Genomic DNA, 57,984 nt, shown 5'->3' with positions numbered 1-57,984 from the left:
AAAGGCGGCTATTCATTAATGTGAATGTTTTTTTTCACACAAGTCCTCACCCCTTGTTTCTTGAACAGGCAGATTATACTTTCAAATCAAAACACAACATTCAGGATACTTTCAGATTGCAATTAATTTTCTAATCATGAACATGAAATCCGCCTAGTCTCTGGTGGGTTCGTTTTTAATCACATCATATTTGTATTGATTGTTTTGCCCCTTTTCCCCTCTTCCTAGAACAGCTATCTCACACAGAAATATAGGCTACTAAATGAATATTTGAAGGTGCTACGAGAAACTTTTAAATACTTCTGAAACAGGGTTATTTTCCCTCTGGTGATCATAAATGACATGTAACGCTCACCCAGGAACTATGGCTTGGTAAAAAACAGTATTTAGTGCAACCAAGCTTTGAATTCCCGACCGGGTTATGTTAACTTTTCCTCCTTTTTCAAGCGATAATACCGCAAATGACATTTCAGATGCGATATATAGGCCTACAATACATAGATTAGTGTTTGTAGTACAGTACAATACAGAATGCAGTGTACTGTACATGGGACCAGTCATTTTTTTATTGGTTTTTCCTTTTTTCCCCAACAAGAACAAGAACAATACAACAACAACAACAACAAAACAATACAAATATAAAACTTTGGGACCAGTCATTTTTGTCAGAAGTCATACTGTAGCCTATGTCTAAATATTATCTTGTGTTTCATTCATTTCACAAAGCCACAAAAAACTTGGAAATTTATCTCAAAATTATCTTCGTAATAACACAGAGCAACATCCATTGATCAGTGATGTATTCCATTATCATGCGCTCAGACCTGTAATTAAGACTCTGGCGCCTCTTTGTGGCCATTGTTGATACTGCTATTAGGACTATTCCTGCAGCTTGAGTAATGCATTATATTTTATGTTTTTAAGAAATGAATGTGAAGATTTGCATTTGGATCCTGGTTTCCATTCAATATCTGAAATAGGCCTATTTTCAGGTTAATAATAATGATGGAATCGGTTAATGTTTTTTTTTTTTTACTACAAACGGTATAGGCTATTCATGGGTTTAGCGCTTGGATTACAGAATTTAAAAAAGTAAAAAAATATATAAATGTCTTAGATTTTCATGGTAACTATTCCCCTAATTCACATTTTAATAAAAAAGACTGTGGTGGGGGACCCTGGACTTTCTAGGGGGGTCCAGGAGAATATCTCAATATAGGCCCTCAGCCCTGATCTTCGTAGCCCCGAACAATGTTATTTACAGTTTTTCTCTATTGCTAAAACACAAAACGCAGTACTCTAAACCAAATGACCAGTTGCCTAAACACATTTAGTAAAACTACCCCCCCATTTGCCACAACCACAAACACAATTCACATGTAGACACTGTTCACAAAACCCATCCCCTTTTTCTCAAAACTCTAAACACATTTTGCCTTGCTAAAACACATTTTGCATATTAGTACAAGAGGTTAGTTCCAAAATATAAAGGAATTGTGCATTTTGTGATAAAAGCATGAAATTTGGTACACTTATAGCCAAAGGCATTCTCAAAAGATTTGGATGTGGAGCCATCATGAATTTTCAACATGGCGCCCATGGCAGCCATTTTTCAAAATGTCCGCCAGCAACAACTGTTTTCTTATGAATGATGGATTTAATATGATATTTCAGACTTATTTACCATTCATACTACTTGGTAAATGTCTTTTGGATAGTGGAACATTTTCATTGAAAATTCAAAATGGCCGCCAACTAGTTAGATATGGATGATCTCTATGTTTAATTATACATTTATCTTGATGCAGAATTTGAATTGGGAACTTTGGAATTTCTAAGAATCTTCTTTCTATCTCAAAATACTCATGTTGAGCAAGGGAAACCTAGGGTCTATCACAGGGAAGACTAGTCACACTCGCCTTCACAGACACAAAGGGCTGTGCACTGTAAGTGGGATTTTTTGCACTTACACTGCCCAACACAACCCTTCTTGCATTTGCATGAGACAAGTTCATAACTTGATTGGCCTGCATCTGGTAGGCATGTCCAGAAGGGTTCATAGTCCCCCTCAGGTGACTTTGACCAGCCCCATTCGCACGGTGAAGGTATTTCTGGTGTTGACACCAGGACTGTACCCCACACGTGCCCTCCTTGGTATACAGCTCTCTTAACATGCTCTTCTAGGGCAGCCTTGGTAGGGGGGATTGTTTGCACATTGTGCCTCTTTGCAAATAACTTCCTCCTTGCCGTATTGATTTCTGTACATGTGCTGGTTCGGTCATAGACTAAGATAACAAACCTCTCAATTGTGGCCATTACCTCCTGTGGTATGTCATCTGGGGCTGAAGACACTTTCAACAGGGCATGTGTAAGTTCTGGAAGCACAGACCATACAGCCCATGCAGTCTTTTTCCCATGGCCAACAAAGCTTGACACAGTGTCACAACCCGTCAATGCATGGAACACTGGTAGTGCACATGCTTTCTCGGGCCCGAGCCCTGCTGCAATTTCATGGGCTGCCAAATATTGAAAATTCTTACCAGTACCAAAAGCCAACCAAAGCTCATCCTCTGGTTGTAGAGTCTGAGACACTGCCACAGCCAGCACCACAACATCAGTATCAACTGTTTGAATCATAATTTTGTGGTGGCCGTTTCTTGCTGCATGGGCTACGTGCAATAACATGCGACTATCCGCTTCCTCATGCATGCAAGGAGCAATCGATGTCCTATCTGGGAGAGGTGGCTTGCTAAGGACTTCCATGTCACTTGTGATGACAAGCTGTTTATCCTCCTGCACAAACCATCTGAGCAGAGCCTCCGAGAGAAAGGCAAACAACTCAGTCTTGTTGCTGTCAACTCTAAGAAAGTTTTGCCAGTTCCTGGGAATGGCTGCATCACCTACCACACGTCTCTGAATTCCAGTGCCACGCTTTGCTCTCGTAGCAGCTTTCAGAGAGTCAGACAAGTAGCGGTCCCACACCAGATCAAGCCTGGACACAGTTTCAAACTTTCTGGTCAGATATGGAATGAAGATCACATGGGCATAGTCATTGAAGGTTTTTACTGAACTTGGTTTCAGCATCTGGATGATGGCTGCCCCATCTACAATGGTGCAGGTAACCTTTGGACTGTCAGAGTATGCACTGTGAACTTGTTCCAGGCATGGAAGCAGATCACTCTTCACTCCCAGTCGGAGACCTCCCCCATCAGAAAGCGCTGGTGGACATGGTTGGTTCTCGTGTCGAAAGAACTCCTCTAGGTTTCCATCTCGGGTCTGGCAAGCAATGAATAACCTTGAAAAGAGCTCCATGTCCTGTGATGGCTGCAATCTTGAAGATGTCAGCCATCTTGAATATTTAATGACACATTTAGATTATCCAAAAGACATTTACCAAGTACTATGTATGGTAAATAAGTCTGAAACATCATATTATATCCATCATTCATAAGCGAACAGTTGTTACTGACAGCCATTTTGAAAGATGGCTGCCATGGGCGCCATTTTGAAAATTCATGGTGGCTCCATATCCAAATCTTTTGAGAATGCCTTTGGCTATAAGTGTACCAAATTTCATGCTTTTATCACAAAATGCACGATTGTTCTGGTTACCAGCTGCACTATATATCTCTGCTCCAATATGCATTGTGAAGCTCATGTGATTCAAAATGCCACCCACAGTCAGCAAAACTTGAACACATACCTGGTGTCATTCTGTAAACACAACGACTCGTAATTGAAAACACAAGTTGCAAATGATGTGACCACACCTATATAAGTCAGTGCAGTTTGCTGAAGGTTCCAAACAAAAATGGATGATCAAGGCAGAAGAAGAGGAGTTTGTGTCTGAGGAGGGAGAGGAGCAGGTCAAGGAGGGAGAGGAGCAGGTCAAAGAGGAGCAGGCCAAGGAGGGAGAGGAGCGGGCAGAGGAGTTGGCCAAATAGGGCGAAAAGCAGTCCAAAGAGGAGCAGGCCAAGGAGGGAGAGGAGAAGGAGGGCGAGCAAGACAACGCATTTTCATTACAGATGAAATGAGAGCAACAGTCATTGACCACGTCATTGTCCACGGCATGACAATGACCGAAGTGCGGCATGCCAGGGCATTCTTTCCACGTTGTTTGGCTATGGACAATATTGCCTGTGATGTTGATGAGGTCCTGTGGCCCGACCCAGCCCGACGACGTGATGCCGCCCAATGATTTCAGTGTCAACATACTGTACAACATACTGTGTCAATTTACATGTGCAACATACTGAAATAAAAGAAATCACACCCTGAACATTGTGTTTTCAATTGTTACTGTACTGTAGTATCTATTGTGTGTAATGGATCCTCCATGGAGTTTACAGTACTCATTTTTGCATTGAGTTGTGATATAACTGCATTTTCTGCATTATGTAACTATTCCCATGAAACGCACAAATCTATAGTAAATGCCCAATACATATTTGAGAATAAATGCATCCTGGCAGTTGTGAAACTGTAAAAAGAACAGTCTCACACTCTGAAAATTGTGTTTAAATTGTTTTGGTAATGTGGTTAATGATGCTCAGTTGTGTTTACATTTTTGCAGGCCTTGAGCGGTATTGTGGTGTCAGAGTTTGCTTTTGAGCATATGAGCAACTGTTTTGGTGTGATGGGTTGGTTTTGAAAAGAGACTGAGGCTGTGTGTACGTAGCTTTAGAAAAGTGTTTTGTGTTTAGAGTTTTGTGAAAAGTGAGGGCAGTATCGTGAAATGTGTTTAAGCAATAGAGAAAAACTGTAAAAAACTTTCTCGCGAATGATAGGCCCCCTGATCTTCGTAGCCCCCCCTCCCTACGAAGATCAGGGGCCTATCATGAGCCAGTCAATTATTTTTTTTTTTTAAATAAAAATGTTTGGGGCCTTCAAAGATCAGGGGCCTATACTGAGCCAGTTAAAAAAATTGTCAATTGGACAAAAACTGACAAAGACTAGTCCCACGGCATAGTAAGATTGGAATCGCAGTTGGATTGGGTGGGTTGGGCATACAAGACCCAACAAAAAAAATCCCCCAAAAACATACAATTGATCAATTAGGCCTACACAGCCTAAGACATGCACCTTAAAACCCAAACAAAAATTACCAATGCGTTTGAAATGACATATTTCAAATACTCAAAACGTAAAATAAAACATACAGCCATGATCAGCCATTATCAAAGAAGTAAACAAGCAGGCATCATCTGTCATTAAAAACCTTAGGTAGGCTATACACTGTATACCGTTTACTATACACTTACACATAGGCCTAGTGGATTATTTGGCGACCCTTAAGTGGTCTCTCGCACACCTTGTATCCACTAAGTCTTACTCAGGCTCTCCTGTTTCTTCCCCCAAAACCATTATTGATGAATCAGCAGTCAAACAGGTTATACAGCGCAAAAGAAAGAACTCAATCAGCCCTTACCATAATTCGAATGGCAAACATTATAGTAGCCTATAAAGTATTGAGACTCCCAATACAGGTGAATAATGTATACCCCTTAAACCTATTTGGTGTATTCATGAAATCTATATTCCTATTTTCTTGTAGTAATGAAATTTAGTAAAAACAGTTTTCCCCATAGTCCCTGAATACAGCAGAAGAGCTGTATTCAACGCCCCTCTCCGATCTTGGGCCGATGTTACCCGAACGTTCCCGAGAAGTATCTCGTGGTCTCTTTTCATTGGCGAGACGCTCGTCCAATGAGCTGCGGCCATCTGTTCGAGGCTCGTCGCTGTTGAAATTCTCAGGTTACACTTCCTCCAGCTTTATTAGCTGATTTCACCTGAAATCTGCTCACTTTACCTCTCTGGAAGCAGACAGAAGCCGTCGACATGAAGCTCCCAGCGGCAATTATTGCAGTTTTTGCATCGATAGCGGTCACCATTGACGCCGCCGTCTACTTCAAAGAACAGTTCCTGGATGGAGGTGCAGTATAGCAAATTCCATGTCTTCTTGTCCTCCTGTCTGTGTATGCTTATGTTGTCAAGTGTCTGCCTTAACTAACTGTTGACGGCATCATATGTTAGTTGCTCTTCAGCGTGTGGCCTTCTAAAAATAATGTTTCCTTTTTAAAATAACCTTACTGTATCAATTGAACCCATTTTAACAGGCTAGGCCACGTCATGTCAATGAATCCAATGAGGGGTTAGCTAGGAAAATGGCTCAAGTAGCGTAATAGGGCAGTAAAGTAAATGTTATTGTCTAATATTATTGTTTTTTTAAACGGAGGCTGTCTGAATAGAACGAAGAACAAATTCATTAGACGTCCTCGTATGAGTCCAAATATTCTTTCACTTTTGATAGCGCGGTTAGCCGTGCTGAAGGTGATTCCAGGGGAAATCCAGTTCGGCTCTTTCTGTGTATGAACTGCTTACTGACCGTCTTAGAGAGAATTTATGAAAGCAGAACTTCGAATGAAATTGTGGAAAAAAAAAAAAAAAAAGAAAAAAAAGAAAAAGAAAAAAAGTCAATTGACCTCTGAATAAACAACAACAACTAACAAAATGTAGATAGGCTACTAAACACATTTCTGGATCAATGACAGTAGTAGTGATTGAGCCACCCCTCTCCACCAAAACCCTTTCATTGCGCTGAGGCTCTCATTTATCTTTTCTCAAAGTGTCCTCTTTTATCATGAAGTCGTGTCATTGCGGTGTTATTCTGCGAATGCATTGTACAAGCAACTTTGTGTATCCTGTCAGTCTGGAGCAGTTTAATAGCTGTACTGTAATACTGTGTCAACTATCAGGAAAAGCCAGGCACTCTGTAACCAGATGTGTTGGATTGCTTTGTTTCAGATGCATGGAAGAGCCGGTGGGTCGTCTCCAAACACAAGTCAGACTACGGCGAGTGGAAACTGAGCGCTGGAAAGTTCTATGGAGATGCCGAGGCTGATAAAGGTAATTCTTGTAGCCTATATTCTGTCATAGAGAGAACTTGTATAAAATGAGTTTGTCAGAAAGGATCGTATTTGCATATCTCAAGTACTTTCAGGGGTGATTTTATTATGCAAATGCAGTTTAAGAAAAAGGGGGGGTTGGCTATATGACTTGCTCTCAGTGCAACCACGTCAATGACAAGGAATTGGCCTTTTCATAGTATGTGTGCTACATCCAGGACTGGAATAACCTGCCAGGGTAGCCCGGGGCAAAATCCTGCCTAACGATACCCCCAACTCTTTATGCATTGGGCACTTGCCTGTGCTGGAACACTCCCTGGCCCCAGGTTAACCTGAGTGTGGTCATTTGATTTATCACAAAATGAACGTAAGAGTTTTTTAACATAAAACTGAAACAACACACACATTTCAAGAATTCACATCAACCCCTAATCATATGAATGACTGTACTTGGGTGATGTTGCACATACCAGCTGGTATACATTGATCCTAGGACTCCTGGGGACCCAGGAGGCCCTGGGGCTTGGGAGCACTTTTCCATTTTTTTTTTACCTGTTGGTTATCCAGGATTGGTCATATCCCGAAGCACTGGAATAAGTTACAGAACAAATATTTAATAATAATGAAGAGAAAAAAGTTTTCAAAGGAGGGGGAAAAAAATCACAAACAAATCATAAATAGGCATACCCATATTGCTAACGGCTGTTTTTTACCTCATCTGCGCCCACACCAGGTCTCCAGACTAGCCAGGATGCCCGCTTCTACGCCATGTCGGCTCGCTTTGAGCCCTTTAGCAACGAGGGAAAGCCCCTGGTCATTCAGTTTACCGTCAAGCACGAGCAGAAGATCGACTGCGGGGGCGGCTACGTCAAGGTCTTCCCCTCTGACCTGGACCAGAGCAACATGCACGGAGACTCGCAGTATTACATCATGTTTGGTGAGTCAATGTTGATGTGTGGAGAAGGCAACCAAGGCCAGAACACAGCTGTTCTGGTGGAGGGGGCACTTGGAATGATGCCTGATGGCTTCTCCCTCATTGAGGGAGATGTTTACAATTAGCTGTGTAGTAATGACTGTGATTCCTATTTATTGTTATTGCTGTAACTTGACATCACCTGCTTCTATGTCTCCAGGGCCTGACATCTGTGGATACAGCACAAAGAAGGTTCACGTGATCTTCAACTACAAGGGCACAAACCACCTCATTAAGAAAGACATCAAATGCCAGGTAATGATTGCAAAAAGCTTGTTGACTAAATAAGGTATTTTTTTTTGTCTTATGTGAACATACATTGAAAGATTCCCGCTCACTCTTAATTACCTCTCCCCCCCTCTCTCTATCCAGGATGACGAGCTGACCCACCTGTACACATTGATCCTGAATCCAGACCAGACGTATGAGGTGAAGATCGACAATGAGAAGGTAGAGTCTGGCTCTATGGAGGAGGACTGGGACATGCTGCCCGCCAAGAAGATCAAAGACCCAGAGGCCAAGAAGCCCAGTGACTGGGACGACAGAGCCAAGATCGACGACCCCGCTGACGCCAAGCCAGAGGTAGAAAAAAAAAAGTATTCGCTTCACTTAACTTGGCGTGTGTTCAGTGTTACTGTATTTACAGAATACAATATATGAAACCTTCTGAACTTTTTGAAACTTTCTTACCATCCCAACACTTTTTCTCAGACACCGTGTAATGAGCAGTAGTTCCCTCAGCATGAAACAACCTTCCTTTGATTGATTGATTGAATTTATTTCAGTCATATCAAATAAAAATGAAACGTATCAAAAATACAAAACAAAATGAAAAAGAATACGAAAAAGAAAAATATATATTTATATTCAATTGATATGCTATGCCTGAAAAAAGAGTTACGACTCTTGATGCCTTGAGTGCCTTGCAAAAAAAGAGTTTTATGCCAGTGGCAGCTTTAAAGGTCACCATTTTACTTTTTATGTCAATCAGCTGACTGAACGCAAGCTACTCTACACTCTGGACTAGCTCCAAGAAGTAGGCTCACCACATTGTTTTAACTAGTGACAACCCGGAACTCACTCCTCAAACGTGGTTCACTAATCAGGTTATCATGCAAAGAGAAGACAGGTTATGCACGAAGAACAAGCTCCTAGGTGTTACTGAAAAGCTATTCAGATAACTCGGTTAACCGGATTCCTGCACCATGCCCCTGAAAAATGCAGTTTATCACTAAAGTCTGCATATTAAAACATTGCTCACACAATATAACTGTATATCACGACCAATGTGATCCCTTTGTAAGACAGCCTGACCAGTGTTAGAAATATCCCATTCTAGATGTTAATAGAGTCGCATATGTTAGGAACAGCTATTGATGAAAAAGACCTTCTCTATGATTACAGCCATGCTAAAATTCATCTTTGGACTTCAGGGTGTAAAATGTATACCCATGTCACAAGTACATGTCATACACTTTTGCATTGAAATGGCAAAGTTCCATTCAAAGTTCATAGTTGGGTGACTCATCTAAAACTCTGCTGTCTTTCAGGACTGGGAGCAGCCTGAGACCATCGCCGACCCCGATGCCAAGAAGCCCGACGACTGGGATGAGGACATGGACGGAGAGTGGGAGCCCGCAATGATCACCAACCCAGAGTATAAGGTACGGCATGGGCTGGAGCTTTTATAGACAAAATGATTGATCACCATTTGAAATCTCAATAACTAGTACCATCAATAGTCGTAACCACTCTCCTGTTGTCTTTGCAGGGTGAGTGGAAACCCAAGCAGATCGACAACCCCGACTACAAGGGAGCCTGGGTCCACCCTGAGATCGACAACCCAGAGTTCACTCAGGACACCACCATGTACAAGTTTGATAAAGTTGGAGTGCTGGGCCTGGATCTGTGGCAGGTAACAATAGCTAATCACTCACTGAGACATGTAATAACTGAACAAAGTTTGTAGTTACAGCCTTGTTTAATGCGGTGTGGTAAAAAACGACACTGTCAAGTTAAGAGATGAGAACAATAACCCTTTATCTGGATTCCTTCAGTTAATGATGTTAATGTGTTTGGTGTCTTTGTTCAGGTTAAATCTGGTACCATCTTTGACAACTTCCTCATCACTGATGATGTCAAAGAAGCCGAGGACTTTGGGGCGGAAACCTGGGGAGCAACAAAGGTAGGACTGTGCTCTAATGTATGAAGAGCCTACTTTACACTACTTTGTGAAGTGTATAATATTTCATCGCAAATTAATTATTGATTTGTTTAATAAGATTTAGTTTTTTAGTTTATTAAATGCCTAATGTCAAACCATACTCCATAAGTGCCCTGAAGTATGAAATTAACAGTAAAACAAAAATGTCATCTCAGGAGCTGGCTTGCGAACTAAAGTAGTAACTGATTTGATGAACTATCAAAAACATTGCATTCCCGAGGATAACAGGCTTATCTCTGGGCATGTTGTAGTGGTAGAGCAGGTCATTATCAGTGGGGGGGATATCTGGCTCTTGTCAACATAGCTGTTTCCTCAAGCAAGATTTGAGCAGAGATTGTTAATTATGTTTGGAAGAAAAAAAATTGTGTCATATTAAAAACGTTACTGCTGTCTGTTGCTGCCAAAATGGTTTCAGTTTGGGCATCAGCTTGCCACAGTTTAACTCAGAAGAATCACTTTTTTAACTAAGCGTACTTGGCATGAGTATGACATTTGTTTAATGTTGTGACCAACTATACTACTGGCAGTGGATAAAGTGGTATTACTGAGTGGAAAAAAACAGTTATATTTGCATAAAATAACTTTTTTTAATGAAATCAAAAGTGTCATGACTTTTAAAAATACCTACAAATATGTTTTGAGTGTACCCATCCGATTGTAATCAGCATTTGTCAACACCATAAACACACTTGTGTCTTGTCGTCTTTGCCCACCAGGGACCAGAGAAGAAGATGAAGGAGGATCTGGACGATGTGGACAGGAAAGTGAGGGAGGAGGAGGAGAAGAGCAAGAAGGGCACTGAAGGAGAAGAGGGGGATGAGGAGGAGGAAGAGGAGGCAGAGGAAGAGGGAGAACAAGACGACGAAGAGGAGGAGGATGACGATGACGATGGTACAGAAGAGGATGACAGCGCGGCCACAGAGAAGGACGAGTTGTAGAGGAAAAGGACCTGGTTGGGTGGGCCGCCATGTTGCTTTTCTCTGCAGGTCCAAACAAATGAATGGAAAAATCAGCAAAAGCCCTGTGGACTCTGGCCTTTCATACAGCAGCCTTTTATTCAGGTGTAGGGGTGGGGGAGGGGTGGACGGTGAGGGCTGGTCAGATTTATTTTTTATTGATTCCCCTTATTGCTTTTTTTTAGCATTCAAATTCAAGGGTGCGGGGTGGGGGCGGGCAGAGTGTACATGTTTTTCTTTCCTTCTGTTGGTGTGCCTGCTTTGAGAATCTTCTGATTTAATGGTTAGTGTGTGCATCCTGCAGTCAACTCACAAATCCGATTCATTATCGTTACTGTCTTTTGTTGGGATGGCCAGTAAATTGATGGTCTGTCATGTCACGCACTTTACTCCTCCTGTGAGATTTAGTGCTGTTTTGTTTTATTTGGCCGCCTGCATAATTTATTCAATCATTATTCATTCCCTGTTAACACCATGCCTATTCCCAAGCTCTGATTTTTGGACATGTGTCCTTCCTCCAACTTTGTGCGTCTGTGTGTGCATGAAGTGTGTGTGTGTGTGTGTGTGTGTGTTTGAGAGTGAGACTCCATTAGACAAACTGTGATTTTTACAATCCTCATGTTCTCATTGTTCTGAATGAGTGACTGTCCCGTGGGCGCACACTGTTTGAGTTTCAGTGAATAAAATTGAAACTTCTCTCAACGAGCCGACACATGTTTTCAATGGTAGTGGGTAGTTGTTATGATAACGAGACAAACAAGGTTATCCAGATGAGAAAATAGTGCCTTTTGTTTGAATTAGCATCTTGGATGGTGTGCTCTCCTTCAGTGTCTCTTGCATGCTTGGCTTATGGTACTGCAATAATATAATAATCCAAAATATAAGACAAGTACAGTCATTAAAACGCCCAGTTAAGGTTTTAACCAAATTATCTGCTACAACAGAAGCATGTGCCAGAGCAAACCTGGGTTTGACCTGTCATAAATCTACAATATCATAAAGCAGCAGACGCATCAACAACCTAAATATTTCATTAATGATACAATTCTATACAATATCAGATGGTTTTCTTAAAGCCAAGTTAACTATGCAATAGGAAACTGAATTTGATTCCTGTTTATTTCTTGTGAGGTTATTGTTTTTTATTTAGTTTAATTGATTTTTTAAAAATGGTCTAAGAAGTTAAAATGTCCAATAATGGTGACTAGTGACTTTACTGTCCTCATGTTTGCAACATAAATGGATGTGAATTTAATTTTAAAAAGTGTGCTTATTGTAAATTGAACTGTACATGAATTATAAGCATTTTAAACTTATCCTTTAGGTAGGCTAATATTCAATTAAATCCAAAAACTTTTATTTCAACTCGTGAGACACTGAGGTTGCCCTCATTTACCGTGACGATCGAGCAGAAGAAACTCAATAACACACAAACAATAAAAAAGCATAACGTATGCGTAATACGGATAATACAAAGATAAAAAGGATTAAAGCGATAAAAAGATAAATTGGGGGTAAAATACTAAAATAAGTCAGCTAAATTAATGCATTGTTTGGGTCATTACATGGCTCAGATAAATCAAAATATGAGATGAAATATTTGGAGACAATGACAAACTATTTAGCCAATTCATCTGCCAAGTTGTGATGGTCGTGATATTTCCGACAGCACTTGAATGCGGCGCAATATTGTGCCATACCTCCAGCAGTAGATGGCATCGCCGCACAGTCTGCTCAGCGGCACCGAGACAGCTGAGTCACACATACATTTGAGACCCAGATAAATAAATAGTGGGCTAAAAAGAGCGTCTACAGTCAAGGTTTTTTACAGTGAACCCACTGTTTTTTCTTAACCCCAGCTGCCTCTGACACTGCGTCGAAAGATGCTGTCGATAACACTGAAGACCCTCCAACAGCAGACGTTCAAACTAGAAATAGACCCAGAATTGACGGTGAGTTGAAGTTAACGGGGCTGAAGTAAACATGGTCAGGCCGGGAGGGCTGCCTGCCTGGCATATGGGAATGCTAGCTTATGTTGAGAGGTGGTCGTGCTAAAGGCTGCTCCACTCTTCAAATAAAAACGGATAGTTATTTTCTTTATTTGGAAAAGTAATGTAACGTAAATATGACAAATAATTAGTCAGACAACTGAGTAATTCTGCAGTATCTTACAGTTCACGTGAGGTAGCGTGTATCAGATAGGAAGTGTGCTAGTATACCTTCAAAGTAATAGCGTGTTTTAATTACTAGCATTTCAAGCACTGAGAAATAAACATTGTAGTCTAAGTTATGTTTATAATTGCCAAATAACACAGTAAAATATATTCATAATGAATTCCACTGGCTTTTTAGACTTTGCTTCTTTGGAAAAGGGAAGTTAAACAATGACAACGGATTGTGGTGGGGTTTAATTTTAAAACACAGATAGGAAATGATTGCACTTTTTTTTTATCTTGACAGTGTTTGACTTCTTTCAGTGTCTCACCATAATGACGATGCAATATTTGAAACCTCCTATAATCTGTTAGTTTTTTAATAGGGAGACTGATTCGTAAATCATGTTTTAGAAAGAAGAGTTTGGAGTTTTAATTTAAAATGATATATTGTTATCTCATACTTAGTAGTGCGGCGTTGTTTACATGTGCTAATGATTCCTGTGGTGTGTTTTCACGTGAATCACAATTATCTTTAAGATCATTTGTACCAAACAACCTGTAGCATTAAAATGATGCGAGTTATTAGGATTACTTCGCTTGTTTGTCTTCTTAAAAAAAGATATGAAAATGTTATTCTAATATCTGCTCTTTCATGACCAAAAGTGCTGGTCAAACAATCATGCATAATATATTACAGTCCCTTTCTTATCGCCGCTTCTTCTGTCAATTTTATATTTTCTACAATAGTTTATCAGTTTGAACTGATTAGTTAGGTAATAAACTATATGTTGTTGGGTTGGTGCAGTGACAATACAATTTAATCTCTAACCTAATCTACCAGTGCATACTCCACTTAGAATGTTATACATTTTCAGTTTTTCACCAAATATGATAGCTTTTGCATGTTTTAATTTTATCTGACTGCACGCACACACACACACACACACACACACACACACACACACACACACACACACACACACACACACACACACACACACACACACACACACACAGAAAACTCACAGGACAAACACAGTGATCCCTTGTCAAACACAAATAAATAAGGGGAAAAAAAATAAACTTACATACGAGTAAAATAAAATGTGCACAAAGTGAAAACCAAAGTTTTTTCTAAAAGTATAAGACAGCTAATGACAAAATATTTTCAATGTTTCCTCTTCTGACGTTTGTCAGGTGGTCGCGCTGAAGGAGAAAATAGAGGAGCACAAAGGAAAAGATGCATTTCCTGTTTCGGGACAAAAACTCATCTATGCAGGTGAGCCAGAAGAAACAAATGATGTATTGGGGAATTGGGACAACTCAACTCATATTACAGTATTTAGAATTCACACCAGGTAACTCACTTTTTATATTAACCTAAACATTTGAAATTAATTTCAACAGAACAGATGTTTTTCCTTTTTTAAGTGGCCATGGTGTAGGAACCAAAGTGCACTTCTAGGAGTCCACATGTAGAATACAATAGGAATGACTGAAAAACAACTCTCCACATTGTGACCGCCACCTCTTCTGCTATTTTCTAATAGATTCTACTGTTTATACATAGCTTTTTTGGCATATTAAAGTATTAAAGGTGCTGTAAGCGGAAGGGTTCTTTTAGCTAACTTCCTGTCAGTTACTGCAGTTAGCAGTCCCCTCGCTCGTCTCTACGTCACCACATTAATGCATGGCGGTCTTCAAGCAGCGAGTTATCTAGCATCATCTCAGATCCATAAGTGTGATTAACCTTAAAGGAATACTTCACCCATACAGAACCAGCGTTCTATCATTATAAAATAACTATTATAATATAATGAATGAGGTTTTTCTTCCCTCAGTCTTCCCTTAGTCTTCCCTTGGCCCAGCTGTCCTGTTAATCCTAGCCCTTACTGTGATGTCACAGTAAGGAAACTGTAGGGTTAGACAGTGAGACCATAAAACACTCTTTCTGCCTTTTCTCAGGCTAAGATGATCCAATTTTAAAAAAAATTGCACATTTATACTAAATAGGATCTCCGAGTTCAATACACCTTCATATTCCAACCGGTGAAGTAGGCCTTTAATAAAAACCATCAAAACAGACATTGTCACATCTGTTATCAAGGCGCTGTGACTGTGTAGTACGGAAAATGTTATTCAAAACAACAACCACTTTAGTTTTTGCATGACTGCCCACTCTGATATGTCCCAACAAATCAGGCAACTGCAATTATCTTTGATTTTGTTCCATATTTTCCCATATTTTTTTAATTTAGTAATTAATTAGAAAAACTGTCTCATGAATCCGTTTACATTCTTCTTTGTCTCTGCTTGAATGTTGCAGGCAAAATCTTAAACGATGAAACCGCATTGAAAGAATACAAAATCGATGAGAAAAACTTTGTGGTGGTCATGGTTACCAAGGTGAGTGACTCTTCAATATGTTTTTGAGCCAGTGTCATGTCATGCTCACCACTCTGCTGCTCTGAACAGAAAACATGCTGTTTATTCACTAATTATTTCCAGTCACTTTTAATTTTCTGTTTATGGTTGCTGCTAAGCTTTCGTCAATGCTAATAAACATTTTCTCCGTAGACGTTCAACATTGAACACTCAAAAGGCATCCCTTTCCTCCTAGGCTTTTAATTTGAAACACTTAGAGGAAGTATATTGTCTGTACACAGGTAGTACTCATAACAAGTTATTTGGTCTAGAAGATTGAATTACCTATTAGCCTTACAACAGCTACTAACAGGCCACAACATATCTTGTCAACAACAAGAAAATATGGCGGCCTTATCTGAACCCTGGTGAGCTCAAGTTGCTTTCTGCAGTCACTCCATCCTTCCACTCTGCTCATTCCACTGGGCGGCTGGAGCCAGGCCTGGTGTGTGTCCCCTTCTCGTGTCGCCAACTGTGTGCTGAGCTCGTCGTTGGCATCAGTTAATTTAAATGAAAACAAATAGACGCAGACAGAAACAAAGCCAAAATTCTCACTCATTAATCATGGCCTAAGCAAAAGATTCACGCTTGAATCTGCGGGACGCCACTATTATGCACTATTACCGGTAAGCTTTCATTTGAGTTATGATAATAGGACTGATATGGAAATATAACAGTGGAACCTATGCTTAAACGTAACAGCCTTGTCCAGTTGAGTGAAGATAGATAGATGAGTAATCCTATTAACATCAATACTGATTGATTAACATGAATACTGATTGATTCTTTTTAGCCTAAAGCAGCCCCTCCTCTGAAAGCAACCCCTCAGCCAACTCCTCAACCGGCTGTGGCTCCAGCAGCACCACCCTCCACCTCAGACCAGACACCTGTCTCTGGCCCAACACAGGTGCCCTCCACACCAACAACACATACAGGGTCTGCTCCCACAGCTGCCCCACAGTCAGTGCCTCCCTCTGAGAGCCTGCCCCCAGGCCAGGAAAACACTGTGTCTGCCTCTGCTGAAGCCAAAGCTGCTCTGGACTCAAAAACCGCCCCGGACTCTTCTGCTCCAGCAGCGGTGTCAGCTGCTCCTACTCCTCTAGCCTCTGCACCAGACCCATCTACTGAAGCTGTTCACACAGTCCCAACCTCGGCCCCAGCAGACTGCCCCACCCCGGCCCAGCCAGAAGAGAAGCCAAGGGAAGAGGCTGAGAATCAACCATCTGAACCTGTCCACTCCTCTGCTTCCAGGTGCGGAGGATAACCTATGTCTATCTACACTGGAGACTTTAGTTTATTTGCTGGTCCTCTTAAGTTCTCCTTTAACAGAGTGTATGTTGTTGAGCAGTACTTGCCAGTTAAAATAGACCCTTTACTCGTAGTTCAACAATGCTGTTGTAGCTGGATCATAAAAACACAGATTCAACTTTGATAATAGAACTTTTAACAAGGTCATGGTAATTAATAGCAGGGTTTTGAATATGAGTTACATTTCAGTGCTCTTGTAGAGATGCAGCCTGGCAGCTTCGCTTGTACTTTCTGAATAAATCTGATTGTGTAAAGTAAGTAGCTGAAATACTCATCAGCATGTCAGAATAAGGTACCACTGTAACTGATGTTTTTTTTGTATTTTTTTTTCTCTTAAAGCCTTGTTGATGAACTGGGTCTCCTTGAGGAAGCGGCATCAATACTGGGTATAATACATCTGTGTTTTTTCTTCATTCTGTCTTAAACCACAACACAGACACCAAACACACATACACACACACACACACACACACACACACACACACACACACATACACACATACACACACACACTGCTACAATCGACACAACTGACTATTTCCAGGGATTTCTTTGAAGGTAAAGGCTTCAGTATGCTTCATGTGAACTATGAACTAGTTTCAGTATTTTGTTCGCTTCATTGAGTTTCCGATAACCCCCCATCTGTCTCAATGCTGCCTCTTCTGTTGTTTCCACAGTGACGGGTCCAGCCTATGAGAACCTGGTGTCAGAGATTATGTGTATGGGTTATGAGCGGGAGCAGGTGGTCGCTGCACTCAGAGCCAGTTACAACAACCCGGACCGGGCCGTTGAGTATCTGCTCACGGTGAGCATTTAAAGCAGCTTGAGTGATTTATTCCGAAGGCCTGCCTGCATACTTTATCCTAGGCTGTGTTGTAAATCTGTTCGTACTGCAGGGTATTCCAGCAGAGGTCAGAGATCTTCCACCTCCGGAGCCAGTGAGGCAAAGTGCTCCATCCAACCCCCTTAATCCCCCCACCCCAGCTACTACACAACAACCAGAGCAGATCCCAGCAGCCCCAACAAACAGTGAGAGCACACATTTGTTACTACCGTTTATGCTATTATGTCGTCACTCACTTCCATGTTTTTTTATTGTTCTTTTCCACCATAGTAACTTACCTATGTTTTCACTGGGTGCATTTTGGTCTATTTATTTTCCTAAGCCACAGTTTTAATAGCGAGTCTGTCAAAGCATCAATGTTTAGGTAAACTAGTTGGTGCTCACTTTTGTCAGGTGGTCCGTGGCACAATCAACCATCATTTTATGTGCTGTATCAAGTTTAAAGTGAAGAGCTCTACAGTGCGCATTTGTAACGTTAGAAATAAACGTCAGTGCTAGTGGTAAAAATATTTTTTTTTAAATGAAAGAAACATTAAAGAGGACCTATGATACTTTTTGACTTTTATGACCTATAAACGTTGTTATAATGATTTATAGTCATGTTTAACCATACTAGCTTATCAAATAATGACGTACATGCATTTAGACGTATTCCCTGCTGACCGTCTGGGGTGGCTGTGCAGAGCACTAAACACTAGGGCAGCCGGTCGAGAAATCACGTGTTCAAATCGGTTCAGAATTTCCGGATATTCTTGTCGTCACGAAAGCGGATGTTTCCATGTATGGTAATGCTGCTCAGGCGAGCTCCGGCCATGCCCCCACCTTCCTGCTCTCAAATCTCCCCGCGTGCTGCTGAAAATGTTCCGGAAGGAAGGTAACCAATCACAACCGAGTGGGGTTTGCAGGAGGGGGGGGGGAGGGGCGGAGAAGCACAAAGCCGAGTGTGGAGCAGACTGCTGTGCTCGCTAGGGTGAGAGGAAGAGTGTCCCGAAAATCTACACGGTTTTTTGTGATGTTATTCGTGTCAGGTTGCTGTATAGCAGTTTTTAACAAGAAATTAAGACCAGAAAAGTAGTATAATAGGAGATCTTTAAAGAATGTACACGATTAATAGTCTTATGCCAGCATTCCTCTCAATACGGGTCAAAAAGTCCCTTTTAAACGCAGAGAGCCTGAAGAAGAATACTTGGGTTAACAAATTTAGTTGATAACCAACGTGATGTCTGATTGGGGTTTTAGGTTTTATCAAGCAAGCTAACACAAAGAAAGCCGGACTCTCTGGCTCTCTGAATATGCACTCTTATCGCACTAAACCACAGTAACCAGCCCCTCCTCTCCCTAGCAGGCCCAGTCTCTAGCAGCCAGCCTCCCACTGCTGTCAGCCAGCCTCCCCTTGCTGTCAGTCAGCCTCCCCCTGCTGGTGGAGGCCCTGTCTCTACAGGGAACCCTCTGGAGTTCCTGAGGAACCAGCCTCAGTTCCAGCAGATGAGACAGATCATCCAGCAGAACCCGGCCCTGCTACCAGCCCTGCTGCAGCAGCTGGGCAGAGACAACCCACAGCTGCTGCAGGTACCACACCAGTGCGCCCACCATGCTGAGTTTATGTTTGACATATATATTTTTTTAAAGTAGAAGTAAGAGAAGTAAGTTCTTGAGCCCAGGAGAAAGTGTAAAGGTCCCATTGAACATTGAAGATTGTTGAATCTCTGCTTTCAAGCCTCTGTAGGAAATGCTTGTTTTAGAGCCTGTCTCTTTAAGCCCAAAAAGACCAGTCTGCTCTAATTGGCCCTGAATCTAGCTGGTTTGAATCTAACTGGAATTTAGGGTGTGCTTATCACAGACGGAGGAAGTTAGGTGGGTAATAAGGGGGTGTGGCTTCTCCCCCCTATGGCGTCATAAGGGAAGAGAAATCTGACTGGAGTTTTTGAACACAGGTTTCAGAACGGTGGAGGTGGAGAAAAGGAGAGGGTTGTTTTTTTTCTAATATTTTGGGAGTCTTTAGTCACACTGGGGACTTATATACATGTTGAAAAACCATGAAAAAGTGTATTTTGCACCATAGGTGACCTTAAAATAATGTGCTTTGCTGACACATTCATGGATGTCCATTTACCATGCCTACTGTACTGTATATCGTTTCAATGGGTAGTTGAAATATGTCATTTTTGGGAACCCGGGTATTTTCTGTATGGTAGTATTGATATTATTTGTATGTATTACTTTCAGCAAATCACGCAGCACCAGGAGCGTTTTGTGCAGATGCTGAATGAGCCACGAGGTGGAGACACCGGAGGGGAGGGGGCCGAGGCTCCGGGCCAGGGGACACCACCACAGACCAACTACATCCAGGTCACCCCACAGGAGAAGGAGGCCATTGAGAGGGTACGTTACCAGTGCTTGTGTTTGGTCCCTGTTACTTATGGGCTCGTTTTGGGTGTTTTCTTAGTTTGTTCTTTTCCCCACACTTAATTTGCCACTGATTGAGTGATCCTTACCCCTAGCCAAAATGGGGACGTAACAGTCCCATCAAATTGTCTTGTTGTCTAAACAACTGCACAACTTATATACTGTATGTAAAATAATAGTCAGCTAAGGTACGCAAACCTATGATAGAATATGTCATTTTTCCCCATATTTTGCTGCTTCAGAATGGGAAAGCATTCACTGCAAAGTCGGTCATGAAAGTATCTCATAGTAATGCAGTGGTATTTGTGTTTGTACGGGTGTGTTGTGTTCCAGTTAAAAGCACTGGGCTTCCCTGAAGGCTTAGTCATCCAGGCGTACTTTGCCTGCGAGAAGAATGAGAATCTGGCTGCTAACTTCTTGCTACAGCAGACATGGGACGATGAGTAACAAGACATCACATCACCACCTGACACATCAGCGTTCAACAGAGGGGATGACAAGCGCTACACAAGGTCCGCCAGGGAGGGACAGGGAGAGGGCCATTGTTTTAGTGCCATGATGTGACTGTGGTCTGATGCTGTTCAAAGTTAGCTGTGCTGCCTACACTCCATTCTGTTGTCATGATCATCCTAGGAGTTCCCACTGAGATGTGCCTCACTGCTGACATATCATTTACTGCTCCTGCTGCTGCTTGTGCCGAGTGACGTGCCGAGAGAAGTCGTGCCTGAAAACAGTTTGCATCAAATTCACAGGACAATAGGCTTTTATTTGAAGGTTTTTCTGCATGTAGTACTACATGACTTATATTCACTACAGAAGTATGTCTGTGGTGAATATATATATATATATGACAAAAATATAAAATAATATAAAAATAAATAAACTTGAAAACCTGATGCAAACTGTTGACTTCATTGTGTGAGAGCTAGCATCGCTCTGCTATCTGCAAGGTGATTGGAGTATTTGAAACTTTGTTGCCTCGTTTCCTGACAGAAAATTTTAAAATAGATTAAGTGTTTGGAATTTAATATTTTTTTTAATGTTTCCTTTGTGTCTCATACGTTTGACAAAACGATGTTGAATTGTTTTTTAACTTTATTTGGATTTTAACTCGCCATTTGTCATTTTATTTGTATTATTGCCAACTTTTCTGTTGTGTTTGTGTTTCCTTTCCTTTCACTTTGTAATTTATTTTCTTCAGAAATGGGTTTCCAAAAACCTTACCAATCAAAGTTTGGTCAAATCTGTCTGTTGTAAAGAGGCAGTACACTCCACTAACAGAAGAGTCACTATCTGAAAAATACAATGAATTAGTTGTGTGGTATATTATTAAGGGACAAGAGCAAACCCCCAGACGCAGCACTCGGCTTGTATTGCCAGTTTCATCTTTCACAGTGGATGGTTTGTTTTGTTTTATTATTTTTGCAGGTGTTAGAAATTGTGCCACATAGCATGCTTTTTGAGCAAAATATTTGATTTTATATTGTAAAGAAAAGTTGTGCTCTTTTCCTCAGTATTTCACATTGTGATACAACATAATCCACTTTCTTCTTTCAGACCTGTTGTCTGTTTAGTTTGGCTCCTGTCATGTGTTCTATGCATCTTAAGAGTTTGAGCCATTGCTCCTTCATGCCTTATGGGTTGTAAAATACTTGAACATTTTTCATTTTACAAATGGTATTGTAGTTTACATTCTAGTATTTCAAATATTGCACAGATGATTGTTCTAGGCTTGGTGATGATGATCATTTGAGTTTGAATCATTGACAGTTAATATTTTATTGTTACAAAGGTGAGCTAAAGGGAATTTGTGCTAGAAGCCTAAACAGAAGAAATATTTTTTCAGCTTTCAGCATGTGCTTTGCTGTTTCTCTTTTGACTTCTGTTTATTGTGTTTTAACTGGAAATGACTGACAGATTTGTATCATATTGTAAATGGGCTATACAAACTTTTTTGGGAAAAAGGCACTTTACTGTGACATATGCTGCTCTATAGCTATAGCTCTGCTATAGCTGTGAGGGGTTGTTGGTTGCATGAGATTGTTACAGCTTATTTATAGCATGGTAGTGGGTTAAGAATGATGAAACCACCAGTGGTGTTGCCCTGATCTCAGTTTATCTGTTTTATCAATTTTGTCAGTGTTTCGACTTATTTTTGGGTTTATAAAAAAAAATACCACCTCAAATACACCAATTGAGGTTTTGCTGAATAGTTGTGAATGTTTTTGTTTTAGCATTGTGTAAAATAAATGGCTTTAACAAAGTGGGTGAGACAAGTTGGTGTTTTATCAGACCGTATATTTCATTGTCACTGTCAGGTACACGTATGTACAGTGTGTTGAGTATCTTCAAACATCAAACTTAAAAGTAGCTAAGGCATGCAGACAGTCACAAACATTTTTTTATGTTTCTTGTACAAGTTAAGGTGTTCCTTTATTGTCAAAAACTACAATGCTTATTTTTGTACACAGAAGATTTTAATTATCTTGTCTTTATACATTCACATGCACATAATTCTGCTATGATCAAAATAAGGTTAAAAAAATAAAGTACACAAAAAATAAAAGAGTATTTGTTTCCCTAAATAAACATTTTAAGTTAATTGGTTAACTTAAAATGTTCATTTATTATCAACACTTGCAAGGCTTTTTTTCTCCAAAGGAGAATGAGGCCTTGAGAGGGTCATTAGTGTCTGTATTGGGTCCCTATATTGACCTGTCTGTTTGGAGCTGAACTTATCAAGCCACACAAACCTGATAGAATATTTATTAACCTTTATTAAAGTTTTTTTTGTGAGTTTATTCTACAGATTGTATGGGTTTCATTTATTGTCAACACTTGCAACTCTTCATTTTGTTTAATTGCATGATTCCTTAAGGGGCATTTGATTTGCTGCTCCCACATAGCAGCGCCCAACATCATGATTTGTATTTCTACACAGACTCTGCCATAGTGGTCCCGCTTTGGAACTATTAAGGCTGAATTTAAGAGCTCACCCTTACGATATATTACATGTTTAATTTTTTCCTTTGAATAAATATTTAGGCAATGTGGGCAGCCAAAAATGAGAACATCTATTATAGTGTTTCGCAGCGTCTCTCAGCAGCACTGTGCGGCCCAGGTTTGTCTGCTGAGGGGAGTGTTGCCTTGGAGAGGGAGAGGCAGGAGGAGGGTGGGTGCGTTCCCGCAGCAACAGGGAAGATGGCAGCTCTCACATCCCTCACCCAGGTAAAGATGCAGCAATTTACGCCTCTATGCTCCGAGATAATTACTAGCATGACATAACATGTCTAACTCATGGCAATGTATTTTAATGTTACTCTGAGCCAAACATGAGCTTGCTTAGTTTGAAATGCAGCTATAAATGAGCCAGTCAGCTGGTCGGATAGGGCCTATATTGCAGTACCGTTATGTAGCGGGCTTGTTAGCCTCAGCTGGTAGTAGCTACCAGTGTGGCTATTTTACCTACGATAAAACACACTGTTAACTAACCAATTACACATTGAAAGACAATACGCACAAGGAACACTGCACACGAATTTAGGGACACTGTGGTCCGTGCATGTATGTGTAACAAAGCATTATAAACTATGTTAACGTTCAGTCCTTAAGCTAGTTAGCCTAGCAGTGTGAGGAGGATGGGGATAAACATGCTCGTAAGCCTAGAGGGCAGGCTATACAGTAGGCTAACCCGAGCTAAGCTTTGATTCATGGTGCTGATGTGAGTTCACTCACTAGTCGTAACGTTCTCTGGTGACCATAAAGCTAAAGTTAAAGCTGACAAACACCCACGGGAGCGATGGTATGTTTTGACTGCTGCAGTATATGACAAGGCAGCTGGTGGCGATATCTTTGTTATTGATTGGGAGCAGCACGGCTTGGACACTCTGTCATCATATCCCCAATTAGTGTTACACAAGTAATTTAATAAGCACTGTTCTATGCTTAAAAAGATATTACTGAAATAACGGTGTTGTGCACATGTTAATATTGTAACTGTAGGCTGGAACATCACTTGTAGAGATAGGTGCACGGGGTTGATTTATATTGTGCAATAAATAATATTCTTGTTTGCCACAGTTGTCAAGTGGGAACCCCATATATGAGAGCTATTACAGACAGGTAAGATGATGTGCCAAAGTGTATTACTTCCAAACTCTACCTCATTTATTTAACACACTTTATGAAATGTAAAAAAATATATGATGTAAATATGCCACAATGCACTCTGTGATGTGACTGTGTGACGTGTGTGCCTGCTCCAAGGTGGATCCTGGGAATACAGGGAGAGTGGCACCCACAGAAGCTGCCCTGTTCTTAAAAAAGTCTGGACTCCCTGACATTACCTTGGGAAAGGTAGGTCGTGGCAAAAATTGCAATGTTTTGCTTTCTGTATGGCGGCACATGGTATCAAGGTTACTTTACACAAAGCTGGAGAAGCCTTTTTGTTTCATACAGTTGTTGGCTGCAGCTTGTGAATATTAATTAATCGTACTGCCATTATGGAGTGAAAGTCCACCTCATGTCTGTGGATATGTCAGTCTGTCTCTGCTGTCAGAATAACGTAGAGGGCAACAAGCTAGTTCTTTTCTTTGTCATTTCCCCTTGTTCCCAAGGTTTCAAAATGTATTATTGGTGGTGATTGCCTACGATCTGACCATGTTAAATGATGTATGTTTATGTTTCAGATCTGGGATTTGGCAGATCCAGATGGCAAAGGCTATCTGGACAAACAGGTAAGGATTGGGAACAGATAACTTTTCATCCAGCGCTCTGTCTATGATGATGCGCTGAATGTAATAAATAGAATTCAAAATCACGGAGGACGCAATAAAATGTTTTCTCTGTGTATGTGAGATATCACATTTCTCTGAGAAGTTCCCTATTTCTGACTGCTACCGGTGTTCTACAGCAAATGTACGGTATATTGCAATCCACAGAGACCACATGGATGCTTAATAAGGCAGTAATGTTCAATAGGCGGAAGAAATGAGAGGCTGAAAGAGAGGAAGGCTAAAACTCAAATGTATGAAACCCAACGACGCAGTGGAGCGTCGATTCAAAGATCAATAACAGTTTTCGAAATGTCAAAGTCAAATAAAATCTCTACAAGTTGATCCGATAAAAAGACCCCAATTGTAATAACTCCCCAAAAATAAGTTAATGTTAGCATGTATGTATATCTCGAGTATAAAATAAATGTACAGCATACGTTAACCTGTGCAGGCAAAGATAGAGAATATTTTAAATGTTTTTCTTATATATAAATGGATGTTATGCCTGTTTCTTTCTACATACTACATTAGTTTTAGCCATGCAAGTGAGAGAATGAGAAAGACTTGATGGGTAACGCTGTGTGTTCTGTCCCTCAGGGGTTTTACGTAGCTCTGCGGCTGGTGGCCTGTGCTCAGAGCGGCCAGGAAGTCAGTCTGTCCAGCTTCAGCCTCACAGTCCCTCCTCCCAAGTTTGTGAGTATGACCACATCACAGCTCAAATCCACATGTTCTTTGTACTAAAACAAGCTGCCCCCTTTTTTTCCCCCAGAATGTTCACATCTAAATGGTATTTAGCAAACCTGCAGACATTTTTAACAATTCATTATATTCACTTTTTAAATAGACTGCAGCAAAGTTGAGTTGAGGGAAAATAAAATAACATAATACCTTTTTTTTTGTGAGAAGCATGGACAGTGGCTATGCATGGTAACGGTCCAGCATAGAGCAGCGCACGAGAGAAAACCACTGTCCATGTGCTGAGAGGCATACTGTATTTGCTGAAGTATGAGTCAGTAGTGAGTATTGTTCTTGCAACTGCATTAATCGCTTTTTTTTTATTGAAACATAGCTGAAACATGTACTACTGAACATGTATTACTGGCACAACACAAAATGAAGAACATTTGATATTTAGAAGTTGACAATATAGACTCTTTATTCGACACATTGACCACAGGGTCTGTGGTCAATGTGTCGGGTGAGGGTCAGGGTCATACTCATTCACTCATCATGTACATAAAACCTTTGTGTAATTTCCATCTCCATGTTATTATGTTATTAAACCTTGTATCAAAAGCTCAGTATGAGAGAGGAAGAAGGGTATTTAATCCAATGAATGGATCATGTGATGTGCTATGACAGTCATCTTTGTTTGTATGATTTCAGAAGGACACCAGCAGTCCGTCTCTAAGCAGCAGCACAGCTTCCGCCCCCAGTGAATTACACTGGGCTGTCAGGGTGTGTTTCAACACGTACACGCATGCACACACTCACACACGTACGCATGCATGCACTCACACACGTACGCATGCATGCACGCACGCACTCACACGCACCACACACACACACACACACACACACACACACACACACACACACACACACACACACACACACACACACACACACACACACACACACACACACACACACACACACACACACACAGTGGAATAATAATACTCCTTAGGAAGAAAAAATACAATTTAATATCCCAAGTTCTATTTATTTTTGATACAGTCCTGAACACCATTTTAACATGTACATTAACAGACCAGGCTTTTCAGATAACAGGTGTTCACTTTCCTTTGCAGCCTGAGGAGAAGAATAAATTTGATGGGATTTTTGAAAGTTTGGTTCCAGTCAACGGTCTACTGTCAGGAGACAAGGTCAAACCAGTCCTAATCAACTCCAAGCTACCACTGGATGTCCTTGGGAAGGTATTGACTATACAGTTTGTTTGGTTTGTTATATTAGGTCTTAAATAAGGCTTGTTGGTTCCATGATTGAAGATTAAACTACAAAAGACAGAACTTAAAAGTATGAAGAAGCATGAATGCCAGTGGTTGGTATATCTGTTTTTCACAGCTTAGATATTGAGCATGAATTGTCAAGGAATACAATTTTTTCATCAGTGGTTTTATAGAAATACAATTTAAGTTTAGTTACTCTTTGAAGTACGCTGAATTATTTTCTTTCCTGCTGTGATAGGTTTGGGACCTGAGTGACATAGATAAAGATGGCCACCTGGACAGAGACGAGTTTGCAGTGGTGAGTGTTGTGTTCTTCCTTGTTAAGAGATATTCAGCTCGCAAACATATTGAATTGCAGGATCTCGATCTAAGCTTACTGTGTGTTAAATAAACAAAAAGCAGGGGTAACATTTATGAAACACCAAAAAATGTATAAATAAAATTAAAAGAAGTGCCTGCAGTTTATGAATATGTCCACACTAAGGGCAAATAACAGGCTCTATACAGGAACAACATTTGCTATCTATAATGTATACATTCTGCCAGTAAGTTTGTATTAATAGCAGGCTGTCCTCCCTCAGGCCATGCACCTTGTGTACCGGGCCCTGGAGAAAGAGCCTGTCCCTGCCCTCCTCCCCTCCTCCCTCATCCCTCTTTCAAAGAGAAAGAAGAGTCTGGGTTCAGTGGCCGTCTCTGCGCCTGGTCTGCCGGCCAGCCCTCCACCACTTAAAGACTCGTTACGCTCCACACCCTCGCACGGCAGCATGAACTCACTCAATAGCACCGGCAGCCTATCGCCCAAACACACACTCAAGTCTGGACAGGTAATGCACTACGGTGATATACACACACATCTACAGGTCACTTTTATCAGTAAACAAACATTAATCCATGACTAGAAATAATACTGGAACAAAAAAATTGCTATATGCTTAATGAAACAGGCTGATATTTGTGTTATGGTTTAGTGTTTGTTATGTAACATAATGATCCTTTTTTGACCCTTCATTAGTTTGCCCCTCTTTATTTTGCTCCAGCTTTTACACAAGGTTATTCACTGTCAATTAGCAACAGCTATAACCTCACTTCATGGGTTAAAATAAATGTATTTGCATGTCCAATTTTGTTGAACATTAACGGTTTTATCACGACAAAATCGTCTCTTTTGTGTCAGCATTCATTGAACTGGGTGGTGCCAGTATCGGACCGTGGTCGCTATGACGACATCTTCCTGAAGACTGACGCCGATATGGATGGATTCGTCAGCGGACATGAAGTAAAGGACATCTTCATTCAGTCTGGACTCTCCCAGAACCTCCTCGCCCATATATGGTAGGGACTCAGCTTTGCTAGTGTTTTCATGCTTGACAGTTCACAATGCTTGACAATGAATGAATGATAATGATTTGTTGAGAGTAAAAACCCATGCTGACTAGTTACTTGCCTTGAGTCAACTGTTTATTTAATTTTTTTCCTCCTGTTCTGTGCAGCAATAGCCAAAAGTGTATTTGTTGACTGTCTGCTTTTTTCTGCAGGGCTCTGGCTGACACCAGGCAGATGGGTAAGCTGACCAGAGAGCAGTTTGCCCTGGCCATGTATCTCATCCAGCAGAAAGTCAGCAAAGGCATCGACCCTCCACAGACCCTGACTGCTGACATGATCCCCCCCTCTGAGAGAAGCACTCCCGTACCAGTAGGTCCTACCAGATCAAATAAGCCCATGCATACTAGAGCTGAGTGAGATATCTGTATATCTGTTTATGTAATTGGGCTTAGGAGGTAGAGCGTTTTTTTCCCTTATAAAAGGGTCCTATAAAAGCACCGTTAGGTTAATGGAAGAATTACAGAAAACACATACATGTAACACCTGTACCTGTGTAATTATCATATGTACACAATTAATAAGCTCTTCTCAAAATATTGTCGAATTAAATCTACTTTTAAAGTACCAGTAGTCGGTGCCAAAACATCATCACATTCAAAGTATCGTTTCTGAAATGCAACAGTATGTAATATTTGTAGAAATGTCAAATGCCCCTTTTCCCATGTTGTCAGTTTGCTTGTATGATCTGGTATTGTTGCCTTTTTTATCTCCACTTTGCCATAGTAATACACTAATATGACATAACAATGAATAAGAACAAAGATGTTGACTTCTTCAAAAGTGTTTTGACGCAAAAACGGAGAAGTAGCTGCTGCATTTTTTAATTTTCTTTGTCATTGTCAGTCACTAACTAATTTCTTGGCGGTTGCAGAGTATGTCAGGATACATGACCCCAGTGGGATCAGAGATGGCTGCTCTCTCTGAGATGAGACGGGTGAGTCACTACCTGTTCTTCTCTTCTCTCCTCCGCTCTGCTATACGTTCTGTTTCTTCAGCTATACCAATTTCACAATGCCACCCAATGAACTAGAATCTGTCTAATCTGCTTATTTGGTGGAAGAGAACTTTTAAGTGTAGCCCACTTAGACATGAAAATATACTAATCCGAGGAGAGGTAAACCTATTTAATTAAATACATCTAGTACCCACTGTTCTTCTTTCTCTCTCACCCTTAAACTGCTGATGTTTCTTTCCCCTCTTCCTCCTCTCTCAGGCTATAATGTTCAAGTTGTGGGTAGGTAACATGGACCTACAGTGTATCAAATAAATGCTTTCAGCAGATGACTACTGCTCAGGCTGAATACTGGAAAGCATTTGCAAGACTATTCTCTCCATTCCAGTACAGTGCAGTGACATTGTCTCGCCCTGTCAACTGCTAACCCAAGGGGAAGATTCAAGAAATTGACTTTGGAAACATCATGCATTTAGTAACTTTCTTTGAAATGTATTGGAAAAGATTTATTTTTAACAGTGGATTTCCTTCAATTTAAATATAATTTAAGTTTAAAATAAAAACAGGACCTGGCTCAAAGGCTTGACCTGACTTACAAACATTATCTTGTAACAGTTGATTATCTTATTTTCATAATTGTTGGAAGTCAAAATTGTAATCACGATGATAACAATTCAACTAAATGCACAGACTTAACCAGTTGTGCTGATTATAAAGGAACAGTTCGTAAGGGCTTTTATTTAATTTATTATTATTTTATTAAATGTGTTTAAATATGTTAAAGGTCTTCACACTTTTGGACTAGCGTCACCTTCAAATACTGATGGACGCAATACTGTAAATATGTTACGAACCACCTAAATGAAAGCGTTTTGAATGCTTCCCTTAACGGCTGATTTACTTGTAATGACACAATAGAGAAATCCTGAATCTTCCCTCTCTTTGGCAGTTTGTCAGTGGTGGTGACACTCCCCCCACATGTTGGTGGCTGACCCAGTCTTTACCTACTGATTCAAACCTCTGTGCTAATCCTTTTATTGAGCGCTGGTTTCTGTCCTCTCCTCTCCTCTCTTTCCCTCTTCCTCCTTCCTTTGGCCTCCTCTGCCATGGCTCACTTGGTACCATTTCATCATCCCACGTTCTCCCACCAACATAGTGTACTTTTCCAACCTGTTGTTTTTCTTTCTTCCCCTCTATCTGTCTGTCTGCCTTTCTCTCTCTTTCTCTCTACAGGACAGCTCTAGTTCAGTGGGTTCAGGAGAGTTTACTGGCATCAAGGAGTTGGATGACATCAGCCAGGAGATAGCGCAGTTGCAGAGGTAACAAACAAAGAACCTAAATAACACGACAATAATCACTGTTTCACACAGTCACTATTCACTCTATGATGAATGTACTCTGTGATGTCCTGTGTCAAGGCTATTTTGGTTTTGCCCACTCATGTCACTTGTCAACAACGCGCCTCCTCATTTAACCTCTTAACATTAGCTCACTCACCAATCCATTTGCCATCACCCACATTCAGGCTTTTATCACTCTTTAGTGATGATAAATGCAAACCATCCCTTGACTAGTATGATCCTGGTGTATTGCTCTATGCCCACTCTTTGCCCCTAAAGCTCAAGTAAAACTAAACAAAAACTAACAAAAGATGAACTCAAATGTATTTGTATCAATCATCTGCTCAAAATGTCGTACTTGAATAGGAGAACCGAATAGGAGAAAACAATTGATGATTGAAAACCAAATGTATATTTGTGTAATTAAAGTATTTAACAACATAACAAGATGAAATGGTACAAGCAGAGTTTACTGGTTACAGAAAAACTGTATAATAGCAATATTTTATTTACTTTTAGTACTTTTTTACTGTCGGAATATCATGCCAAAGAATCTTACTAAAGTCGTTTTAAATTATTCATTGTAATTACGTCTTATACAAGGAAAGTTTCCTTTACATTACATCACTTCTCAAAAACCGTGTGACACAGCCCTATATGGTAGATGTTATTACTAATAACTAGGGCTGTCAAACATTTTTAATCAGATTAATCACAGGATTCTGTGGATTAATCACGATTAATCGCGATTAATTTTACCATTCGAAATATGCCCGAAAAATCCGAATTTTCTCTGTATATTGTTGTATGAACGGAAAGATAAAGGACAGAAGGTGGATATGTACATTTAAAATTAGTATTTTTATTAATTGAAAATCCAAATGATGGTTTTAATACTGAAAATAAATTTAAATCAAACTAAAATATATACCTACCACACCATAATTCAATTGGTCTGTCTCTTTACTATGTCTTTGGGCAAATATTGGCTATAAAATGGCATTTATTTTGTGAATCTATAGGTTGTGCATTCTTGAATACAACTTAATTACAGTCCGCGGTGTGTATGTGTGTGTGTGTTTGTACGCGCAAACACGTCCTAGGGGACTGTTCATTTGTGCCAGGAAGCCGACGTTATGTTGATGTCTACTCACACGCACACCTCTGAAAACTGCAGACGTTTGTGTCCTCGCGGGCTCTGAACAGAGCGGACAATGTTTCTCCTCCTTTTGCTCCCGACATCAACTGTCACCCGCGGCAGTTGATTTTATATACTATCTATGCCCCCGACACAGACGTGACTGTTAACAGTTTAAAACAAGGCATGGGCTAGCGTGCTGTTATGTTTGGCTGCGCGCAGCTACTGATCCTGGGTCAGCCACAACGTTAGAGTGGCTGTAGTACAGAGCCGGTGGGATGCACGGGGCGGATTATTCTGCACATGCGTTAATCGCAATAAAAAAATTAACGCGTTAATTCCAGAAATTAATCACCCTGCGTTAACGCGATAATTTTGACAGCCCTACTAATAACTCATGTGTAGTCTTGACATAACAACAGAAAATCAACCGTTGTCCTCAGCCTTTGTCCTTAAGTGTGTGTTCACATGCCATCAGGTAGGAGGCAAGTGTGTTCTACTTCTGAAAAAAGCCAGCACAAAGTGCACTTAACCCGCACTTGATATACACTTATGCTCATACTGCAGAGCTAAGTGTATACCAGAATTTAAAATGCAACACCCCTCCACTTGTTGGCAGGAAATGCACCTTTTAATGTACACTTGACAATAAAAGACATAAAGAAGTGTTACACTTTAGATGGATTAGAGTATGGATTCTAAGTGGAATGCTCCTTATAAAATTGTTGTTGACCTGCAAAGCTGGCAGACACAGATGCAGAGGTTTGCACAGCAGTGTGGTCCAACTGTTTTTCACTGTTAAAATGCACACTTGGGGGGCGCCCTTAACTCAGTTGGTAGGGCGTCCCCCCATGGGCCTCGGCCAGCAGCGGACCCGGGTTCGATTCCAGCCCGCAGTCGTTCTCTGCATGCCACTCCCCTCTCTGCCCATTTCAACTCTGTCTCTACACTGTCAATAAAGCATAAAAATGCCAAAAATATATCTTAAAAAAAAAAAAAAAAAAAAAAATGCACACTTGAAAAGGAAACATGCACTATCAGATGTGGTTGAGCTTTACTATTCATCTTGGCCTCATCATACTACTGCTTTCCTCCATCCATCCATCCATCCATCCAGCCAACCGTCCACTCTTCCTTTGATGTGTGTATTTTATCAAATTTTTGTTTGTTCACCACTTATTCTCCATGCTGCGTCAGCACTCTTGCCTTTACCCAGTGGAATACTCTCAGGTAAACACACCGGCTATGGAATATGTATGGATGGACTGGCATTCTGTAAAATTTACTGTGACACATGCACACTACTACTGGTGCTGCCTAATGCTTTTCTTATATCAGTCAGGTGGCCATTTGATCACTGAAATGGCTCGGAGTTATTATTCCTTCTTGAGGAAGATTTTTCGAAATTGAAATAAAATACATATTTTATTAATCATATCCCTCTGCAACTACAGTTAATTAATTAGATACATTATTAATTCAAATATTTAATTTTAAATGATAGTGAAAGGCACACTCATTTCTTTATCAGGTCACACACTTCACAAAACAGCTTTTCTTTTCCTGTCAGTGAGCAGTTTTTACTTGGAGGGTCTTCTATTGATCACAGGGTTGGCAGTTTGATCCCCAGCTCTTTGTGTCCTTGGGCAAGACTCTGAACCCCAAATTGCTCCCTATGGTCAGACCAGCAGTCTGACCATTCTCACCAGTCTGACCAGCAGATGCTGCCATCGTTGCGTGTGTGTGAATGGGATGCAGTCCAGGTCCAGTGTCTTTGTTACTGTGACTTCTTGATGTGTGTTTACACAGCGGCCGGTTTGATAGTTTGATATTTGACTCTTTTTCTGTTATTATATTTATGCTTGCCTGTGTTTGTGTGCACTCTTTTTTCTGTGTGTGTGTCAGGGAGAAGTACACTCTTGAACAAGACATCAGAGACACAGAGGATGCCATCAGACACAAGAGTGCTGAGGTGCAGGTGAGGATGACATGTTCACTGGTCAATCAGCTTGCTTTAATGTGGTTGATCTACTATGTTCACATAGTCTAATATATACAGGGCTAGTCGGTTCAATGTCTATATGGTGCAAAACAACTTGGCTTGACTCTGAACACTTAAAAAAATAATGATAATCATTATGTGGTGAGCTACATTTGTCACATGATACTTGACTGGCACTCGGGTTGTTTTTAATGTTTGTTCCACCAGGAGATGCAGAATGACCTGGACAGAGAGACGGCCAGTCTGCAGGATCTGGAGGCTCAGAAACAAGATGCCCAGGACCGCCTGGAGGAGATGGACCAGCAGAAACATAAACTAGAGGACATGCTGAATGAAGTCCAGATCAAGTGCCAGGAAGAGTCTCAGATGGTGAGGAAGAAGAGGGGAAGAACCGGGGGATGTGGGGTGTCACTGAAAACAAGACACACTGTAATGGATTTGTCACAGTGGCCACAGAACCATATACAATGAAAAGCCATTAAGTTAATTAACAAAGTTATTATTTATATATTAATATTAAAGCTATAGTGCGTACTTTTTACATATAAATGAATGTCGGCTACATTCAAGCCAAACAAGTTGACACAAAGTTGATTAAGCCTATCTCCTCTATAAAACTCTTGGTTTTTCTCAGTCCGTCAGTGTTTACAAACTGGTGTCGACACTGGCGCAGGAGCTCAGAAAAATCCCAAGAAGCGCCCATGAAATCTTTCAGTTGTTGATTCTACCACTAAGGAAAACCTGGCCGTTCAGCAGATGGTATAAAATCCATGTGCGACCACCGAAAGGCTTACCTCATGTAATGCCCCGACAGTGTTGTTGTACTTGTTCACAATTCCTCATGGGGGTGGCAGAACTTACGCACTATAGCTCTAATGTTGGTGATTTTTGAATTGGACTTACTTTACCGTTCAGACAAATGCCAGAACTGTCAAGAATTAACAGAGATGTTGTCAAAGGGAAGAAGGCAAAGTGTCGATCATGTGGTTTCACTTCATATACGGCTTCAGTAGATTGACAAGTCAGTTCAGAATGGATTCCTAGAGCCATTGTTGCTTGGGGCAGGTGTTCATTTCAAAGCCCATCCTCATTGATTCTTCTGCCTCCAGATCTCCACCCTCCAGAGTCAGATCCACTCCCAGGAGTCAGACCTGCTCACCCAGGAGGAGGAGCTGTGCCGGGCCAAGGCAGACCTGGGCCGCCTGCAGCAGGAGGAGAACCTGCTGGAGCAGAGCCTCGCTGCTGGAAAGATCCAACTGGAGACCATCATCAAGTCCCTGAAGGCCACACAGGATGAGATCAACCAGGTGTGTATGTCTGTGTGTGTGTGTGTGTGTGTGTGTGTGTGTGTGTGTGTGTGTGTGTGTGTGTGTGTGTGTGTGTGTGTGTGTGTGTGTGTGCATGTGTGTGTTTGTATGCGTGTGTGTGTGTGTCCGTGTGTGTGTGCGTGTGTGTGTGCATGTGTGTGTGTTTGTATCACAGAGAAATCAAAGGTTATTGTTAAAGTTATATAATCAATTTTTAAAAGAAACGGAAAAGGAAGGCTTTGCACCAAGCAAACACTCATTGAGTGAAACAATAGGCACAGCCAGCTCCATTGCTGCAGTGAATGGAGTCCCCTCTTTGATATGAAGACATGGCTCATTGATTCAAGTTCCCTCTTTGCAACTTGTATAAACACATTTAAAAAGGCACATTTAAAGTATTACAAAAGGCCTTAAAGTACCTTAAAGTTTTCTATTGTGTTTTTGTATTTTTAAAATGATCAGAAATAGAGGTCCTGTTACTGTTGGTAATGCAGGAGTGTGTGTATGTGTGTGTACTACTTTGTATGTGCATTGTGGGACAAGCGTGTGTTTGTGCCTGTGTCTTAAAGGTTTCAACAGGCAGGGGGCACCATTGCACTGTATACACTCATATTCATTACCACTGAAGTCAGTATCTGGTCCTGCTGTACCACTAGTTGAAACTTGAACATAACATAGTCATTCCATTATGTGGAGCCCTGATAAGATTGTGTTATCCTGAATGTAACCACCACATTACTGAAGTCTGTATACTCCAGTCAGAAGGTCACATGGAAAGTTAGAATCTCCACATTTCCTCCTGCTCACCTGCAATAATATGGAGTCTCACTGCTTCCAGGAAGAGTCCTGTTGATTTGTTTCATGATATATTCCCTCTAGGCCTTTTTGATATTCATTAAACCCCACATGCTCCAGCGGATCAGACAAGTTCATGTCATTGGCCAAAAAACATCAAAGGTCTGAATCATCTTATGTTAGATAGGAAGAAACACCCTTAAGCCGATGGTGATATCGAGTATCTATCTACTGAGTATTAAAAGCTCCTTGGCTTCAGAGGTGACTGTAAAACGTTTGTGGTTTCTTTCTTCACACAGAGAACAGCTGCTGTGGTCAGCTTGGATTCATGTCAATTACAACTGAGTCCAAAAGTGACATGTTTTCATTGGTAAAATGTATCAAAACATCATGTAATAGTAACTTCTAAAGTCTATCTTGGGGTACAAGACACTGGTCCATTCATGCTTTGCCTCCTCCAAACTGCCATATTAAGGCAAAGGTTTGTACTATAAATGTGCTCAACTATTGGGATATTTTATCTAAATATATCTGTGTGAAAATAAGAAAAATAAATCTCTAGTAATCAAATATTTTAAATATAAATGTCATACATTTATTTTTTTTATAAATCACTGCTGATAAGAGTAAAAAAGAGACACCTATTCCAGCTGATGTGTGGTTCACATTGTAGTTGTTGCAACTCTTCTCTATTCATGCTATAAACACGGCTTTTACACACTGGTTAACACCTAATACTTGATCGAGGTGTTGCTACTATTACCAGAAGTCATGTCCGTTTTGTGTGTTTCTGCCAGTTCATCTTCAGCAGGTGTTCATAAGTAAGCTGCCCAAATCAAAGACATCCATGAGGAGCTTTCTAGAGCAAGAAGACCGACTGTTACTGAACTGTTTGTGTATCTGTGTGTATCCTGCAGGCTCGTAGCAAGTTGTCCCAGATTCAGGACAGCCAACAGGAAGTGTCTAAAAGCATCGAGCAGTACAACAGCACTCTGAATGGAACCCATGGAGGCAGTATGACCAACCTGGCAGACATGAGTGAGGGCTCCAGTGACAGAGAGAATGGAGTATTCCCCGCCATGGTGAGGGCAACACAGGTCAGGATCTCTATTTGATCTCTGCTTTTACCTCCCAGTGTGGCTGGCTGATAACATATTTCAATTGTAGGTGAATTTCTCTCTTATGAACATGTGTAAAACAAGCTAGAGTGCTTTAAAATGAAAAGGCATAAACAAATCAGTTGAGCTACCAGAAAGAAAACTCTCTGTCATATGCTTATTGTCTGGCAGCTATTTGACTCTGGATTGAGAGGAAATTAAGTAACAATTCAGTGCTAATTGGAATTTAGCATAACTGAGCACAAAATGAAACTTATAATCAATTTATATTTAATAACAATAATAGAGCAATTTATTACATTTGTAAACATCATACTTAACTACTCTATTTTAAACTTTGTACAATAACCATCAATTCCCAGTTCTATCTGCCTATCTGCATTCTTCCTTCTCTTTGCAGAGGCCTAATATCATCTAAACAAGAGTTTACCAACCGTTTGTAAACTGCAGCATACCAAATCCTTAGCTGTCATTCTGTCATTGGAATCGTCTTTATCTTAAACCTTGGTTAATATTTTTCTTCCCAACTCTACATTATGTTCCCTGAAGTCCTCGCACTCTGCTCATGATAACATCACAACCATGGCTCATTCCTTCTTTTGATTGAAAAACAGCTCTTGGGATCAAAAGTGGACTCAGGGTTTCCTATTAAACGCAGTGTCCCAGTGTCCCCAATTGCATAAGCTGACCCCAATTCAGTGGTCTTAAGTTTAGAGTGTAGCCCTGAAAGTCATTTAAAGTTGTAGTCAGCGATTCTGGAGAACGCTTGTTGTCTCAATCACTTTTTGTCAAAATCAGTGAATGTCTCCTCATGATCTGTCCGTACTGTGTGTGCGCTGAAAAATCCAGTGTTAATACACAGCCTATGTAAACAGGTATGTTGCTAGCTAAGGTGGGCCCCCTTTGTTAACATACCCCTTCACAGAGCCTAGGCTGTGTATTAACACTGGATGTTTGTTTCAGCACACACACACACAGTACGGACAGGTAGTACATTGAGTCATTTTGACAACAAGCGTTGACTCCACCTTTAAGTATTTCCTGTTCATCCACATATATGTATGTAGATGAGCACTTGTAAACACAAGTGAACTAGACTGAATACGATGAATATAAACATTTTCCTTGATCTGTTTCTTCCATTATCTTTCTCCTTACCACAGGAGGATCCTTTCAAAGTAAAGCCATCTGTGTTCAACAGCCAGCCTCCGGAGCTTCCTGCTGACCCCTTCCACTCTGAAGACCCTTTCAAAACAGACCCATTCAAAGGTAAGCATCCCCTTTTACTCCCCCCCCCCACCATTCATCAATTTTTCTTTCTATTTTTCTCTGAATATGTTTTTTCTTTTCCTCAACTCTCCTCTGTCTGACTATGTACTTACTGCTCGATGTATTTAGTTTTCTTTCTTGAAGATGGCTTGTTTTTAGCTGATGTTACTCTCTGACTATCTTCTATGTCTTCCTCCTGCTCTTCCTTCTCTGCTGGATTCCTCTCCTGTAGGCGACCCTTTCCAAAATGACCCCTTTGCAAAGCAGCCATCCACAGTCACAGGTATTTACTTGGGCAAAGGGAGCTCAGTGTTCACGCATTAAGACCCCATCACACCGGCATTTATTCAGCTAAATCAATTCATTTCAATTCAATAAAACAATCATTGCTATCAGCCTATTCACTCTGTCGGGGAAAAGTAAAGCTAGTTAGAAGACCCTGAGTCGAAATTGTATTGTCACCCATTAACCAGTTACAGTGTTGATTGCTGTGCTTCAACTACAGCTATTTTGTACAGAATTGACTACACTAATATAAGCTATTTCAGAAATGGTGTTTGGATTTATACACTAATATACAGTATATTGTACATATAATACAAATGTTCTTTATCTAATCTAGCCCACTGCTCACATTTATTCCACATCTTGGTGCTAACAAATTCAAGGCATGTACCTTTAATCTTAAATAAATTGAATTAACTAACCTTCTTGACTCATCCGGGTCAATCAAATGAACAAAACTCGAAATCAAGAACACATCTAAAATGATTTGTGGAACACAAGTCAAACATCAGTATTTTTGCCGACATTTGGCAAAAAAGAAGCACATGCAATATTCTCCCCTCCCCTCTAAAATATGTACGGTATATTCATTAGGAGCTCTCTTAGCAATCGAAATTGTGAAGGGAATGCGATTAATTGGTACAGATACAATAATATATTTTATCATAAACTACCCTATTCTGGTCCAATGAAAAAGAAAAACTCAACACTACCATTCCCTGGTCTTAACTCTTGAATAAATGTTCTCACACACATACACACACATCCATGAGTGGCCTGTGCTGTGTGGTGGCAGTCTTGTCTCTTGTTGATGTCTCTCTAGAGTGAAACAGCCTTGTGTGTTCAACTGTGACTTTTTTCCACTTCCCTCTTTAGTGATATTGTAGAGTTTCACTTCTCCGCTTGGTAGATGGAGATCAGTGATAGATATCAGCCTAGTGACACAGCAGTGAACCTGTATACCACAGTATTCCACCCATTGCTTCTTGTTTGTACCATCTAGTAGCTTGGTTGTTTCGGTAGGCAAGGCAATTGTAGCACAATTCAGACACAAGGCAGTTCAAAGTGCTTTACAGGGGGCATACAAGTACATATGTACATATATTAAATGACTACATAAGACAAATATTGAGAATGCATTGTATGTGAAACCATCCATTTCTCATGCATCTTATTTTCCTTTTTGACATTTCATAATTTCAGCTGAACATTTTCGTCCTGAAGGAGAAAGCCCTGACTGATTATAACTATAAATCTTGTCTAGTAACATGATCTGCAGCGTGCCTGTCACCATAATCACAGATACGAATATATCTTAGCGCTTACTGAATGATTCATGTTTTTGTGATCGCAATACTCTTTGCAGAATATGAGCTGCCAAATAATTGCAAGTATGAGACTATAGGTAATTCAGGGAGGTGTGCAAACAGCTGATGATTCAAACCGCTTTGGGCCTGTTTTCGATTGAATCACTCATGCCATCTAAGCTATAAATAAAATAGTCTAATGTGTGCCAAATAATCCTCAAACGACCTGTGAACTAATAGTTCTTAACTCCCAGAGTCATACATTCCATAAGTTCTTCATCACCGATAAGACTTTCCTGAGAATTTCCAGCAAACTAAATGAGCACCTGTTTATCAGCTGTACAGAATATGTTGTAACATGTTGGTTCCACAAAATAGAATAGGAAAAGCATTAGGACAAAATGAAGTATACAAAACAGATCCATAGCATCATATACTGTAGATGTATTACTTATTGCATGTCATGATACTAAAATGTATTTGACTGTAAATAACTTCCTACTTTGATGCGCTAATTACAATGTTAGATGCAGAGCTCCGCCCAGAAGCAGAGTGAATACAACATTTCTATTTTAGGTGACATCACGGGAAGCTGTCATCTCATTGGTTGCACATAGAAAGTTCACAGACAGTGTTAAAGTTAAGGGGTTAAGACCAAAGCTGTTTCCAATCGCACAATAAAGAACTACTGTAAAGTTTGGTATTTAAAATATCTCCGTAGGAAAGCAGTGACTCCCACCGTCACAAAGTCATACTTTCATACTTTTATTGATTTTTGATGTATTGGAACTGAAGTGAAAACTGGTATCTGTCATTTGAAATTGTTACACCATCTGTTCTGTTGTCTGGTAAATGAAAAGTTTAAGAAAGCTACAGCAAGAGAAAAAGAGATACAGTTCCATATCATTTATGCTGCAGATCCTTTTGGAGGAGACCCATTCAAAGAGACGGATCCGTTTAAAGCTTCGTCAGAAGATTTCTTCAAGAAGACCACTAAGATTGATCCCTTCTCCACACCAGACCCCTTCAGTAAAAGTGCCACGTTACCCATCAAGGTACTTGTATAAGAGCAAAGGCCACAACATGGATTTGAATGTAATGCATGTATGAAAAGTCAGCCTACCCTGGCTTACTTTAATCTCTATTACAAATGTTGAGTTTGGATTTGTGCTGTGGATGAATGGGTGATGAAAGATTCTCTTGAGATTTCTGCTAGCTACTAGTCTGCAGCTCACTGAAACAATACAAATGGTGTGGTTGAATTCAGATTTAGCTCTGTGTTTGGCTGTGAATTGAGGGAATTTACTATAGAAAGGGTGTTTCTTATGCTTTCAGCAGCAAACCAGTCACTTCACAAGCAGTGATCCATTCATCTCAAGCAACCCAAAACCCAAAGGACCAGGTATGATTAAATTAAAGTATCATTCATTAATTTACAAAATAATGTAATCTTTGTTTTTCTCCAATGTCAAATAGTGCCATAAAAAAGTCAAGCTCCTTTATGTTGAATACAATTTCCTTATACAACCTCAGATATTAGAAAGCTATCGTGACCTGGGTACCTTAGTTGAGTTAACAAATTAGTTAATTTTCCCCAATTCTGTTTTGAGGTTAAACTGGAGTCCGTTTTGTGATGCCTTTCAGTCAGTCTTTATTAGTGATGTTTTAGTTAATTTTCTGGTGGCATAACTCTAAAATTAATTCACGTCAGCTCTCAGTTAATGCACTGGACCACTTTCAATCAGCTGTTTGTTCTCTGCTGCACTAGATAAGCTCTTTCATTTTCTCCAGGATATTAATGCAGTCCATACAAACACATACACAGTGTATGTCAGCTGGCTAGCCTGTCCCAACAGTGGGGCCACTGTTTGCTCAGACTGGGGTTACCATGTTGGTTTGCCTATTAAAACCGTGGCTAGAGAGGGATAGGTGTCACATTTGCTTACTTAGTGCTACAGGTTCACTTCCCATCTCAGAGTTCATAAGTAACTCAACTTCATAAGTGTGGGGCTGTAGACTTCACCACACAGACAAGTAGAATGATCTTAATACTGAACAGTTGAAGCTAGTAATTGAAAGTCATTTGCTAATGTGTTTGTTAATATAACTTCAATGTGACTATTCTTTTTTCTTCCAGACCTGTTTGGCACATTGGACCCTTTCGGCAGCGGTTCGTTTAGCAGCAGCAGTAACAGCTCTGCCGGGTTTGCAGATTTCAGCCACATGTCGAAGACCAGAGACCCTTTTGAAGGCAGGGCCGGCTGGCTGCCCGACTACCAAAAGGTACCAAAGACCAAAACCGAAAAACCTCTACCCGAAAACAAACGTTTCGGGGTAGGAAGACATATTGCTCAAGAGTCTATAATTACATAAATAGGGCCTCACTTATTCACTATGGAGGGACGGGATTAATAGTCTCTACATAAAAGTAATTTATCATTCTAATTATTAATATGTTTCCTGGTGACAACCTTTGTCACATTTAAAATGAAAAATTTCAGAATTCTTATAACCTATATTGTGTCACTGCCAATTAGATATGTTAAAAAATAAAAGAAACATATATTCTTCCTCTCCCTCTTTCTGTCCAGTCTGTGTTTGTGGACGACCCATTCAGCAGGAAGAATGACACGCCAGCTCTGCCCCCGAAGAAAAGTGTTCCACCAAGACCCAAACCACCCAGTGGTGAGTGTCACACTATATACTGTATAAACACGTTATCATAACTGGATCTTTTCACAAAGAAAAATTATGAGAGTGCATCTGTGGGAACATGCCTTCTTTTGTCAAGGCTAGTGGAACAGTGGTTACCTTTAAAAATTAAGTGGGACTTTGGTTTCATAAAAAAAAAATACATGATAGGTTTTTAAGAGAGATTACCACATAACCATAATGCCCATAATATAATTCCCACAACGCACAGGCAGACACAGGTTGCATTCTTGCTACTGGTTTAGAAATAATGTATAATTAACAATGTGATAAAAATAAATATTCAATCAAGATATTGGTCTTAGAGAAAGTAAACTATTTATTTCTCTTTCTGTTTGCCAACAACCAACCCAACTGGGTGATCTTAGCGAATATATGGACATTTCATTAAGTTTTTTCGGATCTGTGACGCAAATCAAATGAAAGAGAGCCGGGGAAGGCTGCACGCGGCGAGACAAAATACACTCGAAAAGTCCCGGAGAGTTTGGGAGTAAATACAACAGAATGAAGCTGGTAGTCTCTGGCCAATCAGTGGCCGACGTCACCTTTTAGCATCTACTCAGCTCGCTTGGAACCTCGAGCGAGGCGATACCAGAGAAGCAGCCACTACCAGGTACCATGTTTTTGTGGTGGGAACGCCAAAAATACGAGTTGAGTCGAGTTGAGCTGATACCACGCAGTGGGAAAGCGCCATTAGTGTCAATGAATGTCAAAACGCAGAATGGTGATAATTCTCTGTGGGTTCTAGTGTAAAGTCATCTGAGACATTAAAATAAACATATTGATAAGAGAAGTTAGATATGATATTATCAGCTTCCTTTGATATGTAGTTCTGAGTTGGGATTCTGCCATCTAAGCGTCTTTAAGCATTTGGAAAAGTGCTATATATATTTTTCTGCGTGCATTAAAATGGATGAAAACATAATATCTTTAGTGTTATTTTTGTGTATCATAGTATTACGATGGGCCTGATCCTCTAATATCCAAAGCCAAAAAAAATGTATACAATGTCTCACTACAAAAACCTTGAAACAAGTTAAGTTCAATAACCCAATGCAAATGAAAAGACTATTAAAAAAAATTAAAGAAGGAAATCTTTTTTATCTCTTTTTATTGCGACTTTTTTATGGTGTATATAGCTGTAAGCTGTGTTGAAATATAGGTAGGCTGTCTTTTCTGTAAGCAGAGAGAAGCTTTCTTTCTCCAACGTAGAAGGCAGGATCTCACACACTGCTTTGATCTGTCAACAGGAAGAATAACAGTGTGGGTACAGAGAAGATGAAAGCCTTCTCTTCTAAAGTGACAAGCACTGTAACATGTCATATTCAATCTCTTTTAACCTGCGGTATTGACAATATTAAATATTGTCAATATCGCAAGTCAGTTTTTTACTTTCCCTCCCGTGCATTGTATGGTACATCAACAGTGCACTCACAAATCAAGTGTGAACAAAATGTGGTGTGAAATCCAGCCTTAAAATTAGACAAATTGTACAGTATTTGAAGACAGCTCAAGAAACGTTCTCTAACCGCCCATAACCCATGGCCTTTTGTGTCTTTGTAGGGCTCCAACCGTGCAACTACTGCCCCACATAAATGGCATGAATATAATTAATAGTTTATCAAACTACTTGTAAATTTTTTTTGGCTTTAATGCTTCAAATTGTGGTCCATACAATTGTTTTTAATAAAAGCAAGCGTTGATTAGAAAGGGTGTGTTCTTTAAAAAGTCTTGAGGGGTCAACACAAAGCGGACCCTTGGTACTTGGTTTTCATGGTGTAAACTGTGGCCACCCTTTCTGCTGTTGCACTATCCTACACGCCTGCTGCTGACTCAGTGGTTGTAGAATGGGAACCACAGAGAAGTCTGTAAAAGCCTTAATAATGCCACTCTTTAATATGCATTCAACAAGAGGGATCAGATTACAGCACCTGTCAGTCAAGACTCATCTCCATCCTTCACTCTGCCGCGGTAACATTTCACATCACCGCTCTCACTATTTGTATTCTGAGTGTTTTCTCAACCTGCAGCTGATGTTTGTGTGTAGGCATATGTTGGGCTGATGTTGTAAGAGCGATATGTGGTTTGCTTGGCCTGTTGTTTGCAGACACACCCAAACTTGCTTCCTCTCTCTTCCCTTTGTGTGTGTGTGTGTGTGTGTGTGTGTGTGTGTGTGTGCGTGTGCGTGTGCGTGTGTGTGTGTGCTTGCGATCTCGTGCATGTGTGTTTACGAGGGTGAGTAGTTCAGAGAAGGTCAGGCTGCGCTGAGTACAGTGACTACCAGCATTAGTCTCCCGCTTCATATATTAAATTGTATTTTATATTTAACTCTTCTTCACACATACACACACACACACACACACATGCATACATTGGTACTCTGTCACTTTCTCTCATCAGCTATTCAGGTTTGTACAGGGCAAGGCTGCAGTGGCATTACTACAAAGAAACATAATTTAGGGCCACATTGCTGAAGCTGTATTGTTTTCAGTAGATGAAATACTGCATGCCGCATTTACAATCCTGTGGCAGACATTAAAAATAGCTGCCACTAATCTAGTGGATTATTTTAAAACAGGGTGGAGTACATTGTGGTTTCTCGAGTCAGTGTGTGTGTGTGCGTGTTTGTGTGTGTGTGTGTGTGCGTGCATGCATGCAGTTTACTAAAAGAGGAAAAAACTGATTGCCAGGCATGCAGTTTTGCTCGGCGCGGAGTGTGAAATTAACTGCTCACCCTGATCAGCCGCGTTATCTGGGTAATAAGACTAAATGCGTATGTGTATGTCGTATGGAAACGGTTTGTCTGGTCCTGTGGTTTAACACCTTTATGAGCAACATGATGTACTCTTTAACGTTCCCACGATCCTCTGCCAGGGCCAGCTTTAGCTCCCTGTTAATAACAGAAACTGACTCTACCATGATTACGGACTTGTTAGATTTTTTCTCATGAGTAGAAGAGCCACTCGAGGTACAACAGAGTCAAATAAACAAGGATTTGAATGAAATACAGTTTATAGATATTTTCAGGAACTTTTTGCTCTTCATGACGAGCAGTATGTCTATGCAGTGTATGTGAACATTCAATTATACTGACATAATTCAATGCCTCTTCAGGACAATTAAATGCATTTGGGAGATCCTAAAAGTCAAAATAATTTCCAACAAAAATCTAGTTGAGTCCATTGAAATGAGATTAGTTGTCTCACAGACTGATCCAATATTCAAGAATAATTTGCTATGCTTAATAATAAACTAATTTTCTTACAGATACTTTTTACGCTCCACACAGAAGAAATTCCATTAAACAATGTTGTCTGTGGAGCTGAAAGGGTTGACAGAAAATGTATAGGCAACTATTTTGATAATAAATTAATGTCTGGTTCTATATTCTCCACTGGAAAGATGGGGTGCTTTTCTAATCATTTTTTTCTAAAGAAAACTATCAACACATAATGAAATGAATTGTTAACTCCAATACTACCACCACTTAAAATGCAATATCCTCCTGACTTTCACTTCTTCTGTGGGACTTTCTGCGGCATATTGTGTCTCTAGTTTTTCAATATTTAAATTATTTAGTTGCTTTGGTGCTGATATTTGCTAAAAAAATATAGCACTGAAAATTCTATGTGGACTCTATAACCATGAACGTGTATGGTCTATATGAACGTTGGTGTATTTTTCTCGTTGGTAAATGGTGAACCAACTGTCGGTAATGTGGTGAGAAACCAAACCCAGTGATACACCAGAAAATGGTTGAAAATTATTCTGTGAGTTATGAGGTATCACTATTGGCTGTTTTCATTTGCTGAGTTTTTATTCCTATACCAGCTGTATATACTCTATATATATTTATTTTCTCTTGAGAATGTATCACTGCATGTGCTAACTTGTGTCTTGATACGAATTGTTTTGGTGTGTCATGTGTGGAGGTGAAACTGTTGCGGGTTTCCAAAGCTGTTAGCGATCTTTGCGGTGACAGCAGAGGTGAAGCAGGGCGTCGGCACACAGTTATATGAGAACCAGAGAATCCACTGTGTGTGTGTTTGTGTGTTTCAATCCAGAACAGATCAGATCCTGTCTTATCAGCAGAGTTCACTTTAGTGAGAATCACTTATGTGAGCTGCAATGATGATGAGTCATGGAATCTCTCTCGGCTATCATTGAAGGCGCTCAGTTTATTTACATCCTCCTCTTGAGATACGTGAGAACTAAAGCCTGTGAAAAAGAATGCTTTTTTGTTTTCAGCATGTCCTCCTCAATACAAAGCAGGTTATTTGACACAGTAGTCCACACCTTACTCACTGTATTAATCATTTAAAGAATACCTAAATATTTTTGATTTTAGTCTTTTTTTAACTTTCCACTCAGTGCTGTGAATAGGTTGTTCATCTGCATGCATTTATTGGGATGGTGATTGATAAAATATAGAAACTTTAATTTCCGATTGCGATTTAATTAATGCCGATTATTATATGGATTATATGAAAAGTGCTTTTTACCGTGGTGATGTTATTAACCTTTGCCGTTTGTGTCTCCAGGCAAGACTACACCAGTGAGCATGTCTTGCCCAGCCGACCCTTCCAAACCATGTGACCCCTTCCAGCCATTCAGCAGCGAGCCCATCGACCCCTTCCAGAGTAAAAAGGGCCCCGCAGACCCCTTCAGCGGCAAGGACCCCTTCACCCCTCCCTCAGCAACAAGTAAAGAAACTAAAGACTCTACCTCGGGTTCTGCAGACTTCAGTTCTGTAAGTTGAGAAAGATGATACTGCTGAAATGTGTCTAGACTAGGCCATGGCCATCACCACAGTCACTAGTTTTATATTGATAGGGATTTTAGCACGCTATGAGGTCACTCCTAAATATTGAGTGCTGCTGAAAGTGTTTTGAGGCACTCCATTACTACCTTTTTTAAATGCAAGGTCCTCCTGACTTTCACTTCTTCTGTGGGACTTTAACAGGCCTATTGTTTCAGCAGAGCTTTATTAGAGTAGCAGAAGTGCATATACTGAAATGTAATGAATGCATCTTAGTCGTTACTTTAGGTCTAAAAACAAGTTATGGGTGCAATGTTTTTGAGCAGTGAACTCATCTCAACCTGGTATTAGCACAGCCAGTGAAAGCCGGGAATATGCCGGCCTTTCCGCCCTCCCCCCAGCTGTGTAAATGCGACAGTTGCGGAACGAGGGAAGAAAGGTGCGAGTGATCGTTCCGGGAATTTTACTACCTCGGGGGGTAGTAAGATTCCCGACACGATCAGTTCCGCCTCTCTGTTTAAATGCTCCAGCTTGTTGTTGCGGAACAGGGGGGCGTTTGACGTTCCATAGTCTACGTTCTAAACATGCGACCATGTTAGCAGTTGAAGGACGTGTGTTTAACATTAACCACGGCGGCCTGATGTCCCGTAAAAATCACCAAATAAAAGGAACGGTGTATAATCTAGCTGATCATAAAGTCCGTTGCTCAATCCAAACCCCCGCGCTTCATTTTGCAGAGTGTATGAGTCTATTTCTGCCCAGGAGAAGTTGTAGGCTACAATGAGCTAGGCTAGGCTAAGTAAGGGATAAAGTATAGCGAACGGGTCACTTGCTAGAAATAAAGACCGACAAGCTGAAGCAGGAGCCCGACGCGCAGCGGAGGGCTCTTGTTCAGCTTGAAGGTCGACCTAGTAACGGGGGAATAGTCTGCTCGCCCCGCTAGACTGTCTGCTTCAGCTGACTGAAGGCTCCGGCTCAGCTGTTAGCCACAGAGCTACTGTTTTGCTAACACATTCCGCCGCCGCTATTATTATCCTAAGTCTGAGCGTATATCCACACTTCATTTCTGTCTACAGTAACGTGACTTCACACACTGTGTGTATGTGTATGTGTATGTCTGATTGGCAGATCGCTGCCCTCACAAAGAGACTCGCTCACAACCAACCTGTCACACACACACACACACACACACACACACAGAGGTGAAGCGGTCGGATTGATTTAGTCAGTTTGGTTAACTGTCCCAGTGATGTTGGACTCAGCGCGTAGCGAGATCAACTGGCACATCGTGGGGACAGTAAAATACGGCCCTCTTACTGCAAGCTCCAGCACTTCTGCTCTCAATTCACCGGCCATTGTTGTTGTTGTAAAGCAGCTGACCGGCGCGGCGCTAAATGTTTACGTCACACCTGACGCTGTTTACAAGCACCTCTTTCATTCCGGAGCGCTGTGTAAAAGGGACTACTGATGCGCCAGCAGGCCGGCGTTGCTTGGTTCTGTGTAAATAACACAGAAGCAAGCAAAGCCGGCATATTGGAGTGATGTTGTTCCGTCAATATGCCGCAATCTCTGTGTAAAAGGGGCTTATATTTGATAGTCTTATCTGGATCAGTAAGAAAGTCATGTTTGTTGGCCAAGATACCTTTTCCACCTACATCATTTTGGATTTTGAGATTCGATCACAGTTTTGGTAAAATTTAGATATTGAGAATGCTTATTAATAGTTGATGTACAGTAAATGCAAAGACTAATGTTGTTATGACAATTACGACTGCAACTAACAATTAATTTAACATGTATTAATATTTTCCTGATTAATCATTTAGGCCATACAAGGTACATGATGGTTGCCCAGAGCTCATGGTGACTTCTTCTTATCCAAAGGCTCAGGCTGGAAACAAACACAAAGCTGCTTTAATCCAATGAGCTAATAACTATGGAACTCCCACTAATCCCTTAGATAATGACAAAATCCTGTGCATTTTACATTTCAGTGAGACAGACAATCACTTATTAAGTAGATACATACTGTTTCATCAGCAACAAATTAATCTTCTGTCTAATTGGCTGACTGGTGCTATTTAGTTCAACTGTTATTCCGATGTATTCATGCATCAGAAGACACAGCAGTATCACTACTCAACTCTCAGCCCTTGAGTCTGTCTACCCTGTATGACCTTGCTCTGTGTATGTGCTACTACTGATTCATGTTCAATATCGTCTGGCTGTTCTTGTTATGTATGCCGTACTATTTCATTGTTGTTTTACATGGCTTCAATCTGCAACCTGACACTGCTTCACCAATAGTTTTTAATGTGTTTAAGTCTGTAATGGCTTTATTTAAGATAATGAATCCAGGTTAACGTCATGTGATTGGAACACAATCAGTTGTATTAATGGCATAGAATAAGAAAACAAAACCCTGGTTGAAAGCAAGGCTGATCTTTATTTGTGCATAAATGTAGGCGATTCAGGTTCCACAGTTTGATACTATCATTACGTAGACATTATGGATTTGTCTTATTCTTTTCTTTGCTCCTTTTCCCTCTCACTCTCTGCATGTCACATATCCTGTTGTTGAAGTCATGTTCAGCTCTAGATTGTTAGCATCGTGGGAACTCGTGATTTACCTCAATAACGCTGACTGGGTTGTAGTTTGAAGATAGAAGAATTACCTGGTCCCATTCCAAAACACTCACATGTAGCTGAAGACAATTGTAAAGATACTGTTAGAAAGAGGACTAAACAGAAACTACAGGTATCCAGTTGCAGTGTCGGTGTGCTGTAGTGTGATGATATGTAAAGTAGCCTTGATGCATTGAGCTCAGAGATTACTGGTTTATAACTTCTCTGTTCTGTAATCCTCCTCTCCGACAGGACCTGAGAAAACTAAGGTAAGAGATCAAACACACAGCAAAATTCACATGAAATGACAATTAGTGTGAATATTTCCTCACGATCCACTACCTGTCCGTACTGGTTGTGACCTGAACAACAATCTGGTGTTAATACACAGCCTACGCTCTGTAAACTGGTATGTGAACAAGGGGTTTGTAAACAAACAGGGCCCACCGAGCCTAGATTGTGAATTAACACTGGATTTTTTTTCTGCGCACACACAGTACGGACAGGTAGCAGATATACTGTAGGTTACTGATTTTGACAAAAGTTATTTTGACAGCAAGCTTTCTCTAGCCCTAGCCTTGAACAACGAATGAAATAGAGGTGAGGAACAGCAAACAACACCAACAAAGCAGGAAAAGGAAGATTGCTATGTTTATAAATTCACCAAAACAACATGCGTGTTACCAAAAAACGGTGATAAAACAATCAAACAAAAAACAATAGCCACAAGTAAAATTAGATTGAAAAAAAATTAATTTTATGAAATTGTCTGTAATGACAGTTGATGGTGATCTCTCATCTCTCTCTGTGTAGTTTGGGAATGAGGCCCAGCAGTTGGAGTGGGCCAAGAGAGAGAGTGAGCGAGCAGAGCGGGAGCGGCTGAAGAGGCTACGACAGCAGGAACAGGAGGACCTGGAGCTGGCCATCGCCCTTAGCAAGGCCGAGATGTCTTCATGAACGCATGACCTGGAACCCCCCTAACACACACACACACACACACACACACACACACACACACACACACACACACACACACACACACACACACACACACACACACACACACACACACACTGTGCGTAGACAGGCTAACAAACAGTCAAACATGACTAACTTTGAAATATTCAGACACAAAGCACATCACTGGACTAACATTTCGAGAGTTCGTGCAAACTCTGGTCCCCTCACACGCAGGAATGGCAACTTCACTATATACATTCCCCCACGCTCGATAACTGATTGGTCTCTGACCCTGCATTTAAATCAAGACAACTAAACTGAAGGCCACGAACGCATCACTCAAAACTCTCATGACTTGAAGAGGACATGAAGGATGGAAAAGGGAAAAGAAGGGAGGGGCTTGATGGAAACAAACGGATGCACTGTGTATATGCACTATAGTGGCTGCATGGTAAAAATATCCATGCGCTGGGTTGAGCAGACTAGCTGAGCATTGCTGTTAGAACAACTTTACAGTTTGAATTTCACTGTGTTGTTTTCTTCTCCAGTTTCATTCACAGTGTGTGGAACATGGGTGATACTGAAACACTAACAAAACTATTGCTATCAGTAGGGAAAAAAAGCAAATTACTGCCCTTTTCCCTTCAATTCTAACAAGCAGCAGTGAAGAAAAAAGGTATTTCTTAAAAGGGGATTTATTTCCTTAAATATAGGGGTAAAATATAATTTTGTTTTTATTGTTTTTATGGAAATAGTGTCATTGACCCAGATTCAGATAAGAAGTGAGAGTGTTGATATTAGTTGAGTTGTTTTCACTTCTGTTAGAGGCTAACTGTTTCCCTCTGCTATGTGCTCGAACAGGCTGAACTCTGTACTGGATATACAGAAACGAAATTGGTATTGATCTCCTTATCTGACTCTCAGTGAGTTGAAGCATATTTATCAAAATATCGGCTCACCTTTCAATTCTATAGCACCCCAGGGTCTAGCATGGGATTAACCAACTCAGGAGGCACAAAGGATCCAGGTTCACTGTGTGGAACTTAGTTTGTGGTAGTTTATTAAATCGCAAAAAATTGTTTACGAAATATTTTGTGCACCACTGAAGCATAATATAAACCGAAATGTTCAAGGCTTCAAGGAGCTACTTGCATTATTACCTGTTCATGATGTCCTGTGCTGTATAAGGGCTTAGGTAGACGACTGGGATTTAGCCTGCAGTGTCTTTGAAACTTTACTTTTAAATGAATGGTCTCCAAGCCCAAGCTGAGAAAAAGGCCCAATGACATCACTATTTTCAACGTCAAAGGTTATTTTCCCTGACTTGAAAAAAGCTATTCCAGTGCCACTAAAAACAAACAACTTCCCATTAGTTGTGAAGGCTCACTAGTGACCATAAAGTTTAAATTCATCTTTATGCGCAACTAAAAGGGGATTAATACTTGTTTGCATTGTGTTAACATGGTGCACACTGTATTCCTAAATATTCAAATTAGTCAAATTAAATGACCACAAACTAATACTAACTGCTTACTAAGTACATGCATAGTTCACACAGAATGGGAGGAAAGGAGGATCAGTAGATGCTGTGTGCCGAGTCCAGAGCGTCTGTCCCCCAGGAGAGACACTCCCCTCCTCTAGCTTAATGACTCCTCCTGTTTGAAAAATAAAAGGTTTTAATCAACATTAGCCGGATATGTTGACATTCAGGAAAAGTAATTGCTCTTCAACGGGGGAAAAAAAATCAATCTTGATAAAAATCCATTACACTGGTTCCCTCTAATGTGACAAAGTACATGATAAATGAACAAAAAGCATTTCAAAATGTCAACATATCCCGTAGAGTGAACGCAACAAATTGTACAGATATATTTTCTTTGAGTGCGGGATTGTACTGTGGAGAGTTTGTTTTGGTGAGCGGCAGTACTTTCTCTCTCTTACCTCTGTCCAGTGTACATAGATATACAGAGCTAACTACGCCTGTTCTCGAAAAGCTGTGCTCTGATCCCAATGCTGTGATGTCACACCACCTTCAAATGAAAGGCAAAGAAGAGGGAATTCATTATTTTTCCTAGATAAGCGAGGATTTTAACACGGTTTTTATTTGATGGGCTGGTTATTATTTTATGATTTTGATCATTATGTTTCTGTTGTTCTAAAAGAACATCCAAATGAATGTAGTTTGGTTTGTTCCTTTCATTTTGTAGACGAGTATCAGTTACAACAGCTAGAGTGTTCGGAAAAAGTTTGGAACTGGCTACAATCAGGTGTCGTCATTAAGCTGAAAATGTTGAAATAGTGCTATTTCTGATGTGTCATAGTTTGATGTTCCCACATGGAATTAACCACTCACCTTGTTTTAATTATGACTTGTCCCTTTTACTTGAAATGGTGGCTGATGTTTGAGTGTGACAGACAGACTCAATCATGACCAATCATATGCTTCAATCAGTGTTTTGCCATGTGCATGCCCTGCAGTTGGATTCTGCTCAAAACACATATGTTCTCCTAAATGTTACTACGAAGGAGGACATATTGAGTTTTTCATTTTTCATTACCATAACTTAGTAATCATGGGGAGAGAGAAGTCTTACACTTAGGCTTAGTTAAAGCTGAAGTGTGTTGATATGGTTCACAGAGACAGATTGTAACCACTAGCTGTACTTTGGTCTCAGGACAGCCAGCATTCTTCTCATAACAGATTTTCCTGAGAGACGATTTTACTCAAATTTCTCGGTTCCGTCAGATTCCACCCAGGGCTGTATTACTGTAGTATGATGGACCTGGACCAGGGCTTGGCCTCTGTAAAATGCTGACGAGCTGTATCTTGGGTGGAACTCCAGGACGAACAAAATAATTTCAATCCTACAATTGCACAATGACATTGTAATGAAAAAAAAACTACAAAGATACACCCACACCGAGTGTAACCTCTGTTTGGGTGTTGGGTCACAGCAGCCTCTGAAGCAGGCTTTGCAATTGACTGTTGAAGACAAGATGACCTCATGTTATTTACTGTTACATTGTTTTCTCCAGTCAACACATGATGTTACCGGGAAGACAATGGTACAACTGAAATATCGAACAACATTTTTCACCCCAGATATTATACATGTGTGGAACTGCCTTTCTGGGGGTAAAAATTGAACAAAAAAAGAAGAAATCTGCATAATGTGAATGCACCCATATGGGAAAGGCTTTAGTTAATGTTTACGTGCAGCCACTGATTCTGCCAGATATGAAATGTGGACTGCCTCTCTCTGCCATTTTTTTTTTGTCTTGTTTACATATCATGCATATTTAATTTGCCTGTAGCTGTTACAAACTGTTAACCTGTGTGGAGAAAAGTGTCCATGCTGCGAGCTCCTCTAAGCTGTACACGGCTCACCCCCTCCTCGAGAGCTGTCATGCACTGTACTTCTGAGCCGTTAAACACACGTTAGCATTTTGAATCTTTGCCATGCTCCTGTCACACTGTAGTGAAAATATTACCCTATATGAGAAACTTCTTAGCATCTGTTTTCATTCATCATGGAAGCCAAATGGTGCTATGTGCTGCATAATTTAGAATGCCAACACTACTTTCCTAACTTGGTATTTTAGGTAATGTTGAAGTAAAGTATAAGTATACAGTATATATGTTCATAAGTTGCTGTAGTTTTTAGTGTTTACGTTAATGCTAACGTTAACGCTATATATAACATAGGATGCTCCTAACAAGTTAGCTTGTTGCCAGCTCTCAACTATTAGTTTAGTATAAAATGCTAATTCCCAGTTAACTACAGTGCCACCAACTTGTTCGCCACAGTGTGACAGGCACCTTGCGCAGCAAAAAGAAGACAACTTATATTCAAGATGTCCAAGTGTCCCCTTTAAATTTGGTCTTATTGTGTCTGTGGTGTTTTAATCACAGCCAGATGGTCCAGCTACATTTGGAAAGCGAACATAAATCAACAACTAATATGTGTCACAGGACGCAATGATACCTTCTGGCAACTTGTGATATTTTTACACACTATAAACTACTTCAATATTAGACAAAGTTGACAAGAAACTAGGAACTCAAGTTTGGCTTACTGGCTTTTTTTAGAGCTTCCCACCAGGGTTGAAGGCTCAGGGATAAGTTTTTTTGTTTTTCGTTTTATTCTTGCTGTTTTAAAGGTCAAGGAGGAGCTTGATGCCTGGGGAGAAAAAAACTTTGTTCAACAAAATGGGGCACAACTCTGAAATGTGTGTACAAATGTAAAGTAGTCTAAAATTGAAATGGGATCGGGAACTTCTTGATCAAACAAAAAAGTTAGTTTAGTACAATTCTGACTTTTTTCGCCACTTGCTGCTTAAGACACATTTGGGTCGTACCAGAAAGTATTGACACTTGATACCCAGCCTACTGTTGTTACCTGTTCACCTCCATCTGTTCACCTCCCTCTGACCAGAGCCCACAGTACGTGCAGTGTACGGCTTAGAGTGCTGACTTCCAGATACTGGTACTTGTCATTCATACTGTATTTCAATGTCATCTCCATTGTGCAATAGATAATGTTTATTTTGTATTGTTGTTTTGTGTGTCCTGTGAAACCATGCTGTGTGATGTTTTTTAATATGTAGTGTATGTGTTTTTAAAATGATTATTTATGAGCCCACATTCACCCACTCCTCTGTCCCGACTTTGTATAGGGAGTTCATGCTATTATTTCATTCCACTAGCTGCAGAATCTAAAATCCATTCATTCCAAAATTATTTTGAAACTATTTTTGGGGAAATAAAATGTGTTGATTTCAAAAAATATATATATATATTTCTTCCTCAAAATGGTGAATATTTTATTTTGGTATGAAGTCTTACAACTCTGTCTTAACTGACTCAAACTGATGCTTGGGTAGTCAGCAACCAATAACTGATTTTGGGCAGGACTTGTTTTATTCTTTGCTCACTTTTACTTTTTTTTTCTTCTCTGAAGCTTGTCGGGTTTCTTTCTGCCTTCAACTGCCCTTCCTCCCATGTAGGTGAAATATCTGAGCTGTCTTTATTAAGATGCATACGATATGTATACAGTCTGTATAGTATCATGTCCGTTATACTTGTCCTATACAAAGTGAAGTTGAAAAGAAAAAGTAAACTTGATAAGGAACCATTTGGGGGACTGCTTACAGTTACACTAATTCCTGAGGAGAGAACAGATGCTTGTTTATTTTGAACAATGATCCTCTCTACATGGTCTGTACTGTTTACTAGAATAAACATTTCAGTTAAATGAGAATGGACTCCTTGATTTGTGATTGATTTGATTTGCTTGAAGACAAGACAACTAAACTAAAAAAGACTTTGATTTAGTGTTGATGACTGCAGTTATTTAATATTGCACTTCTATAAAGTTGTGGGATTCGAAAATCTGAATTGTACATTTCCCATAATGAACACAGGCTTTCAAGTCATAAGCTTGTAGTTTCTAAGCTTAGACTTATAACCCTGATGACATCACTACTACATCGTCGAGGTTATTGTTTTCTCAGCTCCTCCAAAGTCACAGAGAATAACAACTGTTTTTGGATGCTGAGTAGTTCTAACAGTTACCAGCGAAATGACATTAACAGTAGTTAGGAATATGCATGTTCCCTGTGTGTAAAAGTCAGTTTCATAAAGCAGCGTATTTCAAAGTTGGTCATTGTTCAGATTTGAGGAGTATTTTTCATTCTTACTTTTACTGATAAAACAAGTTGTACAGACATATTGCCCTCTAACTAACAGGCCTGGCATAGAGCTTAAATACAACCTGCAGTAACAACTCCAACCCTCCCAGACAGCCACAATGTGCAGTGAATTACACTCAGCTACATTTCAAGGATACAGCTGTGTAGTGTGAAATGAATGCTGTGCAAACACAGCGGCCATTTCTGGACATATTAGCTGAAACCCAAGCAATCTGCTATGTTAGCAAATGCTAACTGTCTCCGCATGGAATAACAGGAAATTCCTTGCTCGGTTTGTGTTTACCCTATGGTAATGGAGAGGAGGAAATGAAAAGCCTATTGGCTTTTAACAGGGAATGTGGGTCAGAGAGGATTGGAGGATCAACGTTGGTTTGCCCTCACAATAGTTCAGTATTATCTCTCTTCTTATTCTCTCCCAACAGTGTGCTCTTGCTTTCAGTCTAATCAGCACTAGTATACTTAATAGTGCTCCACTATTTTCAACCTGTAAACACATGTACCTAGTAGAGAGCTGGGAATTCTTGGAAGTAGTGGGATATCCCTTTCTGCCAGAGGATGGTTGAAAAATAATGCCAGCTGCAGGGCAATTGCTAGTTTAGTCTGTGTTTGTCATGCCTGTCAGTTTCATACACCAGCATTTGTGTGAGTTTACTTTCTATTCAGTGAACCCATCACAAATACGCTCTCAGCCAAACATGAGCTCTGGTGCTGCAGTGCAGGATGTTAGAGAGGGGTACTGGGTGCTTCAGGGAGTGCCATGGGGTTGACAGCAAGCTGAGGACTAGTTTCATTTGACATAATTGACCAGATACTATACCGTAAAAGGAAAACGTGTGTAGCTTCTCCAACTAGTGTGTATCCAATTTGTAATTGGTTAGATTGCTGATCTCAGACCAAAACAGCAATATAAAGTTTGAAGAATGTAATAAAAGAGTAATAGGCCTACAAAACTTTAAGTACAATGAGGGCAATCCACTGAGGGACCTTGAGGTCCGTTTAAAGGAATCTAAGTGGTTTAAACAGGCTGAGGATGAGTTTACATTATGTTATTACATGACTCTTAATGAACACTTCAGTATGATTTAGGCCAACAACACAAATTTAGGGGATCTAACAGAATTATATAGTGGACAGGTTTTGAAACAGTAGAAGATAATCATGTTAAGAGAGACATATTGGAGATACATGTAAACATTAAAATGATAGAGAAAATATAGAAGTATGTAGTGCATCAAAAGTATTGAAGTATGTTTTTGTCCAGACTTTTTGATGGAAAGTCAAAAAGCGGCATTTCTCAAATCCTGGCTATACAGCCCTGTTAGAGAAGAGGTATATTCTACAGGTAAAAACTTAGTCGTGTTTGAGGTTGATGTAGG

The 57,984-nt window shown here is 40.3% G+C and overlaps 3 protein-coding genes across 3 annotated transcripts; all 3 read left to right on the top strand.

Moving 5' to 3' along the window:
• Positions 1–5,726: 5,726 nt before the first annotated feature.
• On the top strand, positions 5,727–11,761 carry LOC307254082 (calreticulin-like). The gene is made up of 9 exons (XM_080032323.1): positions 5,727–5,932; positions 6,805–6,906; positions 7,639–7,842; positions 8,039–8,133; positions 8,251–8,460; positions 9,429–9,542; positions 9,650–9,793; positions 9,971–10,063; positions 10,819–11,761. The coding sequence occupies exons 1-9, from the start codon at positions 5,839–5,841 to the stop codon at positions 11,038–11,040; spliced, it is 1,278 nt and encodes a 425-aa protein (XP_079888449.1). The 5' UTR covers positions 5,727–5,838; the 3' UTR covers positions 11,041–11,761.
• Positions 11,762–12,889: 1,128 nt separating this feature from the next.
• Positions 12,890–20,903, top strand: rad23ab (RAD23 homolog A, nucleotide excision repair protein b). The gene is made up of 10 exons (XM_080032531.1): positions 12,890–13,010; positions 14,412–14,493; positions 15,541–15,620; positions 16,432–16,889; positions 17,286–17,332; positions 17,624–17,751; positions 17,843–17,975; positions 19,133–19,359; positions 20,017–20,172; positions 20,530–20,903. The coding sequence occupies exons 1-10, from the start codon at positions 12,942–12,944 to the stop codon at positions 20,641–20,643; spliced, it is 1,494 nt and encodes a 497-aa protein (XP_079888657.1). The 5' UTR covers positions 12,890–12,941; the 3' UTR covers positions 20,644–20,903.
• A 2,494-nt stretch (positions 20,904–23,397) lies between these two features.
• Positions 23,398–47,311, top strand: eps15l1a (epidermal growth factor receptor pathway substrate 15-like 1a; the record flags this gene model as incomplete). The annotated part of the gene is made up of 25 exons (XM_080031962.1): positions 23,398–23,424; positions 24,277–24,318; positions 24,463–24,552; positions 24,885–24,932; positions 25,569–25,664; positions 26,358–26,469; positions 26,766–26,911; positions 27,183–27,242; positions 27,526–27,768; positions 28,119–28,276; positions 28,480–28,636; positions 29,199–29,261; positions 30,513–30,598; positions 32,955–32,987; positions 33,663–33,735; positions 33,967–34,128; positions 34,869–35,066; positions 36,779–36,958; positions 38,143–38,248; positions 38,481–38,531; positions 40,759–40,895; positions 41,176–41,242; positions 41,978–42,123; positions 42,432–42,525; positions 47,094–47,311. The coding sequence occupies 25 exons, from the start codon at positions 23,398–23,400 to the stop codon at positions 47,309–47,311; spliced, it is 2,793 nt and encodes a 930-aa protein (XP_079888088.1).
• Positions 47,312–57,984: the final 10,673 nt, after the last annotated feature.

Source organism: Ammodytes marinus (genome assembly GCF_949987685.1).
Source record: "Ammodytes marinus genome assembly, chromosome: 8".
Lineage (NCBI taxonomy): Eukaryota > Metazoa > Chordata > Actinopteri > Uranoscopiformes > Ammodytidae > Ammodytes > Ammodytes marinus.
The sequence above is the reverse complement of the archived record's forward strand: the minus strand, read 5'-3'. Positions and strand labels throughout refer to the sequence as shown.

Bases quoted from the DNA above. Each gene is read 5' to 3' on its own strand.
- rad23ab (XM_080032531.1), top strand. From the start codon at position 12,942: ATGCTGTCGATAACACTGAAGACCCTCCAACAGCAGACGTTCAAACTA. The intron at 17,333-17,623 runs GTATAATACATC...TTGTTTCCACAG, and splicing joins GGAAGCGGCATCAATACTGG to TGACGGGTCCAGCCTATGAG. The intron at 17,752-17,842 runs GTGAGCATTTAA...TTCGTACTGCAG, and splicing joins CCGTTGAGTATCTGCTCACG to GGTATTCCAGCAGAGGTCAG.
- LOC307254082 (XM_080032323.1), top strand. From the start codon at position 5,839: ATGAAGCTCCCAGCGGCAATTATTGCAGTTTTTGCATCGATAGCGGTC. The intron at 5,933-6,804 runs GTGCAGTATAGC...GCTTTGTTTCAG, and splicing joins AGAACAGTTCCTGGATGGAG to ATGCATGGAAGAGCCGGTGG. The intron at 7,843-8,038 runs GTGAGTCAATGT...CTATGTCTCCAG, and splicing joins GCAGTATTACATCATGTTTG to GGCCTGACATCTGTGGATAC.